Genomic DNA, 69,301 nt, shown 5'->3' on the forward strand with positions numbered 1-69,301 from the left:
AGGGAATCTACTCGGGCCTATTCTTGCCTTCGGGGCTTCTCTATTCGCGCCTATTCTGGCCTGCGGGACTTGCCATTCATGCCTATTCTTGCCTGTGGAACTCTCCGTTCGGGCCTCTTCTTGCCTGCACGGCTCCTCTACTCCGGCGTATTCTTGCCTGCGGGACTCTGTTCGGGCCATCTCTTGCTCCGGAAATCTCTGTTCGGGCCTATTCTGACCTGCGGGACTCTGTATTCGAGTCTTTTCTTAACTGCAGGACTCTGTTCGGGCCTATTCTTGCCTCCGGGAATCTCTGTTCGGGCCTATTCTGGTCTGCGGGACTCTTTTCTGGCCTATATTTGCTGCAGGAATATCCGTTCGGGATTATTCTTGCCTGTGAGACTCTCCGTTTGGGCCTTTCTGGCCTTTGGGACTCTCCGTTCGGGCCTTTTCTGGCCTCCGGGACTCTCTGAGCCTATTCTTGCCTGCGGGACTCTCTTTTCAGGCTCATTCTTGCCTGCGGGACTCTGTTCGGGCCTCTTCTTGCCTCACGGCTCCTGTACTCTGGCTTATTGTTGCCTGTGGGACTCTCCGTTCTTTTCTATTCTTGCCTGCGGGACTCTCCGTTCGGGCCCATTCTTGCCTGCGGTACTCTGTTCAGGCCTCTTCTTGCCTGCACGGCTCCTCTCCTCGGGCCTATTCTTGCCTGCGGGACTCTGTTCGGACCAATTCTTGCTCCGGAAATCTCTGTTTGGGTCTATTCTGGCCTTCGGAACTCTCCTTTCGGACCTTTCTGTCCTGCGGGACTCTCCATGCGAGTCTTTTCTTGCCTGCAGGACTCTGTTCAGGCCTATTCTTGCCTCCGGGAATCTCCGTTCACGCCTATTCTGGCCCGTGGGACTCTTTTGGGGCATATGCTTGCTGCGGGAATATCCGTTCAGGACTGTTCTCGCCTGTGGGACTCTCCACTCGGTCCTATTCTTGCCTGTGGGACTCTCCGTTCGAGAGTATTGTTGCCTGCGGGACTCTGTTCGGGCCTGTTCTTGCCTGCACTGCTCCTGTACTCGGGCCTGTTCTTGCCTGCGGTACTCTGTTCGGGTCTCTTCTTGCCTGCGGGGCTCCTCTATTCGGAGCTATTCTGGCCTGCGGGACTCACCGTTTCAGCCTATTCTGGCCTGCAGGACACTCCGCTCAGGCCTATTCTTGCCTGTGGGACTCTCCTTTCAGGCCTCTCTGGCCTGCGGGACTCTCCCTTTGGGCCTAGCTTGCCAACGGGACTCCTCTATTCAACCTATTCTTGCCTGCGGGATTCTGTTTGGGCCTATTCTGGCCTGCGGGACTCTCTGTTCGAGCCTATTCTTGCCTGCGGGGCTCTCCGTTTGGGCCTATTCTTTCCTGCGGTACTCTGTTCGGGCCTCTTCTTTCCTGCATGGCTTCTCTAATCGCACCTATTCTTGCCTGCGGGACTGTGCTCGGGACTATTCTTGCCTGCGGGAATCTCCATTAGGGCCTATTCTTGCCTGTGGGAGTCTCCCTTCGAGCCTATTTTTTCCTCCAGGAATGTCCGTTAGGGCCTTTTCTGGCCTGAGGGACTCTGTTCGGGCCTATGCTTGCCTGAGGGACTCTCCGGTCGGGCCTATACTCGCCTGCGGAACCCTCCGTTCGGGACTTTCTGGCCTGCGGGACTCTCCATTCACGTCTATTCTTGCCTGCGGGAGTCTCCGTTCGGGCCTATGCTGGCCTGCAAGATTCCCACTTTGGGTCTATTCTCGCCTGCGGGACGCTCCTTTTGGGCCTATTCTTGCCTGCGGGACTCTCCATTCGGGCCTATTCTTGCCTGCGGGACTCTCCGTTCGTGCCTTTTCTTGCCCGTGGGACTCTTGGTTTGGGCGTATTCTTGCCTGCGGGACTCTGTTCGGGCCTCTTCTTCCCTGCACAGCTTCTTTACTTGGGCCTATTCTTGCCTTTGGACTCATTGGGGCATATTCTGGCATCCAAGACTCTCCGTTAGGGCCTATTCTGGCCTGCGGGACTCTGTTTGGGTCTATGCTTGCCTGCGGGAATCTTCGCTCAGGCCTAGGCTGGCCTGCGGGATTCTCAGTTAGGGTGTATTCTCGCCTGCGGGACTTCCCTTCGGGCCTGTTCTTGCCTGCGGGACTCTGTTCGGGCCTATCCTGCCTCCGGGAATCTCAGTATGGGCCTATTTTGGCCTGCGGGACTCTGTTTGGGCCTACGCTTGCCTGCAGCAATCTCCGTTCGGGCCTATTCTTGCCTGTGGGACTCTGTTTGGGCCTATGCTTGCCTGCGGGAATCTTTGTTCAGGCGTATGCTGGCCTGCGGGATTCTCAGGTTGGGCCTATTCTTGCCTGCGGGTCTTTCCGTTCGGGACTATTTTTACCTGCTGAACCCTCCGTTCAGTCCTAATCTTGCCTACAGGAGTCTAATTTCGGGTCTCCTCTTGCATGTGGGGCTCCTCTATTTGGGCCTTTTGTGCTTACGGAGCTCCGTTATTCTGTCCTCTCTTAGCCTGCGGAGCTCTGGTATTCGGGCCTGACCATGCATGCGGGGCTCCGCCACTCGGGCCTGATCGTTTGTGCGGAGCTCCGCTCTTCGGGCCTGTTCTTGTCTGTGAAAGTCTATGCGTCCTTATTCTTGCCTGGAGGACTCTGGGTGTCTTCTTGCCTGCGGGTCTCTGTTTGGGGCTATTCTTTCCTGTGCTGCTCCTCTATTCGGGCCTTTTCCGGCCTGCGGGACTCTCCGTTTGGGCTTTGCTGGCCTGCGGGACTCTCCGTTCGGGGCTATTCTCTCGAGCGGTACTCTACTCGGGCCTATTCTTGCCTGCGGGAGTGTGATCGGACGTATTTGGCCTGCGGGACTCTCCGTTCAGGCCTATTCGTGCCTTCGGGACTCTGGGCCTCTTCTTGCTTGCAAAGCTCCTCTACTCGGACCTTTCCTTGTCACCGGACTCTGTTCGGGCCTATGATTGCCTGCAGAAATCTCCGTTCGGGCCTATTGTGGCCTGCGGGACTCTGTTCGGGCCTATATTTGCTCCGGGAATCTCCATTCGGGCCTATTCTGGCCTGCGGGACTCTGTTCCGGCCCATTCTTGCTCCGGGAATCTCCGTTCGGGCCTATTCTGGCCTGCGGAACTCTCCGTTCGGGCCTATTCTCGCCTGTGAGACTTCCCTTCAGGGGTATTCTGCCCTGTGGGACTCTCCGTTTGGGCCTATTCTTGCCTGCGGGACTCTGTTCGAGCCTATTCTTGCCTCCAGAAATCTCCATTCGGGACTATTCTGGCCTGTGGGACTCTCCGTTAGGACCTATTCTCTGTGAGAGGGAATCTACTCGGGCCTATTCTTGCCTTCGGGGCTTCTCTATTCGCGCCTATTCTGGCCTGCGGGACTTGCCATTCATGCCTATTCTTGCCTGTGGAACTCTCCGTTCGGGCCTCTTCTTGCCTGCACGGCTCCTCTACTCCGGCGTATTCTTGCCTGCGGGACTCTGTTCGGGCCATCTCTTGCTCCGGAAATCTCTGTTCGGGCCTATTCTGACCTGCGGGACTCTGTATTCGAGTCTTTTCTTAACTGCAGGACTCTGTTCGGGCCTATTCTTGCCTCCGGGAATCTCTGTTCGGGCCTATTCTGGTCTGCGGGACTCTTTTCTGGCCTATATTTGCTGCAGGAATATCCGTTCGGGATTATTCTTGCCTGTGAGACTCTCCGTTTGGGCCTTTCTGGCCTTTGGGACTCTCCGTTCGGGCCTTTTCTGGCCTCCGGGACTCTCTGAGCCTATTCTTGCCTGCGGGACTCTCTTTTCAGGCTCATTCTTGCCTGCGGGACTCTGTTCGGGCCTCTTCTTGCCTCACGGCTCCTGTACTCTGGCTTATTGTTGCCTGTGGGACTCTCCGTTCTTTTCTATTCTTGCCTGCGGGACTCTCCGTTCGGGCCCATTCTTGCCTGCGGTACTCTGTTCAGGCCTCTTCTTGCCTGCACGGCTCCTCTCCTCGGGCCTATTCTTGCCTGCGGGACTCTGTTCGGACCAATTCTTGCTCCGGAAATCTCTGTTTGGGTCTATTCTGGCCTTCGGAACTCTCCTTTCGGACCTTTCTGTCCTGCGGGACTCTCCATGCGAGTCTTTTCTTGCCTGCAGGACTCTGTTCAGGCCTATTCTTGCCTCCGGGAATCTCCGTTCACGCCTATTCTGGCCCGTGGGACTCTTTTGGGGCATATGCTTGCTGCGGGAATATCCGTTCAGGACTGTTCTCGCCTGTGGGACTCTCCACTCGGTCCTATTCTTGCCTGTGGGACTCTCCGTTCGAGAGTATTGTTGCCTGCGGGACTCTGTTCGGGCCTGTTCTTGCCTGCACTGCTCCTGTACTCGGGCCTGTTCTTGCCTGCGGTACTCTGTTCGGGTCTCTTCTTGCCTGCGGGGCTCCTCTATTCGGAGCTATTCTGGCCTGCGGGACTCACCGTTTCAGCCTATTCTGGCCTGCAGGACACTCCGCTCAGGCCTATTCTTGCCTGTGGGACTCTCCTTTCAGGCCTCTCTGGCCTGCGGGACTCTCCCTTTGGGCCTAGCTTGCCAACGGGACTCCTCTATTCAACCTATTCTTGCCTGCGGGATTCTGTTTGGGCCTATTCTGGCCTGCGGGACTCTCTGTTCGAGCCTATTCTTGCCTGCGGGGCTCTCCGTTTGGGCCTATTCTTTCCTGCGGTACTCTGTTCGGGCCTCTTCTTTCCTGCATGGCTTCTCTAATCGCACCTATTCTTGCCTGCGGGACTGTGCTCGGGACTATTCTTGCCTGCGGGAATCTCCATTAGGGCCTATTCTTGCCTGTGGGAGTCTCCCTTCGAGCCTATTTTTTCCTCCAGGAATGTCCGTTAGGGCCTTTTCTGGCCTGAGGGACTCTGTTCGGGCCTATGCTTGCCTGAGGGACTCTCCGGTCGGGCCTATACTCGCCTGCGGAACCCTCCGTTCGGGACTTTCTGGCCTGCGGGACTCTCCATTCACGTCTATTCTTGCCTGCGGGAGTCTCCGTTCGGGCCTATGCTGGCCTGCAAGATTCCCACTTTGGGTCTATTCTCGCCTGCGGGACGCTCCTTTTGGGCCTATTCTTGCCTGCGGGACTCTCCATTCGGGCCTATTCTTGCCTGCGGGACTCTCCGTTCGTGCCTTTTCTTGCCCGTGGGACTCTTGGTTTGGGCGTATTCTTGCCTGCGGGACTCTGTTCGGGCCTCTTCTTCCCTGCACAGCTTCTTTACTTGGGCCTATTCTTGCCTTTGGACTCATTGGGGCATATTCTGGCATCCAAGACTCTCCGTTAGGGCCTATTCTGGCCTGCGGGACTCTGTTTGGGTCTATGCTTGCCTGCGGGAATCTTCGCTCAGGCCTAGGCTGGCCTGCGGGATTCTCAGTTAGGGTGTATTCTCGCCTGCGGGACTTCCCTTCGGGCCTGTTCTTGCCTGCGGGACTCTGTTCGGGCCTATCCTGCCTCCGGGAATCTCAGTATGGGCCTATTTTGGCCTGCGGGACTCCGTTCGGGCCTACGCTTGCCTGCAGCAATCTCCGTTCGGGCCTATTCTTGCCTGTGGGACTCTGTTTGGGCCTATGCTTGCCTGCGGGAATCTTTGTTCAGGCGTATGCTGGCCTGCGGGATTCTCAGGTTGGGCCTATTCTTGCCTGCGGGTCTTTCCGTTCGGGACTATTTTTACCTGCTGAACCCTCCGTTCAGTCCTAATCTTGCCTACAGGAGTCTAATTTCGGGTCTCCTCTTGCATGTGGGGCTCCTCTATTTGGGCCTTTTGTGCTTACGGAGCTCCGTTATTCTGTCCTCTCTTAGCCTGCGGAGCTCTGGTATTCGGGCCTGACCATGCATGCGGGGCTCCGCCACTCGGGCCTGATCGTTTGTGCGGAGCTCCGCTCTTCGGGCCTGTTCTTGTCTGTGAAAGTCTATGCGTCCTTATTCTTGCCTGGAGGACTCTGGGTGTCTTCTTGCCTGCGGGTCTCTGTTTGGGGCTATTCTTTCCTGTGCTGCTCCTCTATTCGGGCCTTTTCCGGCCTGCGGGACTGTCCGTTTGGGCTTTGCTGGCCTGCGGGACTCTCCGTTCGGGGCTATTCTCTCGAGCGGTACTCTACTCGGGCCTATTCTTGCCTGCGGGAGTGTGATCGGACGTATTTGGCCTGCGGGACTCTCCGTTCAGGCCTATTCGTGCCTTCGGGACTCTGGGCCTCTTCTTGCTTGCAAAGCTCCTCTACTCGGACCTTTCCTTGTCACCGGACTCTGTTCGGGCCTATGATTGCCTGCAGAAATCTCCGTTCGGGCCTATTGTGGCCTGCGGGACTCTGTTCGGGCCTATATTTGCTCCGGGAATCTCCATTCGGGCCTATTCTGGCCTGCGGGACTCTGTTCCGGCCCATTCTTGCTCCGGGAATCTCCGTTCGGGCCTATTCTGGCCTGCGGAACTCTCCGTTCGGGCCTATTCTCGCCTGTGAGACTTCCCTTCAGGGGTATTCTGCCCTGTGGGACTCTCCGTTTGGGCCTATTCTTGCCTGCGGGACTCTGTTCGAGCCTATTCTTGCCTCCAGAAATCTCCATTCGGGACTATTCTGGCCTGTGGGACTCTCCGTTAGGACCTATTCTCTGTGAGAGGGAATCTACTCGGGCCTATTCTTGCCTTCGGGGCTTCTCTATTCGCGCCTATTCTGGCCTGCGGGACTTGCCATTCATGCCTATTCTTGCCTGTGGAACTCTCCGTTCGGGCCTCTTCTTGCCTGCACGGCTCCTCTACTCCGGCGTATTCTTGCCTGCGGGACTCTGTTCGGGCCATCTCTTGCTCCGGAAATCTCTGTTCGGGCCTATTCTGACCTGCGGGACTCTGTATTCGAGTCTTTTCTTAACTGCAGGACTCTGTTCGGGCCTATTCTTGCCTCCGGGAATCTCTGTTCGGGCCTATTCTGGTCTGCGGGACTCTTTTCTGGCCTATATTTGCTGCAGGAATATCCGTTCGGGATTATTCTTGCCTGTGAGACTCTCCGTTTGGGCCTTTCTGGCCTTTGGGACTCTCCGTTCGGGCCTTTTCTGGCCTCCGGGACTCTCTGAGCCTATTCTTGCCTGCGGGACTCTCTTTTCAGGCTCATTCTTGCCTGCGGGACTCTGTTCGGGCCTCTTCTTGCCTCACGGCTCCTGTACTCTGGCTTATTGTTGCCTGTGGGACTCTCCGTTCTTTTCTATTCTTGCCTGCGGGACTCTCCGTTCGGGCCCATTCTTGCCTGCGGTACTCTGTTCAGGCCTCTTCTTGCCTGCACGGCTCCTCTCCTCGGGCCTATTCTTGCCTGCGGGACTCTGTTCGGACCAATTCTTGCTCCGGAAATCTCTGTTTGGGTCTATTCTGGCCTTCGGAACTCTCCTTTCGGACCTTTCTGTCCTGCGGGACTCTCCATGCGAGTCTTTTCTTGCCTGCAGGACTCTGTTCAGGCCTATTCTTGCCTCCGGGAATCTCCGTTCACGCCTATTCTGGCCCGTGGGACTCTTTTGGGGCATATGCTTGCTGCGGGAATATCCGTTCAGGACTGTTCTCGCCTGTGGGACTCTCCACTCGGTCCTATTCTTGCCTGTGGGACTCTCCGTTCGAGAGTATTGTTGCCTGCGGGACTCTGTTCGGGCCTGTTCTTGCCTGCACTGCTCCTGTACTCGGGCCTGTTCTTGCCTGCGGTACTCTGTTCGGGTCTCTTCTTGCCTGCGGGGCTCCTCTATTCGGAGCTATTCTGGCCTGCGGGACTCACCGTTTCAGCCTATTCTGGCCTGCAGGACACTCCGCTCAGGCCTATTCTTGCCTGTGGGACTCTCCTTTCAGGCCTCTCTGGCCTGCGGGACTCTCCCTTTGGGCCTAGCTTGCCAACGGGACTCCTCTATTCAACCTATTCTTGCCTGCGGGATTCTGTTTGGGCCTATTCTGGCCTGCGGGACTCTCTGTTCGAGCCTATTCTTGCCTGCGGGGCTCTCCGTTTGGGCCTATTCTTTCCTGCGGTACTCTGTTCGGGCCTCTTCTTTCCTGCATGGCTTCTCTAATCGCACCTATTCTTGCCTGCGGGACTGTGCTCGGGACTATTCTTGCCTGCGGGAATCTCCATTAGGGCCTATTCTTGCCTGTGGGAGTCTCCCTTCGAGCCTATTTTTTCCTCCAGGAATGTCCGTTAGGGCCTTTTCTGGCCTGAGGGACTCTGTTCGGGCCTATGCTTGCCTGAGGGACTCTCCGGTCGGGCCTATACTCGCCTGCGGAACCCTCCGTTCGGGACTTTCTGGCCTGCGGGACTCTCCATTCACGTCTATTCTTGCCTGCGGGAGTCTCCGTTCGGGCCTATGCTGGCCTGCAAGATTCCCACTTTGGGTCTATTCTCGCCTGCGGGACGCTCCTTTTGGGCCTATTCTTGCCTGCGGGACTCTCCATTCGGGCCTATTCTTGCCTGCGGGACTCTCCGTTCGTGCCTTTTCTTGCCCGTGGGACTCTTGGTTTGGGCGTATTCTTGCCTGCGGGACTCTGTTCGGGCCTCTTCTTCCCTGCACAGCTTCTTTACTTGGGCCTATTCTTGCCTTTGGACTCATTGGGGCATATTCTGGCATCCAAGACTCTCCGTTAGGGCCTATTCTGGCCTGCGGGACTCTGTTTGGGTCTATGCTTGCCTGCGGGAATCTTCGCTCAGGCCTAGGCTGGCCTGCGGGATTCTCAGTTAGGGTGTATTCTCGCCTGCGGGACTTCCCTTCGGGCCTGTTCTTGCCTGCGGGACTCTGTTCGGGCCTATCCTGCCTCCGGGAATCTCAGTATGGGCCTATTTTGGCCTGCGGGACTCCGTTCGGGCCTACGCTTGCCTGCAGCAATCTCCGTTCGGGCCTATTCTTGCCTGTGGGACTCTGTTTGGGCCTATGCTTGCCTGCGGGAATCTTTGTTCAGGCGTATGCTGGCCTGCGGGATTCTCAGGTTGGGCCTATTCTTGCCTGCGGGTCTTTCCGTTCGGGACTATTTTTACCTGCTGAACCCTCCGTTCAGTCCTAATCTTGCCTACAGGAGTCTAATTTCGGGTCTCCTCTTGCATGTGGGGCTCCTCTATTTGGGCCTTTTGTGCTTACGGAGCTCCGTTATTCTGTCCTCTCTTAGCCTGCGGAGCTCTGGTATTCGGGCCTGACCATGCATGCGGGGCTCCGCCACTCGGGCCTGATCGTTTGTGCGGAGCTCCGCTCTTCGGGCCTGTTCTTGTCTGTGAAAGTCTATGCGTCCTTATTCTTGCCTGGAGGACTCTGGGTGTCTTCTTGCCTGCGGGTCTCTGTTTGGGGCTATTCTTTCCTGTGCTGCTCCTCTATTCGGGCCTTTTCCGGCCTGCGGGACTGTCCGTTTGGGCTTTGCTGGCCTGCGGGACTCTCCGTTCGGGGCTATTCTCTCGAGCGGTACTCTACTCGGGCCTATTCTTGCCTGCGGGAGTGTGATCGGACGTATTTGGCCTGCGGGACTCTCCGTTCAGGCCTATTCGTGCCTTCGGGACTCTGGGCCTCTTCTTGCTTGCAAAGCTCCTCTACTCGGACCTTTCCTTGTCACCGGACTCTGTTCGGGCCTATGATTGCCTGCAGAAATCTCCGTTCGGGCCTATTGTGGCCTGCGGGACTCTGTTCGGGCCTATATTTGCTCCGGGAATCTCCATTCGGGCCTATTCTGGCCTGCGGGACTCTGTTCCGGCCCATTCTTGCTCCGGGAATCTCCGTTCGGGCCTATTCTGGCCTGCGGAACTCTCCGTTCGGGCCTATTCTCGCCTGTGAGACTTCCCTTCAGGGGTATTCTGCCCTGTGGGACTCTCCGTTTGGGCCTATTCTTGCCTGCGGGACTCTGTTCGAGCCTATTCTTGCCTCCAGAAATCTCCATTCGGGACTATTCTGGCCTGTGGGACTCTCCGTTAGGACCTATTCTCTGTGAGAGGGAATCTACTCGGGCCTATTCTTGCCTTCGGGGCTTCTCTATTCGCGCCTATTCTGGCCTGCGGGACTTGCCATTCATGCCTATTCTTGCCTGTGGAACTCTCCGTTCGGGCCTCTTCTTGCCTGCACGGCTCCTCTACTCCGGCGTATTCTTGCCTGCGGGACTCTGTTCGGGCCATCTCTTGCTCCGGAAATCTCTGTTCGGGCCTATTCTGACCTGCGGGACTCTGTATTCGAGTCTTTTCTTAACTGCAGGACTCTGTTCGGGCCTATTCTTGCCTCCGGGAATCTCTGTTCGGGCCTATTCTGGTCTGCGGGACTCTTTTCTGGCCTATATTTGCTGCAGGAATATCCGTTCGGGATTATTCTTGCCTGTGAGACTCTCCGTTTGGGCCTTTCTGGCCTTTGGGACTCTCCGTTCGGGCCTTTTCTGGCCTCCGGGACTCTCTGAGCCTATTCTTGCCTGCGGGACTCTCTTTTCAGGCTCATTCTTGCCTGCGGGACTCTGTTCGGGCCTCTTCTTGCCTCACGGCTCCTGTACTCTGGCTTATTGTTGCCTGTGGGACTCTCCGTTCTTTTCTATTCTTGCCTGCGGGACTCTCCGTTCGGGCCCATTCTTGCCTGCGGTACTCTGTTCAGGCCTCTTCTTGCCTGCACGGCTCCTCTCCTCGGGCCTATTCTTGCCTGCGGGACTCTGTTCGGACCAATTCTTGCTCCGGAAATCTCTGTTTGGGTCTATTCTGGCCTTCGGAACTCTCCTTTCGGACCTTTCTGTCCTGCGGGACTCTCCATGCGAGTCTTTTCTTGCCTGCAGGACTCTGTTCAGGCCTATTCTTGCCTCCGGGAATCTCCGTTCACGCCTATTCTGGCCCGTGGGACTCTTTTGGGGCATATGCTTGCTGCGGGAATATCCGTTCAGGACTGTTCTCGCCTGTGGGACTCTCCACTCGGTCCTATTCTTGCCTGTGGGACTCTCCGTTCGAGAGTATTGTTGCCTGCGGGACTCTGTTCGGGCCTGTTCTTGCCTGCACTGCTCCTGTACTCGGGCCTGTTCTTGCCTGCGGTACTCTGTTCGGGTCTCTTCTTGCCTGCGGGGCTCCTCTATTCGGAGCTATTCTGGCCTGCGGGACTCACCGTTTCAGCCTATTCTGGCCTGCAGGACACTCCGCTCAGGCCTATTCTTGCCTGTGGGACTCTCCTTTCAGGCCTCTCTGGCCTGCGGGACTCTCCCTTTGGGCCTAGCTTGCCAACGGGACTCCTCTATTCAACCTATTCTTGCCTGCGGGATTCTGTTTGGGCCTATTCTGGCCTGCGGGACTCTCTGTTCGAGCCTATTCTTGCCTGCGGGGCTCTCCGTTTGGGCCTATTCTTTCCTGCGGTACTCTGTTCGGGCCTCTTCTTTCCTGCATGGCTTCTCTAATCGCACCTATTCTTGCCTGCGGGACTGTGCTCGGGACTATTCTTGCCTGCGGGAATCTCCATTAGGGCCTATTCTTGCCTGTGGGAGTCTCCCTTCGAGCCTATTTTTTCCTCCAGGAATGTCCGTTAGGGCCTTTTCTGGCCTGAGGGACTCTGTTCGGGCCTATGCTTGCCTGAGGGACTCTCCGGTCGGGCCTATACTCGCCTGCGGAACCCTCCGTTCGGGACTTTCTGGCCTGCGGGACTCTCCATTCACGTCTATTCTTGCCTGCGGGAGTCTCCGTTCGGGCCTATGCTGGCCTGCAAGATTCCCACTTTGGGTCTATTCTCGCCTGCGGGACGCTCCTTTTGGGCCTATTCTTGCCTGCGGGACTCTCCATTCGGGCCTATTCTTGCCTGCGGGACTCTCCGTTCGTGCCTTTTCTTGCCCGTGGGACTCTTGGTTTGGGCGTATTCTTGCCTGCGGGACTCTGTTCGGGCCTCTTCTTCCCTGCACAGCTTCTTTACTTGGGCCTATTCTTGCCTTTGGACTCATTGGGGCATATTCTGGCATCCAAGACTCTCCGTTAGGGCCTATTCTGGCCTGCGGGACTCTGTTTGGGTCTATGCTTGCCTGCGGGAATCTTCGCTCAGGCCTAGGCTGGCCTGCGGGATTCTCAGTTAGGGTGTATTCTCGCCTGCGGGACTTCCCTTCGGGCCTGTTCTTGCCTGCGGGACTCTGTTCGGGCCTATCCTGCCTCCGGGAATCTCAGTATGGGCCTATTTTGGCCTGCGGGACTCTGTTCGGGCCTACGCTTGCCTGCAGCAATCTCCGTTCGGGCCTATTCTTGCCTGTGGGACTCTGTTTGGGCCTATGCTTGCCTGCGGGAATCTTTGTTCAGGCGTATGCTGGCCTGCGGGATTCTCAGGTTGGGCCTATTCTTGCCTGCGGGTCTTTCCGTTCGGGACTATTTTTACCTGCTGAACCCTCCGTTCAGTCCTAATCTTGCCTACAGGAGTCTAATTTCGGGTCTCCTCTTGCATGTGGGGCTCCTCTATTTGGGCCTTTTGTGCTTACGGAGCTCCGTTATTCTGTCCTCTCTTAGCCTGCGGAGCTCTGGTATTCGGGCCTGACCATGCATGCGGGGCTCCGCCACTCGGGCCTGATCGTTTGTGCGGAGCTCCGCTCTTCGGGCCTGTTCTTGTCTGTGAAAGTCTATGCGTCCTTATTCTTGCCTGGAGGACTCTGGGTGTCTTCTTGCCTGCGGGTCTCTGTTTGGGGCTATTCTTTCCTGTGCTGCTCCTCTATTCGGGCCTTTTCCGGCCTGCGGGACTCTCCGTTTGGGCTTTGCTGGCCTGCGGGACTCTCCGTTCGGGGCTATTCTCTCGAGCGGTACTCTACTCGGGCCTATTCTTGCCTGCGGGAGTGTGATCGGACGTATTTGGCCTGCGGGACTCTCCGTTCAGGCCTATTCGTGCCTTCGGGACTCTGGGCCTCTTCTTGCTTGCAAAGCTCCTCTACTCGGACCTTTCCTTGTCACCGGACTCTGTTCGGGCCTATGATTGCCTGCAGAAATCTCCGTTCGGGCCTATTGTGGCCTGCGGGACTCTGTTCGGGCCTATATTTGCTCCGGGAATCTCCATTCGGGCCTATTCTGGCCTGCGGGACTCTGTTCCGGCCCATTCTTGCTCCGGGAATCTCCGTTCGGGCCTATTCTGGCCTGCGGAACTCTCCGTTCGGGCCTATTCTCGCCTGTGAGACTTCCCTTCAGGGGTATTCTGCCCTGTGGGACTCTCCGTTTGGGCCTATTCTTGCCTGCGGGACTCTGTTCGAGCCTATTCTTGCCTCCAGAAATCTCCATTCGGGACTATTCTGGCCTGTGGGACTCTCCGTTAGGACCTATTCTCTGTGAGAGGGAATCTACTCGGGCCTATTCTTGCCTTCGGGGCTTCTCTATTCGCGCCTATTCTGGCCTGCGGGACTTGCCATTCATGCCTATTCTTGCCTGTGGAACTCTCCGTTCGGGCCTCTTCTTGCCTGCACGGCTCCTCTACTCCGGCGTATTCTTGCCTGCGGGACTCTGTTCGGGCCATCTCTTGCTCCGGAAATCTCTGTTCGGGCCTATTCTGACCTGCGGGACTCTGTATTCGAGTCTTTTCTTAACTGCAGGACTCTGTTCGGGCCTATTCTTGCCTCCGGGAATCTCTGTTCGGGCCTATTCTGGTCTGCGGGACTCTTTTCTGGCCTATATTTGCTGCAGGAATATCCGTTCGGGATTATTCTTGCCTGTGAGACTCTCCGTTTGGGCCTTTCTGGCCTTTGGGACTCTCCGTTCGGGCCTTTTCTGGCCTCCGGGACTCTCTGAGCCTATTCTTGCCTGCGGGACTCTCTTTTCAGGCTCATTCTTGCCTGCGGGACTCTGTTCGGGCCTCTTCTTGCCTCACGGCTCCTGTACTCTGGCTTATTGTTGCCTGTGGGACTCTCCGTTCTTTTCTATTCTTGCCTGCGGGACTCTCCGTTCGGGCCCATTCTTGCCTGCGGTACTCTGTTCAGGCCTCTTCTTGCCTGCACGGCTCCTCTACTCGGGCCTATTCTTGCCTGCGGGACTCTGTTCGGACCAATTCTTGCTCCGGAAATCTCTGTTTGGGTCTATTCTGGCCTTCGGAACTCTCCTTTCGGACCTTTCTGTCCTGCGGGACTCTCCATGCGAGTCTTTTCTTGCCTGCAGGACTCTGTTCAGGCCTATTCTTGCCTCCGGGAATCTCCGTTCACGCCTATTCTGGCCCGTGGGACTCTTTTGGGGCATATGCTTGCTGCGGGAATATCCGTTCAGGACTGTTCTCGCCTGTGGGACTCTCCACTCGGTCCTATTCTTGCCTGTGGGACTCTCCGTTCGAGAGTATTGTTGCCTGCGGGACTCTGTTCGGGCCTGTTCTTGCCTGCACTGCTCCTGTACTCGGGCCTGTTCTTGCCTGCGGTACTCTGTTCGGGTCTCTTCTTGCCTGCGGGGCTCCTCTATTCGGAGCTATTCTGGCCTGCGGGACTCACCGTTTCAGCCTATTCTGGCCTGCAGGACACTCCGCTCAGGCCTATTCTTGCCTGTGGGACTCTCCTTTCAGGCCTCTCTGGCCTGCGGGACTCTCCCTTTGGGCCTAGCTTGCCAACAGGACTCCTCTATTCAACCTATTCTTGCCTGCGGGATTCTGTTTGGGCCTATTCTGGCCTGCGGGACTCTCTGTTCGAGCCTATTCTTGCCTGCGGGGCTCTCCGTTTGGGCCTATTCTTTCCTGCGGTACTCTGTTCGGGCCTCTTCTTTCCTGCATGGCTTCTCTAATCGCACCTATTCTTGCCTGCGGGACTGTGCTCGGGACTATTCTTGCCTGCGGGAATCTCCATTAGGGCCTATTCTTGCCTGTGGGAGTCTCCCTTCGAGCCTATTTTTTCCTCCAGGAATGTCCGTTAGGGCCTTTTCTGGCCTGAGGGACTCTGTTCGGGCCTATGCTTGCCTGAGGGACTCTCCGGTCGGGCCTATACTCGCCTGCGGAACCCTCCGTTCGGGACTTTCTGGCCTGCGGGACTCTCCATTCACGTCTATTCTTGCCTGCGGGAGTCTCCGTTCGGGCCTATGCTGGCCTGCAAGATTCCCACTTTGGGTCTATTCTCGCCTGCGGGACGCTCCTTTTGGGCCTATTCTTGCCTGCGGGACTCTCCATTCGGGCCTATTCTTGCCTGCGGGACTCTCCGTTCGTGCCTTTTCTTGCCCGTGGGACTCTTGGTTTGGGCGTATTCTTGCCTGCGGGACTCTGTTCGGGCCTCTTCTTCCCTGCACAGCTTCTTTACTTGGGCCTATTCTTGCCTTTGGACTCATTGGGGCATATTCTGGCATCCAAGACTCTCCGTTAGGGCCTATTCTGGCCTGCGGGACTCTGTTTGGGTCTATGCTTGCCTGCGGGAATCTTCGCTCAGGCCTAGGCTGGCCTGCGGGATTCTCAGTTAGGGTGTATTCTCGCCTGCGGGACTTCCCTTCGGGCCTGTTCTTGCCTGCGGGACTCTGTTCGGGCCTATCCTGCCTCCGGGAATCTCAGTATGGGCCTATTTTGGCCTGCGGGACTCTGTTCGGGCCTACGCTTGCCTGCAGCAATCTCCGTTCGGGCCTATTCTTGCCTGTGGGACTCTGTTTGGGCCTATGCTTGCCTGCGGGAATCTTTGTTCAGGCGTATGCTGGCCTGCGGGATTCTCAGGTTGGGCCTATTCTTGCCTGCGGGTCTTTCCGTTCGGGACTATTTTTACCTGCTGAACCCTCCGTTCAGTCCTAATCTTGCCTACAGGAGTCTAATTTCGGGTCTCCTCTTGCATGTGGGGCTCCTCTATTTGGGCCTTTTGTGCTTACGGAGCTCCGTTATTCTGTCCTCTCTTAGCCTGCGGAGCTCTGGTATTCGGGCCTGACCATGCATGCGGGGCTCCGCCACTCGGGCCTGATCGTTTGTGCGGAGCTCCGCTCTTCGGGCCTGTTCTTGTCTGTGAAAGTCTATGCGTCCTTATTCTTGCCTGGAGGACTCTGGGTGTCTTCTTGCCTGCGGGTCTCTGTTTGGGGCTATTCTTTCCTGTGCTGCTCCTCTATTCGGGCCTTTTCCGGCCTGCGGGACTGTCCGTTTGGGCTTTGCTGGCCTGCGGGACTCTCCGTTCGGGGCTATTCTCTCGAGCGGTACTCTACTCGGGCCTATTCTTGCCTGCGGGAGTGTGATCGGACGTATTTGGCCTGCGGGACTCTCCGTTCAGGCCTATTCGTGCCTTCGGGACTCTGGGCCTCTTCTTGCTTGCAAAGCTCCTCTACTCGGACCTTTCCTTGTCACCGGACTCTGTTCGGGCCTATGATTGCCTGCAGAAATCTCCGTTCGGGCCTATTGTGGCCTGCGGGACTCTGTTCGGGCCTATATTTGCTCCGGGAATCTCCATTCGGGCCTATTCTGGCCTGCGGGACTCTGTTCCGGCCCATTCTTGCTCCGGGAATCTCCGTTCGGGCCTATTCTGGCCTGCGGAACTCTCCGTTCGGGCCTATTCTCGCCTGTGAGACTTCCCTTCAGGGGTATTCTGCCCTGTGGGACTCTCCGTTTGGGCCTATTCTTGCCTGCGGGACTCTGTTCGAGCCTATTCTTGCCTCCAGAAATCTCCATTCGGGACTATTCTGGCCTGTGGGACTCTCCGTTAGGACCTATTCTCTGTGAGAGGGAATCTACTCGGGCCTATTCTTGCCTTCGGGGCTTCTCTATTCGCGCCTATTCTGGCCTGCGGGACTTGCCATTCATGCCTATTCTTGCCTGTGGAACTCTCCGTTCGGGCCTCTTCTTGCCTGCACGGCTCCTCTACTCCGGCGTATTCTTGCCTGCGGGACTCTGTTCGGGCCATCTCTTGCTCCGGAAATCTCTGTTCGGGCCTATTCTGACCTGCGGGACTCTGTATTCGAGTCTTTTCTTAACTGCAGGACTCTGTTCGGGCCTATTCTTGCCTCCGGGAATCTCTGTTCGGGCCTATTCTGGTCTGCGGGACTCTTTTCTGGCCTATATTTGCTGCAGGAATATCCGTTCGGGATTATTCTTGCCTGTGAGACTCTCCGTTTGGGCCTTTCTGGCCTTTGGGACTCTCCGTTCGGGCCTTTTCTGGCCTCCGGGACTCTCTGAGCCTATTCTTGCCTGCGGGACTCTCTTTTCAGGCTCATTCTTGCCTGCGGGACTCTGTTCGGGCCTCTTCTTGCCTCACGGCTCCTGTACTCTGGCTTATTGTTGCCTGTGGGACTCTCCGTTCTTTTCTATTCTTGCCTGCGGGACTCTCCGTTCGGGCCCATTCTTGCCTGCGGTACTCTGTTCAGGCCTCTTCTTGCCTGCACGGCTCCTCTCCTCGGGCCTATTCTTGCCTGCGGGACTCTGTTCGGACCAATTCTTGCTCCGGAAATCTCTGTTTGGGTCTATTCTGGCCTTCGGAACTCTCCTTTCGGACCTTTCTGTCCTGCGGGACTCTCCATGCGAGTCTTTTCTTGCCTGCAGGACTCTGTTCAGGCCTATTCTTGCCTCCGGGAATCTCCGTTCACGCCTATTCTGGCCCGTGGGACTCTTTTGGGGCATATGCTTGCTGCGGGAATATCCGTTCAGGACTGTTCTCGCCTGTGGGACTCTCCACTCGGTCCTATTCTTGCCTGTGGGACTCTCCGTTCGAGAGTATTGTTGCCTGCGGGACTCTGTTCGGGCCTGTTCTTGCCTGCACTGCTCCTGTACTCGGGCCTGTTCTTGCCTGCGGTACTCTGTTCGGGTCTCTTCTTGCCTGCGGGGCTCCTCTATTCGGAGCTATTCTGGCCTGCGGGACTCACCGTTTCAGCCTATTCTGGCCTGCAGGACACTCCGCTCAGGCCTATTCTTGCCTGTGGGACTCTCCTTTCAGGCCTCTCTGGCCTGCGGGACTCTCCCTTTGGGCCTAGCTTGCCAACGGGACTCCTCTATTCAACCTATTCTTGCCTGCGGGATTCTGTTTGGGCCTATTCTGGCCTGCGGGACTCTCTGTTCGAGCCTATTCTTGCCTGCGGGGCTCTCCGTTTGGGCCTATTCTTTCCTGCGGCACTCTGTTCGGGCCTCTTCTTTCCTGCATGGCTTCTCTAATCGCACCTATTCTTGCCTGCGGGACTGTGCTCGGGACTATTCTTGCCTGCGGGAATCTCCATTAGGGCCTATTCTTGCCTGTGGGAGTCTCCCTTCGAGCCTATTTTTTCCTCCAGGAATGTCCGTTAGGGCCTTTTCTGGCCTGAGGGACTCTGTTCGGGCCTATGCTTGCCTGAGGGACTCTCCGGTCGGGCCTATACTCGCCTGCGGAACCCTCCGTTCGGGACTTTCTGGCCTGCGGGACTCTCCATTCACGTCTATTCTTGCCTGCGGGAGTCTCCGTTCGGGCCTATGCTGGCCTGCAAGATTCCCACTTTGGGTCTATTCTCGCCTGCGGGACGCTCCTTTTGGGCCTATTCTTGCCTGCGGGACTCTCCATTCGGGCCTATTCTTGCCTGCGGGACTCTCCGTTCGTGCCTTTTCTTGCCCGTGGGACTCTTGGTTTGGGCGTATTCTTGCCTGCGGGACTCTGTTCGGGCCTCTTCTTCCCTGCACAGCTTCTTTACTTGGGCCTATTCTTGCCTTTGGACTCATTGGGGCATATTCTGGCATCCAAGACTCTCCGTTAGGGCCTATTCTGGCCTGCGGGACTCTGTTTGGGTCTATGCTTGCCTGCGGGAATCTTCGCTCAGGCCTAGGCTGGCCTGCGGGATTCTCAGTTAGGGTGTATTCTCGCCTGCGGGACTTCCCTTCGGGCCTGTTCTTGCCTGCGGGACTCTGTTCGGGCCTATCCTGCCTCCGGGAATCTCAGTATGGGCCTATTTTGGCCTGCGGGACTCTGTTCGGGCCTACGCTTGCCTGCAGCAATCTCCGTTCGGGCCTATTCTTGCCTGTGGGACTCTGTTTGGGCCTATGCTTGCCTGCGGGAATCTTTGTTCAGGCGTATGCTGGCCTGCGGGATTCTCAGGTTGGGCCTATTCTTGCCTGCGGGTCTTTCCGTTCGGGACTATTTTTACCTGCTGAACCCTCCGTTCAGTCCTAATCTTGCCTACAGGAGTCTAATTTCGGGTCTCCTCTTGCATGTGGGGCTCCTCTATTTGGGCCTTTTGTGCTTACGGAGCTCCGTTATTCTGTCCTCTCTTAGCCTGCGGAGCTCTGGTATTCGGGCCTGACCATGCATGCGGGGCTCCGCCACTCGGGCCTGATCGTTTGTGCGGAGCTCCGCTCTTCGGGCCTGTTCTTGTCTGTGAAAGTCTATGCGTCCTTATTCTTGCCTGGAGGACTCTGGGTGTCTTCTTGCCTGCGGGTCTCTGTTTGGGGCTATTCTTTCCTGTGCTGCTCCTCTATTCGGGCCTTTTCCGGCCTGCGGGACTGTCCGTTTGGGCTTTGCTGGCCTGCGGGACTCTCCGTTCGGGGCTATTCTCTCGAGCGGTACTCTACTCGGGCCTATTCTTGCCTGCGGGAGTGTGATCGGACGTATTTGGCCTGCGGGACTCTCCGTTCAGGCCTATTCGTGCCTTCGGGACTCTGGGCCTCTTCTTGCTTGCAAAGCTCCTCTACTCGGACCTTTCCTTGTCACCGGACTCTGTTCGGGCCTATGATTGCCTGCAGAAATCTCCGTTCGGGCCTATTGTGGCCTGCGGGACTCTGTTCGGGCCTATATTTGCTCCGGGAATCTCCATTCGGGCCTATTCTGGCCTGCGGGACTCTGTTCCGGCCCATTCTTGCTCCGGGAATCTCCGTTCGGGCCTATTCTGGCCTGCGGAACTCTCCGTTCGGGCCTATTCTCGCCTGTGAGACTTCCCTTCAGGGGTATTCTGCCCTGTGGGACTCTCCGTTTGGGCCTATTCTTGCCTGCGGGACTCTGTTCGAGCCTATTCTTGCCTCCAGAAATCTCCATTCGGGACTATTCTGGCCTGTGGGACTCTCCGTTAGGACCTATTCTCTGTGAGAGGGAATCTACTCGGGCCTATTCTTGCCTTCGGGGCTTCTCTATTCGCGCCTATTCTGGCCTGCGGGACTTGCCATTCATGCCTATTCTTGCCTGTGGAACTCTCCGTTCGGGCCTCTTCTTGCCTGCACGGCTCCTCTACTCCGGCGTATTCTTGCCTGCGGGACTCTGTTCGGGCCATCTCTTGCTCCGGAAATCTCTGTTCGGGCCTATTCTGACCTGCGGGACTCTGTATTCGAGTCTTTTCTTAACTGCAGGACTCTGTTCGGGCCTATTCTTGCCTCCGGGAATCTCTGTTCGGGCCTATTCTGGTCTGCGGGACTCTTTTCTGGCCTATATTTGCTGCAGGAATATCCGTTCGGGATTATTCTTGCCTGTGAGACTCTCCGTTTGGGCCTTTCTGGCCTTTGGGACTCTCCGTTCGGGCCTTTTCTGGCCTCCGGGACTCTCTGAGCCTATTCTTGCCTGCGGGACTCTCTTTTCAGGCTCATTCTTGCCTGCGGGACTCTGTTCGGGCCTCTTCTTGCCTCACGGCTCCTGTACTCTGGCTTATTGTTGCCTGTGGGACTCTCCGTTCTTTTCTATTCTTGCCTGCGGGACTCTCCGTTCGGGCCCATTCTTGCCTGCGGTACTCTGTTCAGGCCTCTTCTTGCCTGCACGGCTCCTCTACTCGGGCCTATTCTTGCCTGCGGGACTCTGTTCGGACCAATTCTTGCTCCGGAAATCTCTGTTTGGGTCTATTCTGGCCTTCGGAACTCTCCTTTCGGACCTTTCTGTCCTGCGGGACTCTCCATGCGAGTCTTTTCTTGCCTGCAGGACTCTGTTCAGGCCTATTCTTGCCTCCGGGAATCTCCGTTCACGCCTATTCTGGCCCGTGGGACTCTTTTGGGGCATATGCTTGCTGCGGGAATATCCGTTCAGGACTGTTCTCGCCTGTGGGACTCTCCACTCGGTCCTATTCTTGCCTGTGGGACTCTCCGTTCGAGAGTATTGTTGCCTGCGGGACTCTGTTCGGGCCTGTTCTTGCCTGCACTGCTCCTGTACTCGGGCCTGTTCTTGCCTGCGGTACTCTGTTCGGGTCTCTTCTTGCCTGCGGGGCTCCTCTATTCGGAGCTATTCTGGCCTGCGGGACTCACCGTTTCAGCCTATTCTGGCCTGCAGGACACTCCGCTCAGGCCTATTCTTGCCTGTGGGACTCTCCTTTCAGGCCTCTCTGGCCTGCGGGACTCTCCCTTTGGGCCTAGCTTGCCAACGGGACTCCTCTATTCAACCTATTCTTGCCTGCGGGATTCTGTTTGGGCCTATTCTGGCCTGCGGGACTCTCTGTTCGAGCCTATTCTTGCCTGCGGGGCTCTCCGTTTGGGCCTATTCTTTCCTGCGGTACTCTGTTCGGGCCTCTTCTTTCCTGCATGGCTTCTCTAATCGCACCTATTCTTGCCTGCGGGACTGTGCTCGGGACTATTCTTGCCTGCGGGAATCTCCATTAGGGCCTATTCTTGCCTGTGGGAGTCTCCCTTCGAGCCTATTTTTTCCTCCAGGAATGTCCGTTAGGGCCTTTTCTGGCCTGAGGGACTCTGTTCGGGCCTATGCTTGCCTGAGGGACTCTCCGGTCGGGCCTATACTCGCCTGCGGAACCCTCCGTTCGGGACTTTCTGGCCTGCGGGACTCTCCATTCACGTCTATTCTTGCCTGCGGGAGTCTCCGTTCGGGCCTATGCTGGCCTGCAAGATTCCCACTTTGGGTCTATTCTCGCCTGCGGGACGCTCCTTTTGGGCCTATTCTTGCCTGCGGGACTCTCCATTCGGGCCTATTCTTGCCTGCGGGACTCTCCGTTCGTGCCTTTTCTTGCCCGTGGGACTCTTGGTTTGGGCGTATTCTTGCCTGCGGGACTCTGTTCGGGCCTCTTCTTCCCTGCACAGCTTCTTTACTTGGGCCTATTCTTGCCTTTGGACTCATTGGGGCATATTCTGGCATCCAAGACTCTCCGTTAGGGCCTATTCTGGCCTGCGGGACTCTGTTTGGGTCTATGCTTGCCTGCGGGAATCTTCGCTCAGGCCTAGGCTGGCCTGCGGGATTCTCAGTTAGGGTGTATTCTCGCCTGCGGGACTTCCCTTCGGGCCTGTTCTTGCCTGCGGGACTCTGTTCGGGCCTATCCTGCCTCCGGGAATCTCAGTATGGGCCTATTTTGGCCTGCGGGACTCTGTTCGGGCCTACGCTTGCCTGCAGCAATCTCCGTTCGGGCCTATTCTTGCCTGTGGGACTCTGTTTGGGCCTATGCTTGCCTGCGGGAATCTTTGTTCAGGCGTATGCTGGCCTGCGGGATTCTCAGGTTGGGCCTATTCTTGCCTGCGGGTCTTTCCGTTCGGGACTATTTTTACCTGCTGAACCCTCCGTTCAGTCCTAATCTTGCCTACAGGAGTCTAATTTCGGGTCTCCTCTTGCATGTGGGGCTCCTCTATTTGGGCCTTTTGTGCTTACGGAGCTCCGTTATTCTGTCCTCTCTTAGCCTGCGGAGCTCTGGTATTCGGGCCTGACCATGCATGCGGGGCTCCGCCACTCGGGCCTGATCGTTTGTGCGGAGCTCCGCTCTTCGGGCCTGTTCTTGTCTGTGAAAGTCTATGCGTCCTTATTCTTGCCTGGAGGACTCTGGGTGTCTTCTTGCCTGCGGGTCTCTGTTTGGGGCTATTCTTTCCTGTGCTGCTCCTCTATTCGGGCCTTTTCCGGCCTGCGGGACTGTCCGTTTGGGCTTTGCTGGCCTGCGGGACTCTCCGTTCGGGGCTATTCTCTCGAGCGGTACTCTACTCGGGCCTATTCTTGCCTGCGGGAGTGTGATCGGACGTATTTGGCCTGCGGGACTCTCCGTTCAGGCCTATTCGTGCCTTCGGGACTCTGGGCCTCTTCTTGCTTGCAAAGCTCCTCTACTCGGACCTTTCCTTGTCACCGGACTCTGTTCGGGCCTATGATTGCCTGCAGAAATCTCCGTTCGGGCCTATTGTGGCCTGCGGGACTCTGTTCGGGCCTATATTTGCTCCGGGAATCTCCATTCGGGCCTATTCTGGCCTGCGGGACTCTGTTCCGGCCCATTCTTGCTCCGGGAATCTCCGTTCGGGCCTATTCTGGCCTGCGGAACTCTCCGTTCGGGCCTATTCTCGCCTGTGAGACTTCCCTTCAGGGGTATTCTGCCCTGTGGGACTCTCCGTTTGGGCCTATTCTTGCCTGCGGGACTCTGTTCGAGCCTATTCTTGCCTCCAGAAATCTCCATTCGGGACTATTCTGGCCTGTGGGACTCTCCGTTAGGACCTATTCTCTGTGAGAGGGAATCTACTCGGGCCTATTCTTGCCTTCGGGGCTTCTCTATTCGCGCCTATTCTGGCCTGCGGGACTTGCCATTCATGCCTATTCTTGCCTGTGGAACTCTCCGTTCGGGCCTCTTCTTGCCTGCACGGCTCCTCTACTCCGGCGTATTCTTGCCTGCGGGACTCTGTTCGGGCCATCTCTTGCTCCGGAAATCTCTGTTCGGGCCTATTCTGACCTGCGGGACTCTGTATTCGAGTCTTTTCTTAACTGCAGGACTCTGTTCGGGCCTATTCTTGCCTCCGGGAATCTCTGTTCGGGCCTATTCTGGTCTGCGGGACTCTTTTCTGGCCTATATTTGCTGCAGGAATATCCGTTCGGGATTATTCTTGCCTGTGAGACTCTCCGTTTGGGCCTTTCTGGCCTTTGGGACTCTCCGTTCGGGCCTTTTCTGGCCTCCGGGACTCTCTGAGCCTATTCTTGCCTGCGGGACTCTCTTTTCAGGCTCATTCTTGCCTGCGGGACTCTGTTCGGGCCTCTTCTTGCCTCACGGCTCCTGTACTCTGGCTTATTGTTGCCTGTGGGACTCTCCGTTCTTTTCTATTCTTGCCTGCGGGACTCTCCGTTCGGGCCCATTCTTGCCTGCGGTACTCTGTTCAGGCCTCTTCTTGCCTGCACGGCTCCTCTACTCGGGCCTATTCTTGCCTGCGGGACTCTGTTCGGACCAATTCTTGCTCCGGAAATCTCTGTTTGGGTCTATTCTGGCCTTCGGAACTCTCCTTTCGGACCTTTCTGTCCTGCGGGACTCTCCATGCGAGTCTTTTCTTGCCTGCAGGACTCTGTTCAGGCCTATTCTTGCCTCCGGGAATCTCCGTTCACGCCTATTCTGGCCCGTGGGACTCTTTTGGGGCATATGCTTGCTGCGGGAATATCCGTTCAGGACTGTTCTCGCCTGTGGGACTCTCCACTCGGTCCTATTCTTGCCTGTGGGACTCTCCGTTCGAGAGTATTGTTGCCTGCGGGACTCTGTTCGGGCCTGTTCTTGCCTGCACTGCTCCTGTACTCGGGCCTGTTCTTGCCTGCGGTACTCTGTTCGGGTCTCTTCTTGCCTGCGGGGCTCCTCTATTCGGAGCTATTCTGGCCTGCGGGACTCACCGTTTCAGCCTATTCTGGCCTGCAGGACACTCCGCTCAGGCCTATTCTTGCCTGTGGGACTCTCCTTTCAGGCCTCTCTGGCCTGCGGGACTCTCCCTTTGGGCCTAGCTTGCCAACGGGACTCCTCTATTCAACCTATTCTTGCCTGCGGGATTCTGTTTGGGCCTATTCTGGCCTGCGGGACTCTCTGTTCGAGCCTATTCTTGCCTGCGGGGCTCTCCGTTTGGGCCTATTCTTTCCTGCGGTACTCTGTTCGGGCCTCTTCTTTCCTGCATGGCTTCTCTAATCGCACCTATTCTTGCCTGCGGGACTGTGCTCGGGACTATTCTTGCCTGCGGGAATCTCCATTAGGGCCTATTCTTGCCTGTGGGAGTCTCCCTTCGAGCCTATTTTTTCCTCCAGGAATGTCCGTTAGGGCCTTTTCTGGCCTGAGGGACTCTGTTCGGGCCTATGCTTGCCTGAGGGACTCTCCGGTCGGGCCTATACTCGCCTGCGGAACCCTCCGTTCGGGACTTTCTGGCCTGCGGGACTCTCCATTCACGTCTATTCTTGCCTGCGGGAGTCTCCGTTCGGGCCTATGCTGGCCTGCAAGATTCCCACTTTGGGTCTATTCTCGCCTGCGGGACGCTCCTTTTGGGCCTATTCTTGCCTGCGGGACTCTCCATTCGGGCCTATTCTTGCCTGCGGGACTCTCCGTTCGTGCCTTTTCTTGCCCGTGGGACTCTTGGTTTGGGCGTATTCTTGCCTGCGGGACTCTGTTCGGGCCTCTTCTTCCCTGCACAGCTTCTTTACTTGGGCCTATTCTTGCCTTTGGACTCATTGGGGCATATTCTGGCATCCAAGACTCTCCGTTAGGGCCTATTCTGGCCTGCGGGACTCTGTTTGGGTCTATGCTTGCCTGCGGGAATCTTCGCTCAGGCCTAGGCTGGCCTGCGGGATTCTCAGTTAGGGTGTATTCTCGCCTGCGGGACTTCCCTTCGGGCCTGTTCTTGCCTGCGGGACTCTGTTCGGGCCTATCCTGCCTCCGGGAATCTCAGTATGGGCCTATTTTGGCCTGCGGGACTCTGTTCGGGCCTACGCTTGCCTGCAGCAATCTCCGTTCGGGCCTATTCTTGCCTGTGGGACTCTGTTTGGGCCTATGCTTGCCTGCGGGAATCTTTGTTCAGGCGTATGCTGGCCTGCGGGATTCTCAGGTTGGGCCTATTCTTGCCTGCGGGTCTTTCCGTTCGGGACTATTTTTACCTGCTGAACCCTCCGTTCAGTCCTAATCTTGCCTACAGGAGTCTAATTTCGGGTCTCCTCTTGCATGTGGGGCTCCTCTATTTGGGCCTTTTGTGCTTACGGAGCTCCGTTATTCTGTCCTCTCTTAGCCTGCGGAGCTCTGGTATTCGGGCCTGACCATGCATGCGGGGCTCCGCCACTCGGGCCTGATCGTTTGTGCGGAGCTCCGCTCTTCGGGCCTGTTCTTGTCTGTGAAAGTCTATGCGTCCTTATTCTTGCCTGGAGGACTCTGGGTGTCTTCTTGCCTGCGGGTCTCTGTTTGGGGCTATTCTTTCCTGTGCTGCTCCTCTATTCGGGCCTTTTCCGGCCTGCGGGACTGTCCGTTTGGGCTTTGCTGGCCTGCGGGACTCTCCGTTCGGGGCTATTCTCTCGAGCGGTACTCTACTCGGGCCTATTCTTGCCTGCGGGAGTGTGATCGGACGTATTTGGCCTGCGGGACTCTCCGTTCAGGCCTATTCGTGCCTTCGGGACTCTGGGCCTCTTCTTGCTTGCAAAGCTCCTCTACTCGGACCTTTCCTTGTCACCGGACTCTGTTCGGGCCTATGATTGCCTGCAGAAATCTCCGTTCGGGCCTATTGTGGCCTGCGGGACTCTGTTCGGGCCTATATTTGCTCCGGGAATCTCCATTCGGGCCTATTCTGGCCTGCGGGACTCTGTTCCGGCCCATTCTTGCTCCGGGAATCTCCGTTCGGGCCTATTCTGGCCTGCGGAACTCTCCGTTCGGGCCTATTCTCGCCTGTGAGACTTCCCTTCAGGGGTATTCTGCCCTGTGGGACTCTCCGTTTGGGCCTATTCTTGCCTGCGGGACTCTGTTCGAGCCTATTCTTGCCTCCAGAAATCTCCATTCGGGACTATTCTGGCCTGTGGGACTCTCCGTTAGGACCTATTCTCTGTGAGAGGGAATCTACTCGGGCCTATTCTTGCCTTCGGGGCTTCTCTATTCGCGCCTATTCTGGCCTGCGGGACTTGCCATTCATGCCTATTCTTGCCTGTGGAACTCTCCGTTCGGGCCTCTTCTTGCCTGCACGGCTCCTCTACTCCGGCGTATTCTTGCCTGCGGGACTCTGTTCGGGCCATCTCTTGCTCCGGAAATCTCTGTTCGGGCCTATTCTGACCTGCGGGACTCTGTATTCGAGTCTTTTCTTAACTGCAGGACTCTGTTCGGGCCTATTCTTGCCTCCGGGAATCTCTGTTCGGGCCTATTCTGGTCTGCGGGACTCTTTTCTGGCCTATATTTGCTGCAGGAATATCCGTTCGGGATTATTCTTGCCTGTGAGACTCTCCGTTTGGGCCTTTCTGGCCTTTGGGACTCTCCGTTCGGGCCTTTTCTGGCCTCCGGGACTCTCTGAGCCTATTCTTGCCTGCGGGACTCTCTTTTCAGGCTCATTCTTGCCTGCGGGACTCTGTTCGGGCCTCTTCTTGCCTCACGGCTCCTGTACTCTGGCTTATTGTTGCCTGTGGGACTCTCCGTTCTTTTCTATTCTTGCCTGCGGGACTCTCCGTTCGGGCCCATTCTTGCCTGCGGTACTCTGTTCAGGCCTCTTCTTGCCTGCACGGCTCCTCTACTCGGGCCTATTCTTGCCTGCGGGACTCTGTTCGGACCAATTCTTGCTCCGGAAATCTCTGTTTGGGTCTATTCTGGCCTTCGGAACTCTCCTTTCGGACCTTTCTGTCCTGCGGGACTCTCCATGCGAGTCTTTTCTTGCCTGCAGGACTCTGTTCAGGCCTATTCTTGCCTCCGGGAATCTCCGTTCACGCCTATTCTGGCCCGTGGGACTCTTTTGGGGCATATGCTTGCTGCGGGAATATCCGTTCAGGACTGTTCTCGCCTGTGGGACTCTCCACTCGGTCCTATTCTTGCCTGTGGGACTCTCCGTTCGAGAGTATTGTTGCCTGCGGGACTCTGTTCGGGCCTGTTCTTGCCTGCACTGCTCCTGTACTCGGGCCTGTTCTTGCCTGCGGTACTCTGTTCGGGTCTCTTCTTGCCTGCGGGGCTCCTCTATTCGGAGCTATTCTGGCCTGCGGGACTCACCGTTTCAGCCTATTCTGGCCTGCAGGACACTCCGCTCAGGCCTATTCTTGCCTGTGGGACTCTCCTTTCAGGCCTCTCTGGCCTGCGGGACTCTCCCTTTGGGCCTAGCTTGCCAACGGGACTCCTCTATTCAACCTATTCTTGCCTGCGGGATTCTGTTTGGGCCTATTCTGGCCTGCGGGACTCTCTGTTCGAGCCTATTCTTGCCTGCGGGGCTCTCCGTTTGGGCCTATTCTTTCCTGCGGCACTCTGTTCGGGCCTCTTCTTTCCTGCATGGCTTCTCTAATCGCACCTATTCTTGCCTGCGGGACTGTGCTCGGGACTATTCTTGCCTGCGGGAATCTCCATTAGGGCCTATTCTTGCCTGTGGGAGTCTCCCTTCGAGCCTATTTTTTCCTCCAGGAATGTCCGTTAGGGCCTTTTCTGGCCTGAGGGACTCTGTTCGGGCCTATGCTTGCCTGAGGGACTCTCCGGTCGGGCCTATACTCGCCTGCGGAACCCTCCGTTCGGGACTTTCTGGCCTGCGGGACTCTCCATTCACGTCTATTCTTGCCTGCGGGAGTCTCCGTTCGGGCCTATGCTGGCCTGCAAGATTCCCACTTTGGGTCTATTCTCGCCTGCGGGACGCTCCTTTTGGGCCTATTCTTGCCTGCGGGACTCTCCATTCGGGCCTATTCTTGCCTGCGGGACTCTCCGTTCGTGCCTTTTCTTGCCCGTGGGACTCTTGGTTTGGGCGTATTCTTGCCTGCGGGACTCTGTTCGGGCCTCTTCTTCCCTGCACAGCTTCTTTACTTGGGCCTATTCTTGCCTTTGGACTCATTGGGGCATATTCTGGCATCCAAGACTCTCCGTTAGGGCCTATTCTGGCCTGCGGGACTCTGTTTGGGTCTATGCTTGCCTGCGGGAATCTTCGCTCAGGCCTAGGCTGGCCTGCGGGATTCTCAGTTAGGGTGTATTCTCGCCTGCGGGACTTCCCTTCGGGCCTGTTCTTGCCTGCGGGACTCTGTTCGGGCCTATCCTGCCTCCGGGAATCTCAGTATGGGCCTATTTTGGCCTGCGGGACTCTGTTCGGGCCTACGCTTGCCTGCAGCAATCTCCGTTCGGGCCTATTCTTGCCTGTGGGACTCTGTTTGGGCCTATGCTTGCCTGCGGGAATCTTTGTTCAGGCGTATGCTGGCCTGCGGGATTCTCAGGTTGGGCCTATTCTTGCCTGCGGGTCTTTCCGTTCGGGACTATTTTTACCTGCTGAACCCTCCGTTCAGTCCTAATCTTGCCTACAGGAGTCTAATTTCGGGTCTCCTCTTGCATGTGGGGCTCCTCTATTTGGGCCTTTTGTGCTTACGGAGCTCCGTTATTCTGTCCTCTCTTAGCCTGCGGAGCTCTGGTATTCGGGCCTGACCATGCATGCGGGGCTCCGCCACTCGGGCCTGATCGTTTGTGCGGAGCTCCGCTCTTCGGGCCTGTTCTTGTCTGTGAAAGTCTATGCGTCCTTATTCTTGCCTGGAGGACTCTGGGTGTCTTCTTGCCTGCGGGTCTCTGTTTGGGGCTATTCTTTCCTGTGCTGCTCCTCTATTCGGGCCTTTTCCGGCCTGCGGGACTGTCCGTTTGGGCTTTGCTGGCCTGCGGGACTCTCCGTTCGGGGCTATTCTCTCGAGCGGTACTCTACTCGGGCCTATTCTTGCCTGCGGGAGTGTGATCGGACGTATTTGGCCTGCGGGACTCTCCGTTCAGGCCTATTCGTGCCTTCGGGACTCTGGGCCTCTTCTTGCTTGCAAAGCTCCTCTACTCGGACCTTTCCTTGTCACCGGACTCTGTTCGGGCCTATGATTGCCTGCAGAAATCTCCGTTCGGGCCTATTGTGGCCTGCGGGACTCTGTTCGGGCCTATATTTGCTCCGGGAATCTCCATTCGGGCCTATTCTGGCCTGCGGGACTCTGTTCCGGCCCATTCTTGCTCCGGGAATCTCCGTTCGGGCCTATTCTGGCCTGCGGAACTCTCCGTTCGGGCCTATTCTCGCCTGTGAGACTTCCCTTCAGGGGTATTCTGCCCTGTGGGACTCTCCGTTTGGGCCTATTCTTGCCTGCGGGACTCTGTTCGAGCCTATTCTTGCCTCCAGAAATCTCCATTCGGGACTATTCTGGCCTGTGGGACTCTCCGTTAGGACCTATTCTCTGTGAGAGGGAATCTACTCGGGCCTATTCTTGCCTTCGGGGCTTCTCTATTCGCGCCTATTCTGGCCTGCGGGACTTGCCATTCATGCCTATTCTTGCCTGTGGAACTCTCCGTTCGGGCCTCTTCTTGCCTGCACGGCTCCTCTACTCCGGCGTATTCTTGCCTGCGGGACTCTGTTCGGGCCATCTCTTGCTCCGGAAATCTCTGTTCGGGCCTATTCTGACCTGCGGGACTCTGTATTCGAGTCTTTTCTTAACTGCAGGACTCTGTTCGGGCCTATTCTTGCCTCCGGGAATCTCTGTTCGGGCCTATTCTGGTCTGCGGGACTCTTTTCTGGCCTATATTTGCTGCAGGAATATCCGTTCGGGATTATTCTTGCCTGTGAGACTCTCCGTTTGGGCCTTTCTGGCCTTTGGGACTCTCCGTTCGGGCCTTTTCTGGCCTCCGGGACTCTCTGAGCCTATTCTTGCCTGCGGGACTCTCTTTTCAGGCTCATTCTTGCCTGCGGGACTCTGTTCGGGCCTCTTCTTGCCTCACGGCTCCTGTACTCTGGCTTATTGTTGCCTGTGGGACTCTCCGTTCTTTTCTATTCTTGCCTGCGGGACTCTCCGTTCGGGCCCATTCTTGCCTGCGGTACTCTGTTCAGGCCTCTTCTTGCCTGCACGGCTCCTCTACTCGGGCCTATTCTTGCCTGCGGGACTCTGTTCGGACCAATTCTTGCTCCGGAAATCTCTGTTTGGGTCTATTCTGGCCTTCGGAACTCTCCTTTCGGACCTTTCTGTCCTGCGGGACTCTCCATGCGAGTCTTTTCTTGCCTGCAGGACTCTGTTCAGGCCTATTCTTGCCTCCGGGAATCTCCGTTCACGCCTATTCTGGCCCGTGGGACTCTTTTGGGGCATATGCTTGCTGCGGGAATATCCGTTCAGGACTGTTCTCGCCTGTGGGACTCTCCACTCGGTCCTATTCTTGCCTGTGGGACTCTCCGTTCGAGAGTATTGTTGCCTGCGGGACTCTGTTCGGGCCTGTTCTTGCCTGCACTGCTCCTGTACTCGGGCCTGTTCTTGCCTGCGGTACTCTGTTCGGGTCTCTTCTTGCCTGCGGGGCTCCTCTATTCGGAGCTATTCTGGCCTGCGGGACTCACCGTTTCAGCCTATTCTGGCCTGCAGGACACTCCGCTCAGGCCTATTCTTGCCTGTGGGACTCTCCTTTCAGGCCTCTCTGGCCTGCGGGACTCTCCCTTTGGGCCTAGCTTGCCAACGGGACTCCTCTATTCAACCTATTCTTGCCTGCGGGATTCTGTTTGGGCCTATTCTGGCCTGCGGGACTCTCTGTTCGAGCCTATTCTTGCCTGCGGGGCTCTCCGTTTGGGCCTATTCTTTCCTGCGGTACTCTGTTCGGGCCTCTTCTTTCCTGCATGGCTTCTCTAATCGCACCTATTCTTGCCTGCGGGACTGTGCTCGGGACTATTCTTGCCTGCGGGAATCTCCATTAGGGCCTATTCTTGCCTGTGGGAGTCTCCCTTCGAGCCTATTTTTTCCTCCAGGAATGTCCGTTAGGGCCTTTTCTGGCCTGAGGGACTCTGTTCGGGCCTATGCTTGCCTGAGGGACTCTCCGGTCGGGCCTATACTCGCCTGCGGAACCCTCCGTTCGGGACTTTCTGGCCTGCGGGACTCTCCATTCACGTCTATTCTTGCCTGCGGGAGTCTCCGTTCGGGCCTATGCTGGCCTGCAAGATTCCCACTTTGGGTCTATTCTCGCCTGCGGGACGCTCCTTTTGGGCCTATTCTTGCCTGCGGGACTCTCCATTCGGGCCTATTCTTGCCTGCGGGACTCTCCGTTCGTGCCTTTTCTTGCCCGTGGGACTCTTGGTTTGGGCGTATTCTTGCCTGCGGGACTCTGTTCGGGCCTCTTCTTCCCTGCACAGCTTCTTTACTTGGGCCTATTCTTGCCTTTGGACTCATTGGGGCATATTCTGGCATCCAAGACTCTCCGTTAGGGCCTATTCTGGCCTGCGGGACTCTGTTTGGGTCTATGCTTGCCTGCGGGAATCTTCGCTCAGGCCTAGGCTGGCCTGCGGGATTCTCAGTTAGGGTGTATTCTCGCCTGCGGGACTTCCCTTCGGGCCTGTTCTTGCCTGCGGGACTCTGTTCGGGCCTATCCTGCCTCCGGGAATCTCAGTATGGGCCTATTTTGGCCTGCGGGACTCTGTTCGGGCCTACGCTTGCCTGCAGCAATCTCCGTTCGGGCCTATTCTTGCCTGTGGGACTCTGTTTGGGCCTATGCTTGCCTGCGGGAATCTTTGTTCAGGCGTATGCTGGCCTGCGGGATTCTCAGGTTGGGCCTATTCTTGCCTGCGGGTCTTTCCGTTCGGGACTATTTTTACCTGCTGAACCCTCCGTTCAGTCCTAATCTTGCCTACAGGAGTCTAATTTCGGGTCTCCTCTTGCATGTGGGGCTCCTCTATTTGGGCCTTTTGTGCTTACGGAGCTCCGTTATTCTGTCCTCTCTTAGCCTGCGGAGCTCTGGTATTCGGGCCTGACCATGCATGCGGGGCTCCGCCACTCGGGCCTGATCGTTTGTGCGGAGCTCCGCTCTTCGGGCCTGTTCTTGTCTGTGAAAGTCTATGCGTCCTTATTCTTGCCTGGAGGACTCTGGGTGTCTTCTTGCCTGCGGGTCTCTGTTTGGGGCTATTCTTTCCTGTGCTGCTCCTCTATTCGGGCCTTTTCCGGCCTGCGGGACTGTCCGTTTGGGCTTTGCTGGCCTGCGGGACTCTCCGTTCGGGGCTATTCTCTCGAGCGGTACTCTACTCGGGCCTATTCTTGCCTGCGGGAGTGTGATCGGACGTATTTGGCCTGCGGGACTCTCCGTTCAGGCCTATTCGTGCCTTCGGGACTCTGGGCCTCTTCTTGCTTGCAAAGCTCCTCTACTCGGACCTTTCCTTGTCACCGGACTCTGTTCGGGCCTATGATTGCCTGCAGAAATCTCCGTTCGGGCCTATTGTGGCCTGCGGGACTCTGTTCGGGCCTATATTTGCTCCGGGAATCTCCATTCGGGCCTATTCTGGCCTGCGGGACTCTGTTCCGGCCCATTCTTGCTCCGGGAATCTCCGTTCGGGCCTATTCTGGCCTGCGGAACTCTCCGTTCGGGCCTATTCTCGCCTGTGAGACTTCCCTTCAGGGGTATTCTGCCCTGTGGGACTCTCCGTTTGGGCCTATTCTTGCCTGCGGGACTCTGTTCGAGCCTATTCTTGCCTCCAGAAATCTCCATTCGGGACTATTCTGGCCTGTGGGACTCTCCGTTAGGACCTATTCTCTGTGAGAGGGAATCTACTCGGGCCTATTCTTGCCTTCGGGGCTTCTCTATTCGCGCCTATTCTGGCCTGCGGGACTTGCCATTCATGCCTATTCTTGCCTGTGGAACTCTCCGTTCGGGCCTCTTCTTGCCTGCACGGCTCCTCTACTCCGGCGTATTCTTGCCTGCGGGACTCTGTTCGGGCCATCTCTTGCTCCGGAAATCTCTGTTCGGGCCTATTCTGACCTGCGGGACTCTGTATTCGAGTCTTTTCTTAACTGCAGGACTCTGTTCGGGCCTATTCTTGCCTCCGGGAATCTCTGTTCGGGCCTATTCTGGTCTGCGGGACTCTTTTCTGGCCTATATTTGCTGCAGGAATATCCGTTCGGGATTATTCTTGCCTGTGAGACTCTCCGTTTGGGCCTTTCTGGCCTTTGGGACTCTCCGTTCGGGCCTTTTCTGGCCTCCGGGACTCTCTGAGCCTATTCTTGCCTGCGGGACTCTCTTTTCAGGCTCATTCTTGCCTGCGGGACTCTGTTCGGGCCTCTTCTTGCCTCACGGCTCCTGTACTCTGGCTTATTGTTGCCTGTGGGACTCTCCGTTCTTTTCTATTCTTGCCTGCGGGACTCTCCGTTCGGGCCCATTCTTGCCTGCGGTACTCTGTTCAGGCCTCTTCTTGCCTGCACGGCTCCTCTACTCGGGCCTATTCTTGCCTGCGGGACTCTGTTCGGACCAATTCTTGCTCCGGAAATCTCTGTTTGGGTCTATTCTGGCCTTCGGAACTCTCCTTTCGGACCTTTCTGTCCTGCGGGACTCTCCATGCGAGTCTTTTCTTGCCTGCAGGACTCTGTTCAGGCCTATTCTTGCCTCCGGGAATCTCCGTTCACGCCTATTCTGGCCCGTGGGACTCTTTTGGGGCATATGCTTGCTGCGGGAATATCCGTTCAGGACTGTTCTCGCCTGTGGGACTCTCCACTCGGTCCTATTCTTGCCTGTGGGACTCTCCGTTCGAGAGTATTGTTGCCTGCGGGACTCTGTTCGGGCCTGTTCTTGCCTGCACTGCTCCTGTACTCGGGCCTGTTCTTGCCTGCGGTACTCTGTTCGGGTCTCTTCTTGCCTGCGGGGCTCCTCTATTCGGAGCTATTCTGGCCTGCGGGACTCACCGTTTCAGCCTATTCTGGCCTGCAGGACACTCCGCTCAGGCCTATTCTTGCCTGTGGGACTCTCCTTTCAGGCCTCTCTGGCCTGCGGGACTCTCCCTTTGGGCCTAGCTTGCCAACGGGACTCCTCTATTCAACCTATTCTTGCCTGCGGGATTCTGTTTGGGCCTATTCTGGCCTGCGGGACTCTCTGTTCGAGCCTATTCTTGCCTGCGGGGCTCTCCGTTTGGGCCTATTCTTTCCTGCGGCACTCTGTTCGGGCCTCTTCTTTCCTGCATGGCTTCTCTAATCGCACCTATTCTTGCCTGCGGGACTGTGCTCGGGACTATTCTTGCCTGCGGGAATCTCCATTAGGGCCTATTCTTGCCTGTGGGAGTCTCCCTTCGAGCCTATTTTTTCCTCCAGGAATGTCCGTTAGGGCCTTTTCTGGCCTGAGGGACTCTGTTCGGGCCTATGCTTGCCTGAGGGACTCTCCGGTCGGGCCTATACTCGCCTGCGGAACCCTCCGTTCGGGACTTTCTGGCCTGCGGGACTCTCCATTCACGTCTATTCTTGCCTGCGGGAGTCTCCGTTCGGGCCTATGCTGGCCTGCAAGATTCCCACTTTGGGTCTATTCTCGCCTGCGGGACGCTCCTTTTGGGCCTATTCTTGCCTGCGGGACTCTCCATTCGGGCCTATTCTTGCCTGCGGGACTCTCCGTTCGTGCCTTTTCTTGCCCGTGGGACTCTTGGTTTGGGCGTATTCTTGCCTGCGGGACTCTGTTCGGGCCTCTTCTTCCCTGCACAGCTTCTTTACTTGGGCCTATTCTTGCCTTTGGACTCATTGGGGCATATTCTGGCATCCAAGACTCTCCGTTAGGGCCTATTCTGGCCTGCGGGACTCTGTTTGGGTCTATGCTTGCCTGCGGGAATCTTCGCTCAGGCCTAGGCTGGCCTGCGGGATTCTCAGTTAGGGTGTATTCTCGCCTGCGGGACTTCCCTTCGGGCCTGTTCTTGCCTGCGGGACTCTGTTCGGGCCTATCCTGCCTCCGGGAATCTCAGTATGGGCCTATTTTGGCCTGCGGGACTCTGTTCGGGCCTACGCTTGCCTGCAGCAATCTCCGTTCGGGCCTATTCTTGCCTGTGGGACTCTGTTTGGGCCTATGCTTGCCTGCGGGAATCTTTGTTCAGGCGTATGCTGGCCTGCGGGATTCTCAGGTTGGGCCTATTCTTGCCTGCGGGTCTTTCCGTTCGGGACTATTTTTACCTGCTGAACCCTCCGTTCAGTCCTAATCTTGCCTACAGGAGTCTAATTTCGGGTCTCCTCTTGCATGTGGGGCTCCTCTATTTGGGCCTTTTGTGCTTACGGAGCTCCGTTATTCTGTCCTCTCTTAGCCTGCGGAGCTCTGGTATTCGGGCCTGACCATGCATGCGGGGCTCCGCCACTCGGGCCTGATCGTTTGTGCGGAGCTCCGCTCTTCGGGCCTGTTCTTGTCTGTGAAAGTCTATGCGTCCTTATTCTTGCCTGGAGGACTCTGGGTGTCTTCTTGCCTGCGGGTCTCTGTTTGGGGCTATTCTTTCCTGTGCTGCTCCTCTATTCGGGCCTTTTCCGGCCTGCGGGACTGTCCGTTTGGGCTTTGCTGGCCTGCGGGACTCTCCGTTCGGGGCTATTCTCTCGAGCGGTACTCTACTCGGGCCTATTCTTGCCTGCGGGAGTGTGATCGGACGTATTTGGCCTGCGGGACTCTCCGTTCAGGCCTATTCGTGCCTTCGGGACTCTGGGCCTCTTCTTGCTTGCAAAGCTCCTCTACTCGGACCTTTCCTTGTCACCGGACTCTGTTCGGGCCTATGATTGCCTGCAGAAATCTCCGTTCGGGCCTATTGTGGCCTGCGGGACTCTGTTCGGGCCTATATTTGCTCCGGGAATCTCCATTCGGGCCTATTCTGGCCTGCGGGACTCTGTTCCGGCCCATTCTTGCTCCGGGAATCTCCGTTCGGGCCTATTCTGGCCTGCGGAACTCTCCGTTCGGGCCTATTCTCGCCTGTGAGACTTCCCTTCAGGGGTATTCTGCCCTGTGGGACTCTCCGTTTGGGCCTATTCTTGCCTGCGGGACTCTGTTCGAGCCTATTCTTGCCTCCAGAAATCTCCATTCGGGACTATTCTGGCCTGTGGGACTCTCCGTTAGGACCTATTCTCTGTGAGAGGGAATCTACTCGGGCCTATTCTTGCCTTCGGGGCTTCTCTATTCGCGCCTATTCTGGCCTGCGGGACTTGCCATTCATGCCTATTCTTGCCTGTGGAACTCTCCGTTCGGGCCTCTTCTTGCCTGCACGGCTCCTCTACTCCGGCGTATTCTTGCCTGCGGGACTCTGTTCGGGCCATCTCTTGCTCCGGAAATCTCTGTTCGGGCCTATTCTGACCTGCGGGACTCTGTATTCGAGTCTTTTCTTAACTGCAGGACTCTGTTCGGGCCTATTCTTGCCTCCGGGAATCTCTGTTCGGGCCTATTCTGGTCTGCGGGACTCTTTTCTGGCCTATATTTGCTGCAGGAATATCCGTTCGGGATTATTCTTGCCTGTGAGACTCTCCGTTTGGGCCTTTCTGGCCTTTGGGACTCTCCGTTCGGGCCTTTTCTGGCCTCCGGGACTCTCTGAGCCTATTCTTGCCTGCGGGACTCTCTTTTCAGGCTCATTCTTGCCTGCGGGACTCTGTTCGGGCCTCTTCTTGCCTCACGGCTCCTGTACTCTGGCTTATTGTTGCCTGTGGGACTCTCCGTTCTTTTCTATTCTTGCCTGCGGGACTCTCCGTTCGGGCCCATTCTTGCCTGCGGTACTCTGTTCAGGCCTCTTCTTGCCTGCACGGCTCCTCTACTCGGGCCTATTCTTGCCTGCGGGACTCTGTTCGGACCAATTCTTGCTCCGGAAATCTCTGTTTGGGTCTATTCTGGCCTTCGGAACTCTCCTTTCGGACCTTTCTGTCCTGCGGGACTCTCCATGCGAGTCTTTTCTTGCCTGCAGGACTCTGTTCAGGCCTATTCTTGCCTCCGGGAATCTCCGTTCACGCCTATTCTGGCCCGTGGGACTCTTTTGGGGCATATGCTTGCTGCGGGAATATCCGTTCAGGACTGTTCTCGCCTGTGGGACTCTCCACTCGGTCCTATTCTTGCCTGTGGGACTCTCCGTTCGAGAGTATTGTTGCCTGCGGGACTCTGTTCGGGCCTGTTCTTGCCTGCACTGCTCCTGTACTCGGGCCTGTTCTTGCCTGCGGTACTCTGTTCGGGTCTCTTCTTGCCTGCGGGGCTCCTCTATTCGGAGCTATTCTGGCCTGCGGGACTCACCGTTTCAGCCTATTCTGGCCTGCAGGACACTCCGCTCAGGCCTATTCTTGCCTGTGGGACTCTCCTTTCAGGCCTCTCTGGCCTGCGGGACTCTCCCTTTGGGCCTAGCTTGCCAACGGGACTCCTCTATTCAACCTATTCTTGCCTGCGGGATTCTGTTTGGGCCTATTCTGGCCTGCGGGACTCTCTGTTCGAGCCTATTCTTGCCTGCGGGGCTCTCCGTTTGGGCCTATTCTTTCCTGCGGTACTCTGTTCGGGCCTCTTCTTTCCTGCATGGCTTCTCTAATCGCACCTATTCTTGCCTGCGGGACTGTGCTCGGGACTATTCTTGCCTGCGGGAATCTCCATTAGGGCCTATTCTTGCCTGTGGGAGTCTCCCTTCGAGCCTATTTTTTCCTCCAGGAATGTCCGTTAGGGCCTTTTCTGGCCTGAGGGACTCTGTTCGGGCCTATGCTTGCCTGAGGGACTCTCCGGTCGGGCCTATACTCGCCTGCGGAACCCTCCGTTCGGGACTTTCTGGCCTGCGGGACTCTCCATTCACGTCTATTCTTGCCTGCGGGAGTCTCCGTTCGGGCCTATGCTGGCCTGCAAGATTCCCACTTTGGGTCTATTCTCGCCTGCGGGACGCTCCTTTTGGGCCTATTCTTGCCTGCGGGACTCTCCATTCGGGCCTATTCTTGCCTGCGGGACTCTCCGTTCGTGCCTTTTCTTGCCCGTGGGACTCTTGGTTTGGGCGTATTCTTGCCTGCGGGACTCTGTTCGGGCCTCTTCTTCCCTGCACAGCTTCTTTACTTGGGCCTATTCTTGCCTTTGGACTCATTGGGGCATATTCTGGCATCCAAGACTCTCCGTTAGGGCCTATTCTGGCCTGCGGGACTCTGTTTGGGTCTATGCTTGCCTGCGGGAATCTTCGCTCAGGCCTAGGCTGGCCTGCGGGATTCTCAGTTAGGGTGTATTCTCGCCTGCGGGACTTCCCTTCGGGCCTGTTCTTGCCTGCGGGACTCTGTTCGGGCCTATCCTGCCTCCGGGAATCTCAGTATGGGCCTATTTTGGCCTGCGGGACTCTGTTCGGGCCTACGCTTGCCTGCAGCAATCTCCGTTCGGGCCTATTCTTGCCTGTGGGACTCTGTTTGGGCCTATGCTTGCCTGCGGGAATCTTTGTTCAGGCGTATGCTGGCCTGCGGGATTCTCAGGTTGGGCCTATTCTTGCCTGCGGGTCTTTCCGTTCGGGACTATTTTTACCTGCTGAACCCTCCGTTCAGTCCTAATCTTGCCTACAGGAGTCTAATTTCGGGTCTCCTCTTGCATGTGGGGCTCCTCTATTTGGGCCTTTTGTGCTTACGGAGCTCCGTTATTCTGTCCTCTCTTAGCCTGCGGAGCTCTGGTATTCGGGCCTGACCATGCATGCGGGGCTCCGCCACTCGGGCCTGATCGTTTGTGCGGAGCTCCGCTCTTCGGGCCTGTTCTTGTCTGTGAAAGTCTATGCGTCCTTATTCTTGCCTGGAGGACTCTGGGTGTCTTCTTGCCTGCGGGTCTCTGTTTGGGGCTATTCTTTCCTGTGCTGCTCCTCTATTCGGGCCTTTTCCGGCCTGCGGGACTCTCCGTTTGGGCTTTGCTGGCCTGCGGGACTCTCCGTTCGGGGCTATTCTCTCGAGCGGTACTCTACTCGGGCCTATTCTTGCCTGCGGGAGTGTGATCGGACGTATTTGGCCTGCGGGACTCTCCGTTCAGGCCTATTCGTGCCTTCGGGACTCTGGGCCTCTTCTTGCTTGCAAAGCTCCTCTACTCGGACCTTTCCTTGTCACCGGACTCTGTTCGGGCCTATGATTGCCTGCAGAAATCTCCGTTCGGGCCTATTGTGGCCTGCGGGACTCTGTTCGGGCCTATATTTGCTCCGGGAATCTCCATTCGGGCCTATTCTGGCCTGCGGGACTCTGTTCCGGCCCATTCTTGCTCCGGGAATCTCCGTTCGGGCCTATTCTGGCCTGCGGAACTCTCCGTTCGGGCCTATTCTCGCCTGTGAGACTTCCCTTCAGGGGTATTCTGCCCTGTGGGACTCTCCGTTTGGGCCTATTCTTGCCTGCGGGACTCTGTTCGAGCCTATTCTTGCCTCCAGAAATCTCCATTCGGGACTATTCTGGCCTGTGGGACTCTCCGTTAGGACCTATTCTCTGTGAGAGGGAATCTACTCGGGCCTATTCTTGCCTTCGGGGCTTCTCTATTCGCGCCTATTCTGGCCTGCGGGACTTGCCATTCATGCCTATTCTTGCCTGTGGAACTCTCCGTTCGGGCCTCTTCTTGCCTGCACGGCTCCTCTACTCCGGCGTATTCTTGCCTGCGGGACTCTGTTCGGGCCATCTCTTGCTCCGGAAATCTCTGTTCGGGCCTATTCTGACCTGCGGGACTCTGTATTCGAGTCTTTTCTTAACTGCAGGACTCTGTTCGGGCCTATTCTTGCCTCCGGGAATCTCTGTTCGGGCCTATTCTGGTCTGCGGGACTCTTTTCTGGCCTATATTTGCTGCAGGAATATCCGTTCGGGATTATTCTTGCCTGTGAGACTCTCCGTTTGGGCCTTTCTGGCCTTTGGGACTCTCCGTTCGGGCCTTTTCTGGCCTCCGGGACTCTCTGAGCCTATTCTTGCCTGCGGGACTCTCTTTTCAGGCTCATTCTTGCCTGCGGGACTCTGTTCGGGCCTCTTCTTGCCTCACGGCTCCTGTACTCTGGCTTATTGTTGCCTGTGGGACTCTCCGTTCTTTTCTATTCTTGCCTGCGGGACTCTCCGTTCGGGCCCATTCTTGCCTGCGGTACTCTGTTCAGGCCTCTTCTTGCCTGCACGGCTCCTCTACTCGGGCCTATTCTTGCCTGCGGGACTCTGTTCGGACCAATTCTTGCTCCGGAAATCTCTGTTTGGGTCTATTCTGGCCTTCGGAACTCTCCTTTCGGACCTTTCTGTCCTGCGGGACTCTCCATGCGAGTCTTTTCTTGCCTGCAGGACTCTGTTCAGGCCTATTCTTGCCTCCGGGAATCTCCGTTCACGCCTATTCTGGCCCGTGGGACTCTTTTGGGGCATATGCTTGCTGCGGGAATATCCGTTCAGGACTGTTCTCGCCTGTGGGACTCTCCACTCGGTCCTATTCTTGCCTGTGGGACTCTCCGTTCGAGAGTATTGTTGCCTGCGGGACTCTGTTCGGGCCTGTTCTTGCCTGCACTGCTCCTGTACTCGGGCCTGTTCTTGCCTGCGGTACTCTGTTCGGGTCTCTTCTTGCCTGCGGGGCTCCTCTATTCGGAGCTATTCTGGCCTGCGGGACTCACCGTTTCAGCCTATTCTGGCCTGCAGGACACTCCGCTCAGGCCTATTCTTGCCTGTGGGACTCTCCTTTCAGGCCTCTCTGGCCTGCGGGACTCTCCCTTTGGGCCTAGCTTGCCAACGGGACTCCTCTATTCAACCTATTCTTGCCTGCGGGATTCTGTTTGGGCCTATTCTGGCCTGCGGGACTCTCTGTTCGAGCCTATTCTTGCCTGCGGGGCTCTCCGTTTGGGCCTATTCTTTCCTGCGGTACTCTGTTCGGGCCTCTTCTTTCCTGCATGGCTTCTCTAATCGCACCTATTCTTGCCTGCGGGACTGTGCTCGGGACTATTCTTGCCTGCGGGAATCTCCATTAGGGCCTATTCTTGCCTGTGGGAGTCTCCCTTCGAGCCTATTTTTTCCTCCAGGAATGTCCGTTAGGGCCTTTTCTGGCCTGAGGGACTCTGTTCGGGCCTATGCTTGCCTGAGGGACTCTCCGGTCGGGCCTATACTCGCCTGCGGAACCCTCCGTTCGGGACTTTCTGGCCTGCGGGACTCTCCATTCACGTCTATTCTTGCCTGCGGGAGTCTCCGTTCGGGCCTATGCTGGCCTGCAAGATTCCCACTTTGGGTCTATTCTCGCCTGCGGGACGCTCCTTTTGGGCCTATTCTTGCCTGCGGGACTCTCCATTCGGGCCTATTCTTGCCTGCGGGACTCTCCGTTCGTGCCTTTTCTTGCCCGTGGGACTCTTGGTTTGGGCGTATTCTTGCCTGCGGGACTCTGTTCGGGCCTCTTCTTCCCTGCACAGCTTCTTTACTTGGGCCTATTCTTGCCTTTGGACTCATTGGGGCATATTCTGGCATCCAAGACTCTCCGTTAGGGCCTATTCTGGCCTGCGGGACTCTGTTTGGGTCTATGCTTGCCTGCGGGAATCTTCGCTCAGGCCTAGGCTGGCCTGCGGGATTCTCAGTTAGGGTGTATTCTCGCCTGCGGGACTTCCCTTCGGGCCTGTTCTTGCCTGCGGGACTCTGTTCGGGCCTATCCTGCCTCCGGGAATCTCAGTATGGGCCTATTTTGGCCTGCGGGACTCTGTTCGGGCCTACGCTTGCCTGCAGCAATCTCCGTTCGGGCCTATTCTTGCCTGTGGGACTCTGTTTGGGCCTATGCTTGCCTGCGGGAATCTTTGTTCAGGCGTATGCTGGCCTGCGGGATTCTCAGGTTGGGCCTATTCTTGCCTGCGGGTCTTTCCGTTCGGGACTATTTTTACCTGCTGAACCCTCCGTTCAGTCCTAATCTTGCCTACAGGAGTCTAATTTCGGGTCTCCTCTTGCATGTGGGGCTCCTCTATTTGGGCCTTTTGTGCTTACGGAGCTCCGTTATTCTGTCCTCTCTTAGCCTGCGGAGCTCTGGTATTCGGGCCTGACCATGCATGCGGGGCTCCGCCACTCGGGCCTGATCGTTTGTGCGGAGCTCCGCTCTTCGGGCCTGTTCTTGTCTGTGAAAGTCTATGCGTCCTTATTCTTGCCTGGAGGACTCTGGGTGTCTTCTTGCCTGCGGGTCTCTGTTTGGGGCTATTCTTTCCTGTGCTGCTCCTCTATTCGGGCCTTTTCCGGCCTGCGGGACTGTCCGTTTGGGCTTTGCTGGCCTGCGGGACTCTCCGTTCGGGGCTATTCTCTCGAGCGGTACTCTACTCGGGCCTATTCTTGCCTGCGGGAGTGTGATCGGACGTATTTGGCCTGCGGGACTCTCCGTTCAGGCCTATTCGTGCCTTCGGGACTCTGGGCCTCTTCTTGCTTGCAAAGCTCCTCTACTCGGACCTTTCCTTGTCACCGGACTCTGTTCGGGCCTATGATTGCCTGCAGAAATCTCCGTTCGGGCCTATTGTGGCCTGCGGGACTCTGTTCGGGCCTATATTTGCTCCGGGAATCTCCATTCGGGCCTATTCTGGCCTGCGGGACTCTGTTCCGGCCCATTCTTGCTCCGGGAATCTCCGTTCGGGCCTATTCTGGCCTGCGGAACTCTCCGTTCGGGCCTATTCTCGCCTGTGAGACTTCCCTTCAGGGGTATTCTGCCCTGTGGGACTCTCCGTTTGGGCCTATTCTTGCCTGCGGGACTCTGTTCGAGCCTATTCTTGCCTCCAGAAATCTCCATTCGGGACTATTCTGGCCTGTGGGACTCTCCGTTAGGACCTATTCTCTGTGAGAGGGAATCTACTCGGGCCTATTCTTGCCTTCGGGGCTTCTCTATTCGCGCCTATTCTGGCCTGCGGGACTTGCCATTCATGCCTATTCTTGCCTGTGGAACTCTCCGTTCGGGCCTCTTCTTGCCTGCACGGCTCCTCTACTCCGGCGTATTCTTGCCTGCGGGACTCTGTTCGGGCCATCTCTTGCTCCGGAAATCTCTGTTCGGGCCTATTCTGACCTGCGGGACTCTGTATTCGAGTCTTTTCTTAACTGCAGGACTCTGTTCGGGCCTATTCTTGCCTCCGGGAATCTCTGTTCGGGCCTATTCTGGTCTGCGGGACTCTTTTCTGGCCTATATTTGCTGCAGGAATATCCGTTCGGGATTATTCTTGCCTGTGAGACTCTCCGTTTGGGCCTTTCTGGCCTTTGGGACTCTCCGTTCGGGCCTTTTCTGGCCTCCGGGACTCTCTGAGCCTATTCTTGCCTGCGGGACTCTCTTTTCAGGCTCATTCTTGCCTGCGGGACTCTGTTCGGGCCTCTTCTTGCCTCACGGCTCCTGTACTCTGGCTTATTGTTGCCTGTGGGACTCTCCGTTCTTTTCTATTCTTGCCTGCGGGACTCTCCGTTCGGGCCCATTCTTGCCTGCGGTACTCTGTTCAGGCCTCTTCTTGCCTGCACGGCTCCTCTACTCGGGCCTATTCTTGCCTGCGGGACTCTGTTCGGACCAATTCTTGCTCCGGAAATCTCTGTTTGGGTCTATTCTGGCCTTCGGAACTCTCCTTTCGGACCTTTCTGTCCTGCGGGACTCTCCATGCGAGTCTTTTCTTGCCTGCAGGACTCTGTTCAGGCCTATTCTTGCCTCCGGGAATCTCCGTTCACGCCTATTCTGGCCCGTGGGACTCTTTTGGGGCATATGCTTGCTGCGGGAATATCCGTTCAGGACTGTTCTCGCCTGTGGGACTCTCCACTCGGTCCTATTCTTGCCTGTGGGACTCTCCGTTCGAGAGTATTGTTGCCTGCGGGACTCTGTTCGGGCCTGTTCTTGCCTGCACTGCTCCTGTACTCGGGCCTGTTCTTGCCTGCGGTACTCTGTTCGGGTCTCTTCTTGCCTGCGGGGCTCCTCTATTCGGAGCTATTCTGGCCTGCGGGACTCACCGTTTCAGCCTATTCTGGCCTGCAGGACACTCCGCTCAGGCCTATTCTTGCCTGTGGGACTCTCCTTTCAGGCCTCTCTGGCCTGCGGGACTCTCCCTTTGGGCCTAGCTTGCCAACGGGACTCCTCTATTCAACCTATTCTTGCCTGCGGGATTCTGTTTGGGCCTATTCTGGCCTGCGGGACTCTCTGTTCGAGCCTATTCTTGCCTGCGGGGCTCTCCGTTTGGGCCTATTCTTTCCTGCGGTACTCTGTTCGGGCCTCTTCTTTCCTGCATGGCTTCTCTAATCGCACCTATTCTTGCCTGCGGGACTGTGCTCGGGACTATTCTTGCCTGCGGGAATCTCCATTAGGGCCTATTCTTGCCTGTGGGAGTCTCCCTTCGAGCCTATTTTTTCCTCCAGGAATGTCCGTTAGGGCCTTTTCTGGCCTGAGGGACTCTGTTCGGGCCTATGCTTGCCTGAGGGACTCTCCGGTCGGGCCTATACTCGCCTGCGGAACCCTCCGTTCGGGACTTTCTGGCCTGCGGGACTCTCCATTCACGTCTATTCTTGCCTGCGGGAGTCTCCGTTCGGGCCTATGCTGGCCTGCAAGATTCCCACTTTGGGTCTATTCTCGCCTGCGGGACGCTCCTTTTGGGCCTATTCTTGCCTGCGGGACTCTCCATTCGGGCCTATTCTTGCCTGCGGGACTCTCCGTTCGTGCCTTTTCTTGCCCGTGGGACTCTTGGTTTGGGCGTATTCTTGCCTGCGGGACTCTGTTCGGGCCTCTTCTTCCCTGCACAGCTTCTTTACTTGGGCCTATTCTTGCCTTTGGACTCATTGGGGCATATTCTGGCATCCAAGACTCTCCGTTAGGGCCTATTCTGGCCTGCGGGACTCTGTTTGGGTCTATGCTTGCCTGCGGGAATCTTCGCTCAGGCCTAGGCTGGCCTGCGGGATTCTCAGTTAGGGTGTATTCTCGCCTGCGGGACTTCCCTTCGGGCCTGTTCTTGCCTGCGGGACTCTGTTCGGGCCTATCCTGCCTCCGGGAATCTCAGTATGGGCCTATTTTGGCCTGCGGGACTCTGTTCGGGCCTACGCTTGCCTGCAGCAATCTCCGTTCGGGCCTATTCTTGCCTGTGGGACTCTGTTTGGGCCTATGCTTGCCTGCGGGAATCTTTGTTCAGGCGTATGCTGGCCTGCGGGATTCTCAGGTTGGGCCTATTCTTGCCTGCGGGTCTTTCCGTTCGGGACTATTTTTACCTGCTGAACCCTCCGTTCAGTCCTAATCTTGCCTACAGGAGTCTAATTTCGGGTCTCCTCTTGCATGTGGGGCTCCTCTATTTGGGCCTTTTGTGCTTACGGAGCTCCGTTATTCTGTCCTCTCTTAGCCTGCGGAGCTCTGGTATTCGGGCCTGACCATGCATGCGGGGCTCCGCCACTCGGGCCTGATCGTTTGTGCGGAGCTCCGCTCTTCGGGCCTGTTCTTGTCTGTGAAAGTCTATGCGTCCTTATTCTTGCCTGGAGGACTCTGGGTGTCTTCTTGCCTGCGGGTCTCTGTTTGGGGCTATTCTTTCCTGTGCTGCTCCTCTATTCGGGCCTTTTCCGGCCTGCGGGACTGTCCGTTTGGGCTTTGCTGGCCTGCGGGACTCTCCGTTCGGGGCTATTCTCTCGAGCGGTACTCTACTCGGGCCTATTCTTGCCTGCGGGAGTGTGATCGGACGTATTTGGCCTGCGGGACTCTCCGTTCAGGCCTATTCGTGCCTTCGGGACTCTGGGCCTCTTCTTGCTTGCAAAGCTCCTCTACTCGGACCTTTCCTTGTCACCGGACTCTGTTCGGGCCTATGATTGCCTGCAGAAATCTCCGTTCGGGCCTATTGTGGCCTGCGGGACTCTGTTCGGGCCTATATTTGCTCCGGGAATCTCCATTCGGGCCTATTCTGGCCTGCGGGACTCTGTTCCGGCCCATTCTTGCTCCGGGAATCTCCGTTCGGGCCTATTCTGGCCTGCGGAACTCTCCGTTCGGGCCTATTCTCGCCTGTGAGACTTCCCTTCAGGGGTATTCTGCCCTGTGGGACTCTCCGTTTGGGCCTATTCTTGCCTGCGGGACTCTGTTCGAGCCTATTCTTGCCTCCAGAAATCTCCATTCGGGACTATTCTGGCCTGTGGGACTCTCCGTTAGGACCTATTCTCTGTGAGAGGGAATCTACTCGGGCCTATTCTTGCCTTCGGGGCTTCTCTATTCGCGCCTATTCTGGCCTGCGGGACTTGCCATTCATGCCTATTCTTGCCTGTGGAACTCTCCGTTCGGGCCTCTTCTTGCCTGCACGGCTCCTCTACTCCGGCGTATTCTTGCCTGCGGGACTCTGTTCGGGCCATCTCTTGCTCCGGAAATCTCTGTTCGGGCCTATTCTGACCTGCGGGACTCTGTATTCGAGTCTTTTCTTAACTGCAGGACTCTGTTCGGGCCTATTCTTGCCTCCGGGAATCTCTGTTCGGGCCTATTCTGGTCTGCGGGACTCTTTTCTGGCCTATATTTGCTGCAGGAATATCCGTTCGGGATTATTCTTGCCTGTGAGACTCTCCGTTTGGGCCTTTCTGGCCTTTGGGACTCTCCGTTCGGGCCTTTTCTGGCCTCCGGGACTCTCTGAGCCTATTCTTGCCTGCGGGACTCTCTTTTCAGGCTCATTCTTGCCTGCGGGACTCTGTTCGGGCCTCTTCTTGCCTCACGGCTCCTGTACTCTGGCTTATTGTTGCCTGTGGGACTCTCCGTTCTTTTCTATTCTTGCCTGCGGGACTCTCCGTTCGGGCCCATTCTTGCCTGCGGTACTCTGTTCAGGCCTCTTCTTGCCTGCACGGCTCCTCTACTCGGGCCTATTCTTGCCTGCGGGACTCTGTTCGGACCAATTCTTGCTCCGGAAATCTCTGTTTGGGTCTATTCTGGCCTTCGGAACTCTCCTTTCGGACCTTTCTGTCCTGCGGGACTCTCCATGCGAGTCTTTTCTTGCCTGCAGGACTCTGTTCAGGCCTATTCTTGCCTCCGGGAATCTCCGTTCACGCCTATTCTGGCCCGTGGGACTCTTTTGGGGCATATGCTTGCTGCGGGAATATCCGTTCAGGACTGTTCTCGCCTGTGGGACTCTCCACTCGGTCCTATTCTTGCCTGTGGGACTCTCCGTTCGAGAGTATTGTTGCCTGCGGGACTCTGTTCGGGCCTGTTCTTGCCTGCACTGCTCCTGTACTCGGGCCTGTTCTTGCCTGCGGTACTCTGTTCGGGTCTCTTCTTGCCTGCGGGGCTCCTCTATTCGGAGCTATTCTGGCCTGCGGGACTCACCGTTTCAGCCTATTCTGGCCTGCAGGACACTCCGCTCAGGCCTATTCTTGCCTGTGGGACTCTCCTTTCAGGCCTCTCTGGCCTGCGGGACTCTCCCTTTGGGCCTAGCTTGCCAACGGGACTCCTCTATTCAACCTATTCTTGCCTGCGGGATTCTGTTTGGGCCTATTCTGGCCTGCGGGACTCTCTGTTCGAGCCTATTCTTGCCTGCGGGGCTCTCCGTTTGGGCCTATTCTTTCCTGCGGTACTCTGTTCGGGCCTCTTCTTTCCTGCATGGCTTCTCTAATCGCACCTATTCTTGCCTGCGGGACTGTGCTCGGGACTATTCTTGCCTGCGGGAATCTCCATTAGGGCCTATTCTTGCCTGTGGGAGTCTCCCTTCGAGCCTATTTTTTCCTCCAGGAATGTCCGTTAGGGCCTTTTCTGGCCTGAGGGACTCTGTTCGGGCCTATGCTTGCCTGAGGGACTCTCCGGTCGGGCCTATACTCGCCTGCGGAACCCTCCGTTCGGGACTTTCTGGCCTGCGGGACTCTCCATTCACGTCTATTCTTGCCTGCGGGAGTCTCCGTTCGGGCCTATGCTGGCCTGCAAGATTCCCACTTTGGGTCTATTCTCGCCTGCGGGACGCTCCTTTTGGGCCTATTCTTGCCTGCGGGACTCTCCATTCGGGCCTATTCTTGCCTGCGGGACTCTCCGTTCGTGCCTTTTCTTGCCCGTGGGACTCTTGGTTTGGGCGTATTCTTGCCTGCGGGACTCTGTTCGGGCCTCTTCTTCCCTGCACAGCTTCTTTACTTGGGCCTATTCTTGCCTTTGGACTCATTGGGGCATATTCTGGCATCCAAGACTCTCCGTTAGGGCCTATTCTGGCCTGCGGGACTCTGTTTGGGTCTATGCTTGCCTGCGGGAATCTTCGCTCAGGCCTAGGCTGGCCTGCGGGATTCTCAGTTAGGGTGTATTCTCGCCTGCGGGACTTCCCTTCGGGCCTGTTCTTGCCTGCGGGACTCTGTTCGGGCCTATCCTGCCTCCGGGAATCTCAGTATGGGCCTATTTTGGCCTGCGGGACTCTGTTCGGGCCTACGCTTGCCTGCAGCAATCTCCGTTCGGGCCTATTCTTGCCTGTGGGACTCTGTTTGGGCCTATGCTTGCCTGCGGGAATCTTTGTTCAGGCGTATGCTGGCCTGCGGGATTCTCAGGTTGGGCCTATTCTTGCCTGCGGGTCTTTCCGTTCGGGACTATTTTTACCTGCTGAACCCTCCGTTCAGTCCTAATCTTGCCTACAGGAGTCTAATTTCGGGTCTCCTCTTGCATGTGGGGCTCCTCTATTTGGGCCTTTTGTGCTTACGGAGCTCCGTTATTCTGTCCTCTCTTAGCCTGCGGAGCTCTGGTATTCGGGCCTGACCATGCATGCGGGGCTCCGCCACTCGGGCCTGATCGTTTGTGCGGAGCTCCGCTCTTCGGGCCTGTTCTTGTCTGTGAAAGTCTATGCGTCCTTATTCTTGCCTGGAGGACTCTGGGTGTCTTCTTGCCTGCGGGTCTCTGTTTGGGGCTATTCTTTCCTGTGCTGCTCCTCTATTCGGGCCTTTTCCGGCCTGCGGGACTGTCCGTTTGGGCTTTGCTGGCCTGCGGGACTCTCCGTTCGGGGCTATTCTCTCGAGCGGTACTCTACTCGGGCCTATTCTTGCCTGCGGGAGTGTGATCGGACGTATTTGGCCTGCGGGACTCTCCGTTCAGGCCTATTCGTGCCTTCGGGACTCTGGGCCTCTTCTTGCTTGCAAAGCTCCTCTACTCGGACCTTTCCTTGTCACCGGACTCTGTTCGGGCCTATGATTGCCTGCAGAAATCTCCGTTCGGGCCTATTGTGGCCTGCGGGACTCTGTTCGGGCCTATATTTGCTCCGGGAATCTCCATTCGGGCCTATTCTGGCCTGCGGGACTCTGTTCCGGCCCATTCTTGCTCCGGGAATCTCCGTTCGGGCCTATTCTGGCCTGCGGAACTCTCCGTTCGGGCCTATTCTCGCCTGTGAGACTTCCCTTCAGGGGTATTCTGCCCTGTGGGACTCTCCGTTTGGGCCTATTCTTGCCTGCGGGACTCTGTTCGAGCCTATTCTTGCCTCCAGAAATCTCCATTCGGGACTATTCTGGCCTGTGGGACTCTCCGTTAGGACCTATTCTCTGTGAGAGGGAATCTACTCGGGCCTATTCTTGCCTTCGGGGCTTCTCTATTCGCGCCTATTCTGGCCTGCGGGACTTGCCATTCATGCCTATTCTTGCCTGTGGAACTCTCCGTTCGGGCCTCTTCTTGCCTGCACGGCTCCTCTACTCCGGCGTATTCTTGCCTGCGGGACTCTGTTCGGGCCATCTCTTGCTCCGGAAATCTCTGTTCGGGCCTATTCTGACCTGCGGGACTCTGTATTCGAGTCTTTTCTTAACTGCAGGACTCTGTTCGGGCCTATTCTTGCCTCCGGGAATCTCTGTTCGGGCCTATTCTGGTCTGCGGGACTCTTTTCTGGCCTATATTTGCTGCAGGAATATCCGTTCGGGATTATTCTTGCCTGTGAGACTCTCCGTTTGGGCCTTTCTGGCCTTTGGGACTCTCCGTTCTGGCCTTTTCTGGCCTCCGGGACTCTCTGAGCCTATTCTTGCCTGCGGGACTCTCTTTTCAGGCTCATTCTTGCCTGCGGGACTCTGTTCGGGCCTCTTCTTGCCTCACGGCTCCTGTACTCTGGCTTATTGTTGCCTGTGGGACTCTCCGTTCTTTTCTATTCTTGCCTGCGGGACTCTCCGTTCGGGCCCATTCTTGCCTGCGGTACTCTGTTCAGGCCTCTTCTTGCCTGCACGGCTCCTCTACTCGGGCCTATTCTTGCCTGCGGGACTCTGTTCGGACCAATTCTTGCTCCGGAAATCTCTGTTTGGGTCTATTCTGGCCTTCGGAACTCTCCTTTCGGACCTTTCTGTCCTGCGGGACTCTCCATGCGAGTCTTTTCTTGCCTGCAGGACTCTGTTCAGGCCTATTCTTGCCTCCGGGAATCTCCGTTCACGCCTATTCTGGCCCGTGGGACTCTTTTGGGGCATATGCTTGCTGCGGGAATATCCGTTCAGGACTGTTCTCGCCTGTGGGACTCTCCACTCGGTCCTATTCTTGCCTGTGGGACTCTCCGTTCGAGAGTATTGTTGCCTGCGGGACTCTGTTCGGGCCTGTTCTTGCCTGCACTGCTCCTGTACTCGGGCCTGTTCTTGCCTGCGGTACTCTGTTCGGGTCTCTTCTTGCCTGCGGGGCTCCTCTATTCGGAGCTATTCTGGCCTGCGGGACTCACCGTTTCAGCCTATTCTGGCCTGCAGGACACTCCGCTCAGGCCTATTCTTGCCTGTGGGACTCTCCTTTCAGGCCTCTCTGGCCTGCGGGACTCTCCCTTTGGGCCTAGCTTGCCAACGGGACTCCTCTATTCAACCTATTCTTGCCTGCGGGATTCTGTTTGGGCCTATTCTGGCCTGCGGGACTCTCTGTTCGAGCCTATTCTTGCCTGCGGGGCTCTCCGTTTGGGCCTATTCTTTCCTGCGGTACTCTGTTCGGGCCTCTTCTTTCCTGCATGGCTTCTCTAATCGCACCTATTCTTGCCTGCGGGACTGTGCTCGGGACTATTCTTGCCTGCGGGAATCTCCATTAGGGCCTATTCTTGCCTGTGGGAGTCTCCCTTCGAGCCTATTTTTTCCTCCAGGAATGTCCGTTAGGGCCTTTTCTGGCCTGAGGGACTCTGTTCGGGCCTATGCTTGCCTGAGGGACTCTCCGGTCGGGCCTATACTCGCCTGCGGAACCCTCCGTTCGGGACTTTCTGGCCTGCGGGACTCTCCATTCACGTCTATTCTTGCCTGCGGGAGTCTCCGTTCGGGCCTATGCTGGCCTGCAAGATTCCCACTTTGGGTCTATTCTCGCCTGCGGGACGCTCCTTTTGGGCCTATTCTTGCCTGCGGGACTCTCCATTCGGGCCTATTCTTGCCTGCGGGACTCTCCGTTCGTGCCTTTTCTTGCCCGTGGGACTCTTGGTTTGGGCGTATTCTTGCCTGCGGGACTCTGTTCGGGCCTCTTCTTCCCTGCACAGCTTCTTTACTTGGGCCTATTCTTGCCTTTGGACTCATTGGGGCATATTCTGGCATCCAAGACTCTCCGTTAGGGCCTATTCTGGCCTGCGGGACTCTGTTTGGGTCTATGCTTGCCTGCGGGAATCTTCGCTCAGGCCTAGGCTGGCCTGCGGGATTCTCAGTTAGGGTGTATTCTCGCCTGCGGGACTTCCCTTCGGGCCTGTTCTTGCCTGCGGGACTCTGTTCGGGCCTATCCTGCCTCCGGGAATCTCAGTATGGGCCTATTTTGGCCTGCGGGACTCTGTTCGGGCCTACGCTTGCCTGCAGCAATCTCCGTTCGGGCCTATTCTTGCCTGTGGGACTCTGTTTGGGCCTATGCTTGCCTGCGGGAATCTTTGTTCAGGCGTATGCTGGCCTGCGGGATTCTCAGGTTGGGCCTATTCTTGCCTGCGGGTCTTTCCGTTCGGGACTATTTTTACCTGCTGAACCCTCCGTTCAGTCCTAATCTTGCCTACAGGAGTCTAATTTCGGGTCTCCTCTTGCATGTGGGGCTCCTCTATTTGGGCCTTTTGTGCTTACGGAGCTCCGTTATTCTGTCCTCTCTTAGCCTGCGGAGCTCTGGTATTCGGGCCTGACCATGCATGCGGGGCTCCGCCACTCGGGCCTGATCGTTTGTGCGGAGCTCCGCTCTTCGGGCCTGTTCTTGTCTGTGAAAGTCTATGCGTCCTTATTCTTGCCTGGAGGACTCTGGGTGTCTTCTTGCCTGCGGGTCTCTGTTTGGGGCTATTCTTTCCTGTGCTGCTCCTCTATTCGGGCCTTTTCCGGCCTGCGGGACTGTCCGTTTGGGCTTTGCTGGCCTGCGGGACTCTCCGTTCGGGGCTATTCTCTCGAGCGGTACTCTACTCGGGCCTATTCTTGCCTGCGGGAGTGTGATCGGACGTATTTGGCCTGCGGGACTCTCCGTTCAGGCCTATTCGTGCCTTCGGGACTCTGGGCCTCTTCTTGCTTGCAAAGCTCCTCTACTCGGACCTTTCCTTGTCACCGGACTCTGTTCGGGCCTATGATTGCCTGCAGAAATCTCCGTTCGGGCCTATTGTGGCCTGCGGGACTCTGTTCGGGCCTATATTTGCTCCGGGAATCTCCATTCGGGCCTATTCTGGCCTGCGGGACTCTGTTCCGGCCCATTCTTGCTCCGGGAATCTCCGTTCGGGCCTATTCTGGCCTGCGGAACTCTCCGTTCGGGCCTATTCTCGCCTGTGAGACTTCCCTTCAGGGGTATTCTGCCCTGTGGGACTCTCCGTTTGGGCCTATTCTTGCCTGCGGGACTCTGTTCGAGCCTATTCTTGCCTCCAGAAATCTCCATTCGGGACTATTCTGGCCTGTGGGACTGTCCGTTAGGACCTATTCTCTGTGAGAGGGAATCTACTCGGGCCTATTCTTGCCTTCGGGGCTTCTCTATTCGCGCCTATTCTGGCCTGCGGGACTTGCCATTCATGCCTATTCTTGCCTGTGGAACTCTCCGTTCGGGCCTCTTCTTGCCTGCACGGCTCCTCTACTCCGGCGTATTCTTGCCTGCGGGACTCTGTTCGGGCCATCTCTTGCTCCGGAAATCTCTGTTCGGGCCTATTCTGACCTGCGGGACTCTGTATTCGAGTCTTTTCTTAACTGCAGGACTCTGTTCGGGCCTATTCTTGCCTCCGGGAATCTCTGTTCGGGCCTATTCTGGTCTGCGGGACTCTTTTCTGGCCTATATTTGCTGCAGGAATATCCGTTCGGGATTATTCTTGCCTGTGAGACTCTCCGTTTGGGCCTTTCTGGCCTTTGGGACTCTCCGTTCGGGCCTTTTCTGGCCTCCGGGACTCTCTGAGCCTATTCTTGCCTGCGGGACTCTCTTTTCAGGCTCATTCTTGCCTGCGGGACTCTGTTCGGGCCTCTTCTTGCCTCACGGCTCCTGTACTCTGGCTTATTGTTGCCTGTGGGACTCTCCGTTCTTTTCTATTCTTGCCTGCGGGACTCTCCGTTCGGGCCCATTCTTGCCTGCGGTACTCTGTTCAGGCCTCTTCTTGCCTGCACGGCTCCTCTCCTCGGGCCTATTCTTGCCTGCGGGACTCTGTTCGGACCAATTCTTGCTCCGGAAATCTCTGTTTGGGTCTATTCTGGCCTTCGGAACTCTCCTTTCGGACCTTTCTGTCCTGCGGGACTCTCCATGCGAGTCTTTTCTTGCCTGCAGGACTCTGTTCAGGCCTATTCTTGCCTCCGGGAATCTCCGTTCACGCCTATTCTGGCCCGTGGGACTCTTTTGGGGCATATACTTGCTGCGGGAATATCCGTTCAGGACTGTTCTCGCCTGTGGGACTCTCCACTCGGTCCTATTCTTGCCTGTGGGACTCTCCGTTCGAGAGTATTGTTGCCTGCGGGACTCTGTTCGGGCCTGTTCTTGCCTGCACTGCTCCTGTACTCGGGCCTGTTCTTGCCTGCGGTACTCTGTTCGGGTCTCTTCTTGCCTGCGGGGCTCCTCTATTCGGAGCTATTCTGGCCTGCGGGACTCACCGTTTCAGCCTATTCTGGCCTGCAGGACACTCCGCTCAGGCCTATTCTTGCCTGTGGGACTCTCCTTTCAGGCCTCTCTGGCCTGCGGGACTCTCCCTTTGGGCCTAGCTTGCCAACGGGACTCCTCTATTCAACCTATTCTTGCCTGCGGGATTCTGTTTGGGCCTATTCTGGCCTGCGGGACTCTCTGTTCGAGCCTATTCTTGCCTGCGGGGCTCTCCGTTTGGGCCTATTCTTTCCTGCGGCACTCTGTTCGGGCCTCTTCTTTCCTGCATGGCTTCTCTAATCGCACCTATTCTTGCCTGCGGGACTGTGCTCGGGACTATTCTTGCCTGCGGGAATCTCCATTAGGGCCTATTCTTGCCTGTGGGAGTCTCCCTTCGAGCCTATTTTTTCCTCCAGGAATGTCCGTTAGGGCCTTTTCTGGCCTGAGGGACTCTGTTCGGGCCTATGCTTGCCTGAGGGACTCTCCGGTCGGGCCTATACTCGCCTGCGGAACCCTCCGTTCGGGACTTTCTGGCCTGCGGGACTCTCCATTCACGTCTATTCTTGCCTGCGGGAGTCTCCGTTCGGGCCTATGCTGGCCTGCAAGATTCCCACTTTGGGTCTATTCTCGCCTGCGGGACGCTCCTTTTGGGCCTATTCTTGCCTGCGGGACTCTCCATTCGGGCCTATTCTTGCCTGCGGGACTCTCCGTTCGTGCCTTTTCTTGCCCGTGGGACTCTTGGTTTGGGCGTATTCTTGCCTGCGGGACTCTGTTCGGGCCTCTTCTTCCCTGCACAGCTTCTTTACTTGGGCCTATTCTTGCCTTTGGACTCATTGGGGCATATTCTGGCATCCAAGACTCTCCGTTAGGGCCTATTCTGGCCTGCGGGACTCTGTTTGGGTCTATGCTTGCCTGCGGGAATCTTCGCTCAGGCCTAGGCTGGCCTGCGGGATTCTCAGTTAGGGTGTATTCTCGCCTGCGGGACTTCCCTTCGGGCCTGTTCTTGCCTGCGGGACTCTGTTCGGGCCTATCCTGCCTCCGGGAATCTCAGTATGGGCCTATTTTGGCCTGCGGGACTCTGTTCGGGCCTACGCTTGCCTGCAGCAATCTCCGTTCGGGCCTATTCTTGCCTGTGGGACTCTGTTTGGGCCTATGCTTGCCTGCGGGAATCTTTGTTCAGGCGTATGCTGGCCTGCGGGATTCTCAGGTTGGGCCTATTCTTGCCTGCGGGTCTTTCCGTTCGGGACTATTTTTACCTGCTGAACCCTCCGTTCAGTCCTAATCTTGCCTACAGGAGTCTAATTTCGGGTCTCCTCTTGCATGTGGGGCTCCTCTATTTGGGCCTTTTGTGCTTACGGAGCTCCGTTATTCTGTCCTCTCTTAGCCTGCGGAGCTCTGGTATTCGGGCCTGACCATGCATGCGGGGCTCCGCCACTCGGGCCTGATCGTTTGTGCGGAGCTCCGCTCTTCGGGCCTGTTCTTGTCTGTGAAAGTCTATGCGTCCTTATTCTTGCCTGGAGGACTCTGGGTGTCTTCTTGCCTGCGGGTCTCTGTTTGGGGCTATTCTTTCCTGTGCTGCTCCTCTATTCGGGCCTTTTCCGGCCTGCGGGACTGTCCGTTTGGGCTTTGCTGGCCTGCGGGACTCTCCGTTCGGGGCTATTCTCTCGAGCGGTACTCTACTCGGGCCTATTCTTGCCTGCGGGAGTGTGATCGGACGTATTTGGCCTGCGGGACTCTCCGTTCAGGCCTATTCGTGCCTTCGGGACTCTGGGCCTCTTCCTGCTTGCAAAGCTCCTCTACTCGGACCTTTCCTTGTCACCGGACTCTGTTCGGGCCTATGATTGCCTGCAGAAATCTCCGTTCGGGCCTATTGTGGCCTGCGGGACTCTGTTCGGGCCTATATTTGCTCCGGGAATCTCCATTCGGGCCTATTCTGGCCTGCGGGACTCTGTTCCGGCCCATTCTTGCTCCGGGAATCTCCGTTCGGGCCTATTCTGGCCTGCGGAACTCTCCGTTCGGGCCTATTCTCGCCTGTGAGACTTCCCTTCAGGGGTATTCTGCCCTGTGGGACTCTCCGTTTGGGCCTATTCTTGCCTGCGGGACTCTGTTCGAGCCTATTCTTGCCTCCAGAAATCTCCATTCGGGACTATTCTGGCCTGTGGGACTCTCCGTTAGGACCTATTCTCTGTGAGAGGGAATCTACTCGGGCCTATTCTTGCCTTCGGGGCTTCTCTATTCGCGCCTATTCTGGCCTGCGGGACTTGCCATTCATGCCTATTCTTGCCTGTGGAACTCTCCGTTCGGGCCTCTTCTTGCCTGCACGGCTCCTCTACTCCGGCGTATTCTTGCCTGCGGGACTCTGTTCGGGCCATCTCTTGCTCCGGAAATCTCTGTTCGGGCCTATTCTGACCTGCGGGACTCTGTATTCGAGTCTTTTCTTAACTGCAGGACTCTGTTCGGGCCTATTCTTGCCTCCGGGAATCTCTGTTCGGGCCTATTCTGGTCTGCGGGACTCTTTTCTGGCCTATATTTGCTGCAGGAATATCCGTTCGGGATTATTCTTGCCTGTGAGACTCTCCGTTTGGGCCTTTCTGGCCTTTGGGACTCTCCGTTCGGGCCTTTTCTGGCCTCCGGGACTCTCTGAGCCTATTCTTGCCTGCGGGACTCTCTTTTCAGGCTCATTCTTGCCTGCGGGACTCTGTTCGGGCCTCTTCTTGCCTCACGGCTCCTGTACTCTGGCTTATTGTTGCCTGTGGGACTCTCCGTTCTTTTCTATTCTTGCCTGCGGGACTCTCCGTTCGGGCCCATTCTTGCCTGCGGTACTCTGTTCAGGCCTCTTCTTGCCTGCACGGCTCCTCTCCTCGGGCCTATTCTTGCCTGCGGGACTCTGTTCGGACCAATTCTTGCTCCGGAAATCTCTGTTTGGGTCTATTCTGGCCTTCGGAACTCTCCTTTCGGACCTTTCTGTCCTGCGGGACTCTCCATGCGAGTCTTTTCTTGCCTGCAGGACTCTGTTCAGGCCTATTCTTGCCTCCGGGAATCTCCGTTCACGCCTATTCTGGCCCGTGGGACTCTTTTGGGGCATATGCTTGCTGCGGGAATATCCGTTCAGGACTGTTCTCGCCTGTGGGACTCTCCACTCGGTCCTATTCTTGCCTGTGGGACTCTCCGTTCGAGAGTATTGTTGCCTGCGGGACTCTGTTCGGGCCTGTTCTTGCCTGCACTGCTCCTGTACTCGGGCCTGTTCTTGCCTGCGGTACTCTGTTCGGGTCTCTTCTTGCCTGCGGGGCTCCTCTATTCGGAGCTATTCTGGCCTGCGGGACTCACCGTTTCAGCCTATTCTGGCCTGCAGGACACTCCGCTCAGGCCTATTCTTGCCTGTGGGACTCTCCTTTCAGGCCTCTCTGGCCTGCGGGACTCTCCCTTTGGGCCTAGCTTGCCAACGGGACTCCTCTATTCAACCTATTCTTGCCTGCGGGATTCTGTTTGGGCCTATTCTGGCCTGCGGGACTCTCTGTTCGAGCCTATTCTTGCCTGCGGGGCTCTCCGTTTGGGCCTATTCTTTCCTGCGGCACTCTGTTCGGGCCTCTTCTTTCCTGCATGGCTTCTCTAATCGCACCTATTCTTGCCTGCGGGACTGTGCTCGGGACTATTCTTGCCTGCGGGAATCTCCATTAGGGCCTATTCTTGCCTGTGGGAGTCTCCCTTCGAGCCTATTTTTTCCTCCAGGAATGTCCGTTAGGGCCTTTTCTGGCCTGAGGGACTCTGTTCGGGCCTATGCTTGCCTGAGGGACTCTCCGGTCGGGCCTATACTCGCCTGCGGAACCCTCCGTTCGGGACTTTCTGGCCTGCGGGACTCTCCATTCACGTCTATTCTTGCCTGCGGGAGTCTCCGTTCGGGCCTATGCTGGCCTGCAAGATTCCCACTTTGGGTCTATTCTCGCCTGCGGGACGCTCCTTTTGGGCCTATTCTTGCCTGCGGGACTCTCCATTCGGGCCTATTCTTGCCTGCGGGACTCTCCGTTCGTGCCTTTTCTTGCCCGTGGGACTCTTGGTTTGGGCGTATTCTTGCCTGCGGGACTCTGTTCGGGCCTCTTCTTCCCTGCACAGCTTCTTTACTTGGGCCTATTCTTGCCTTTGGACTCATTGGGGCATATTCTGGCATCCAAGACTCTCCGTTAGGGCCTATTCTGGCCTGCGGGACTCTGTTTGGGTCTATGCTTGCCTGCGGGAATCTTCGCTCAGGCCTAGGCTGGCCTGCGGGATTCTCAGTTAGGGTGTATTCTCGCCTGCGGGACTTCCCTTCGGGCCTGTTCTTGCCTGCGGGACTCTGTTCGGGCCTATCCTGCCTCCGGGAATCTCAGTATGGGCCTATTTTGGCCTGCGGGACTCTGTTCGGGCCTACGCTTGCCTGCAGCAATCTCCGTTCGGGCCTATTCTTGCCTGTGGGACTCTGTTTGGGCCTATGCTTGCCTGCGGGAATCTTTGTTCAGGCGTATGCTGGCCTGCGGGATTCTCAGGTTGGGCCTATTCTTGCCTGCGGGTCTTTCCGTTCGGGACTATTTTTACCTGCTGAACCCTCCGTTCAGTCCTAATCTTGCCTACAGGAGTCTAATTTCGGGTCTCCTCTTGCATGTGGGGCTCCTCTATTTGGGCCTTTTGTGCTTACGGAGCTCCGTTATTCTGTCCTCTCTTAGCCTGCGGAGCTCTGGTATTCGGGCCTGACCATGCATGCGGGGCTCCGCCACTCGGGCCTGATCGTTTGTGCGGAGCTCCGCTCTTCGGGCCTGTTCTTGTCTGTGAAAGTCTATGCGTCCTTATTCTTGCCTGGAGGACTCTGGGTGTCTTCTTGCCTGCGGGTCTCTGTTTGGGGCTATTCTTTCCTGTGCTGCTCCTCTATTCGGGCCTTTTCCGGCCTGCGGGACTGTCCGTTTGGGCTTTGCTGGCCTGCGGGACTCTCCGTTCGGGGCTATTCTCTCGAGCGGTACTCTACTCGGGCCTATTCTTGCCTGCGGGAGTGTGATCGGACGTATTTGGCCTGCGGGACTCTCCGTTCAGGCCTATTCGTGCCTTCGGGACTCTGGGCCTCTTCCTGCTTGCAAAGCTCCTCTACTCGGACCTTTCCTTGTCACCGGACTCTGTTCGGGCCTATGATTGCCTGCAGAAATCTCCGTTCGGGCCTATTGTGGCCTGCGGGACTCTGTTCGGGCCTATATTTGCTCCGGGAATCTCCATTCGGGCCTATTCTGGCCTGCGGGACTCTGTTCCGGCCCATTCTTGCTCCGGGAATCTCCGTTCGGGCCTATTCTGGCCTGCGGAACTCTCCGTTCGGGCCTATTCTCGCCTGTGAGACTTCCCTTCAGGGGTATTCTGCCCTGTGGGACTCTCCGTTTGGGCCTATTCTTGCCTGCGGGACTCTGTTCGAGCCTATTCTTGCCTCCAGAAATCTCCATTCGGGACTATTCTGGCCTGTGGGACTCTCCGTTAGGACCTATTCTCTGTGAGAGGGAATCTACTCGGGCCTATTCTTGCCTTCGGGGCTTCTCTATTCGCGCCTATTCTGGCCTGCGGGACTTGCCATTCATGCCTATTCTTGCCTGTGGAACTCTCCGTTCGGGCCTCTTCTTGCCTGCACGGCTCCTCTACTCCGGCGTATTCTTGCCTGCGGGACTCTGTTCGGGCCATCTCTTGCTCCGGAAATCTCTGTTCGGGCCTATTCTGACCTGCGGGACTCTGTATTCGAGTCTTTTCTTAACTGCAGGACTCTGTTCGGGCCTATTCTTGCCTCCGGGAATCTCTGTTCGGGCCTATTCTGGTCTGCGGGACTCTTTTCTGGCCTATATTTGCTGCAGGAATATCCGTTCGGGATTATTCTTGCCTGTGAGACTCTCCGTTTGGGCCTTTCTGGCCTTTGGGACTCTCCGTTCGGGCCTTTTCTGGCCTCCGGGACTCTCTGAGCCTATTCTTGCCTGCGGGACTCTCTTTTCAGGCTCATTCTTGCCTGCGGGACTCTGTTCGGGCCTCTTCTTGCCTCACGGCTCCTGTACTCTGGCTTATTGTTGCCTGTGGGACTCTCCGTTCTTTTCTATTCTTGCCTGCGGGACTCTCCGTTCGGGCCCATTCTTGCCTGCGGTACTCTGTTCAGGCCTCTTCTTGCCTGCACGGCTCCTCTCCTCGGGCCTATTCTTGCCTGCGGGACTCTGTTCGGACCAATTCTTGCTCCGGAAATCTCTGTTTGGGTCTATTCTGGCCTTCGGAACTCTCCTTTCGGACCTTTCTGTCCTGCGGGACTCTCCATGCGAGTCTTTTCTTGCCTGCAGGACTCTGTTCAGGCCTATTCTTGCCTCCGGGAATCTCCGTTCACGCCTATTCTGGCCCGTGGGACTCTTTTGGGGCATATGCTTGCTGCGGGAATATCCGTTCAGGACTGTTCTCGCCTGTGGGACTCTCCACTCGGTCCTATTCTTGCCTGTGGGACTCTCCGTTCGAGAGTATTGTTGCCTGCGGGACTCTGTTCGGGCCTGTTCTTGCCTGCACTGCTCCTGTACTCGGGCCTGTTCTTGCCTGCGGTACTCTGTTCGGGTCTCTTCTTGCCTGCGGGGCTCCTCTATTCGGAGCTATTCTGGCCTGCGGGACTCACCGTTTCAGCCTATTCTGGCCTGCAGGACACTCCGCTCAGGCCTATTCTTGCCTGTGGGACTCTCCTTTCAGGCCTCTCTGGCCTGCGGGACTCTCCCTTTGGGCCTAGCTTGCCAACGGGACTCCTCTATTCAACCTATTCTTGCCTGCGGGATTCTGTTTGGGCCTATTCTGGCCTGCGGGACTCTCTGTTCGAGCCTATTCTTGCCTGCGGGGCTCTCCGTTTGGGCCTATTCTTTCCTGCGGCACTCTGTTCGGGCCTCTTCTTTCCTGCATGGCTTCTCTAATCGCACCTATTCTTGCCTGCGGGACTGTGCTCGGGACTATTCTTGCCTGCGGGAATCTCCATTAGGGCCTATTCTTGCCTGTGGGAGTCTCCCTTCGAGCCTATTTTTTCCTCCAGGAATGTCCGTTAGGGCCTTTTCTGGCCTGAGGGACTCTGTTCGGGCCTATGCTTGCCTGAGGGACTCTCCGGTCGGGCCTATACTCGCCTGCGGAACCCTCCGTTCGGGACTTTCTGGCCTGCGGGACTCTCCATTCACGTCTATTCTTGCCTGCGGGAGTCTCCGTTCGGGCCTATGCTGGCCTGCAAGATTCCCACTTTGGGTCTATTCTCGCCTGCGGGACGCTCCTTTTGGGCCTATTCTTGCCTGCGGGACTCTCCATTCGGGCCTATTCTTGCCTGCGGGACTCTCCGTTCGTGCCTTTTCTTGCCCGTGGGACTCTTGGTTTGGGCGTATTCTTGCCTGCGGGACTCTGTTCGGGCCTCTTCTTCCCTGCACAGCTTCTTTACTTGGGCCTATTCTTGCCTTTGGACTCATTGGGGCATATTCTGGCATCCAAGACTCTCCGTTAGGGCCTATTCTGGCCTGCGGGACTCTGTTTGGGTCTATGCTTGCCTGCGGGAATCTTCGCTCAGGCCTAGGCTGGCCTGCGGGATTCTCAGTTAGGGTGTATTCTCGCCTGCGGGACTTCCCTTCGGGCCTGTTCTTGCCTGCGGGACTCTGTTCGGGCCTATCCTGCCTCCGGGAATCTCAGTATGGGCCTATTTTGGCCTGCGGGACTCTGTTCGGGCCTACGCTTGCCTGCAGCAATCTCCGTTCGGGCCTATTCTTGCCTGTGGGACTCTGTTTGGGCCTATGCTTGCCTGCGGGAATCTTTGTTCAGGCGTATGCTGGCCTGCGGGATTCTCAGGTTGGGCCTATTCTTGCCTGCGGGTCTTTCCGTTCGGGACTATTTTTACCTGCTGAACCCTCCGTTCAGTCCTAATCTTGCCTACAGGAGTCTAATTTCGGGTCTCCTCTTGCATGTGGGGCTCCTCTATTTGGGCCTTTTGTGCTTACGGAGCTCCGTTATTCTGTCCTCTCTTAGCCTGCGGAGCTCTGGTATTCGGGCCTGACCATGCATGCGGGGCTCCGCCACTCGGGCCTGATCGTTTGTGCGGAGCTCCGCTCTTCGGGCCTGTTCTTGTCTGTGAAAGTCTATGCGTCCTTATTCTTGCCTGGAGGACTCTGGGTGTCTTCTTGCCTGCGGGTCTCTGTTTGGGGCTATTCTTTCCTGTGCTGCTCCTCTATTCGGGCCTTTTCCGGCCTGCGGGACTGTCCGTTTGGGCTTTGCTGGCCTGCGGGACTCTCCGTTCGGGGCTATTCTCTCGAGCGGTACTCTACTCGGGCCTATTCTTGCCTGCGGGAGTGTGATCGGACGTATTTGGCCTGCGGGACTCTCCGTTCAGGCCTATTCGTGCCTTCGGGACTCTGGGCCTCTTCCTGCTTGCAAAGCTCCTCTACTCGGACCTTTCCTTGTCACCGGACTCTGTTCGGGCCTATGATTGCCTGCAGAAATCTCCGTTCGGGCCTATTGTGGCCTGCGGGACTCTGTTCGGGCCTATATTTGCTCCGGGAATCTCCATTCGGGCCTATTCTGGCCTGCGGGACTCTGTTCCGGCCCATTCTTGCTCCGGGAATCTCCGTTCGGGCCTATTCTGGCCTGCGGAACTCTCCGTTCGGGCCTATTCTCGCCTGTGAGACTTCCCTTCAGGGGTATTCTGCCCTGTGGGACTCTCCGTTTGGGCCTATTCTTGCCTGCGGGACTCTGTTCGAGCCTATTCTTGCCTCCAGAAATCTCCATTCGGGACTATTCTGGCCTGTGGGACTCTCCGTTAGGACCTATTCTCTGTGAGAGGGAATCTACTCGGGCCTATTCTTGCCTTCGGGGCTTCTCTATTCGCGCCTATTCTGGCCTGCGGGACTTGCCATTCATGCCTATTCTTGCCTGTGGAACTCTCCGTTCGGGCCTCTTCTTGCCTGCACGGCTCCTCTACTCCGGCGTATTCTTGCCTGCGGGACTCTGTTCGGGCCATCTCTTGCTCCGGAAATCTCTGTTCGGGCCTATTCTGACCTGCGGGACTCTGTATTCGAGTCTTTTCTTAACTGCAGGACTCTGTTCGGGCCTATTCTTGCCTCCGGGAATCTCTGTTCGGGCCTATTCTGGTCTGCGGGACTCTTTTCTGGCCTATATTTGCTGCAGGAATATCCGTTCGGGATTATTCTTGCCTGTGAGACTCTCCGTTTGGGCCTTTCTGGCCTTTGGGACTCTCCGTTCGGGCCTTTTCTGGCCTCCGGGACTCTCTGAGCCTATTCTTGCCTGCGGGACTCTCTTTTCAGGCTCATTCTTGCCTGCGGGACTCTGTTCGGGCCTCTTCTTGCCTCACGGCTCCTGTACTCTGGCTTATTGTTGCCTGTGGGACTCTCCGTTCTTTTCTATTCTTGCCTGCGGGACTCTCCGTTCGGGCCCATTCTTGCCTGCGGTACTCTGTTCAGGCCTCTTCTTGCCTGCACGGCTCCTCTCCTCGGGCCTATTCTTGCCTGCGGGACTCTGTTCGGACCAATTCTTGCTCCGGAAATCTCTGTTTGGGTCTATTCTGGCCTTCGGAACTCTCCTTTCGGACCTTTCTGTCCTGCGGGACTCTCCATGCGAGTCTTTTCTTGCCTGCAGGACTCTGTTCAGGCCTATTCTTGCCTCCGGGAATCTCCGTTCACGCCTATTCTGGCCCGTGGGACTCTTTTGGGGCATATGCTTGCTGCGGGAATATCCGTTCAGGACTGTTCTCGCCTGTGGGACTCTCCACTCGGTCCTATTCTTGCCTGTGGGACTCTCCGTTCGAGAGTATTGTTGCCTGCGGGACTCTGTTCGGGCCTGTTCTTGCCTGCACTGCTCCTGTACTCGGGCCTGTTCTTGCCTGCGGTACTCTGTTCGGGTCTCTTCTTGCCTGCGGGGCTCCTCTATTCGGAGCTATTCTGGCCTGCGGGACTCACCGTTTCAGCCTATTCTGGCCTGCAGGACACTCCGCTCAGGCCTATTCTTGCCTGTGGGACTCTCCTTTCAGGCCTCTCTGGCCTGCGGGACTCTCCCTTTGGGCCTAGCTTGCCAACGGGACTCCTCTATTCAACCTATTCTTGCCTGCGGGATTCTGTTTGGGCCTATTCTGGCCTGCGGGACTCTCTGTTCGAGCCTATTCTTGCCTGCGGGGCTCTCCGTTTGGGCCTATTCTTTCCTGCGGCACTCTGTTCGGGCCTCTTCTTTCCTGCATGGCTTCTCTAATCGCACCTATTCTTGCCTGCGGGACTGTGCTCGGGACTATTCTTGCCTGCGGGAATCTCCATTAGGGCCTATTCTTGCCTGTGGGAGTCTCCCTTCGAGCCTATTTTTTCCTCCAGGAATGTCCGTTAGGGCCTTTTCTGGCCTGAGGGACTCTGTTCGGGCCTATGCTTGCCTGAGGGACTCTCCGGTCGGGCCTATACTCGCCTGCGGAACCCTCCGTTCGGGACTTTCTGGCCTGCGGGACTCTCCATTCACGTCTATTCTTGCCTGCGGGAGTCTCCGTTCGGGCCTATGCTGGCCTGCAAGATTCCCACTTTGGGTCTATTCTCGCCTGCGGGACGCTCCTTTTGGGCCTATTCTTGCCTGCGGGACTCTCCATTCGGGCCTATTCTTGCCTGCGGGACTCTCCGTTCGTGCCTTTTCTTGCCCGTGGGACTCTTGGTTTGGGCGTATTCTTGCCTGCGGGACTCTGTTCGGGCCTCTTCTTCCCTGCACAGCTTCTTTACTTGGGCCTATTCTTGCCTTTGGACTCATTGGGGCATATTCTGGCATCCAAGACTCTCCGTTAGGGCCTATTCTGGCCTGCGGGACTCTGTTTGGGTCTATGCTTGCCTGCGGGAATCTTCGCTCAGGCCTAGGCTGGCCTGCGGGATTCTCAGTTAGGGTGTATTCTCGCCTGCGGGACTTCCCTTCGGGCCTGTTCTTGCCTGCGGGACTCTGTTCGGGCCTATCCTGCCTCCGGGAATCTCAGTATGGGCCTATTTTGGCCTGCGGGACTCTGTTCGGGCCTACGCTTGCCTGCAGCAATCTCCGTTCGGGCCTATTCTTGCCTGTGGGACTCTGTTTGGGCCTATGCTTGCCTGCGGGAATCTTTGTTCAGGCGTATGCTGGCCTGCGGGATTCTCAGGTTGGGCCTATTCTTGCCTGCGGGTCTTTCCGTTCGGGACTATTTTTACCTGCTGAACCCTCCGTTCAGTCCTAATCTTGCCTACAGGAGTCTAATTTCGGGTCTCCTCTTGCATGTGGGGCTCCTCTATTTGGGCCTTTTGTGCTTACGGAGCTCCGTTATTCTGTCCTCTCTTAGCCTGCGGAGCTCTGGTATTCGGGCCTGACCATGCATGCGGGGCTCCGCCACTCGGGCCTGATCGTTTGTGCGGAGCTCCGCTCTTCGGGCCTGTTCTTGTCTGTGAAAGTCTATGCGTCCTTATTCTTGCCTGGAGGACTCTGGGTGTCTTCTTGCCTGCGGGTCTCTGTTTGGGGCTATTCTTTCCTGTGCTGCTCCTCTATTCGGGCCTTTTCCGGCCTGCGGGACTGTCCGTTTGGGCTTTGCTGGCCTGCGGGACTCTCCGTTCGGGGCTATTCTCTCGAGCGGTACTCTACTCGGGCCTATTCTTGCCTGCGGGAGTGTGATCGGACGTATTTGGCCTGCGGGACTCTCCGTTCAGGCCTATTCGTGCCTTCGGGACTCTGGGCCTCTTCCTGCTTGCAAAGCTCCTCTACTCGGACCTTTCCTTGTCACCGGACTCTGTTCGGGCCTATGATTGCCTGCAGAAATCTCCGTTCGGGCCTATTGTGGCCTGCGGGACTCTGTTCGGGCCTATATTTGCTCCGGGAATCTCCATTCGGGCCTATTCTGGCCTGCGGGACTCTGTTCCGGCCCATTCTTGCTCCGGGAATCTCCGTTCGGGCCTATTCTGGCCTGCGGAACTCTCCGTTCGGGCCTATTCTCGCCTGTGAGACTTCCCTTCAGGGGTATTCTGCCCTGTGGGACTCTCCGTTTGGGCCTATTCTTGCCTGCGGGACTCTGTTCGAGCCTATTCTTGCCTCCAGAAATCTCCATTCGGGACTATTCTGGCCTGTGGGACTCTCCGTTAGGACCTATTCTCTGTGAGAGGGAATCTACTCGGGCCTATTCTTGCCTTCGGGGCTTCTCTATTCGCGCCTATTCTGGCCTGCGGGACTTGCCATTCATGCCTATTCTTGCCTGTGGAACTCTCCGTTCGGGCCTCTTCTTGCCTGCACGGCTCCTCTACTCCGGCGTATTCTTGCCTGCGGGACTCTGTTCGGGCCATCTCTTGCTCCGGAAATCTCTGTTCGGGCCTATTCTGGCCTGCGGGACTCTGTATTCGAGTCTTTTCTTAACTGCAGGACTCTGTTCGGGCCTATTCTTGCCTCCGGGAATCTCTGTTCGGGCCTATTCTGGTCTGCGGGACTCTTTTCTGGCCTATATTTGCTGCAGGAATATCCGTTCGGGATTATTCTTGCCTGTGAGACTCTCCGTTTGGGCCTTTCTGGCCTTTGGGACTCTCCATTCTGGCCTTTTCTGGCCTCCGGGACTCTCTGAGCCTATTCTTGCCTGCGGGACTCTCTTTTCAGGCTCATTCTTGCCTGCGGGACTCTGTTCGGGCCTCTTCTTGCCTCACGGCTCCTGTACTCTGGCTTATTGTTGCCTGTGGGACTCTCCGTTCTTTTCTATTCTTGCCTGCGGGACTCTCCGTTCGGGCCCATTCTTGCCTGCGGTACTCTGTTCAGGCCTCTTCTTGCCTGCACGGCTCCTCTCCTCGGGCCTATTCTTGCCTGCGGGACTCTGTTCGGACCAATTCTTGCTCCGGAAATCTCTGTTTGGGTCTATTCTGGCCTTCGGAACTCTCCTTTCGGACCTTTCTGTCCTGCGGGACTCTCCATGCGAGTCTTTTCTTGCCTGCAGGACTCTGTTCAGGCCTATTCTTGCCTCCGGGAATCTCCGTTCACGCCTATTCTGGCCCGTGGGACTCTTTTGGGGCATATGCTTGCTGCGGGAATATCCGTTCAGGACTGTTCTCGCCTGTGGGACTCTCCACTCGGTCCTATTCTTGCCTGTGGGACTCTCCGTTCGAGAGTATTGTTGCCTGCGGGACTCTGTTCGGGCCTGTTCTTGCCTGCACTGCTCCTGTACTCGGGCCTGTTCTTGCCTGCGGTACTCTGTTCGGGTCTCTTCTTGCCTGCGGGGCTCCTCTATTCGGAGCTATTCTGGCCTGCGGGACTCACCGTTTCAGCCTATTCTGGCCTGCAGGACACTCCGCTCAGGCCTATTCTTGCCTGTGGGACTCTCCTTTCAGGCCTCTCTGGCCTGCGGGACTCTCCCTTTGGGCCTAGCTTGCCAACGGGACTCCTCTATTCAACCTATTCTTGCCTGCGGGATTCTGTTTGGGCCTATTCTGGCCTGCGGGACTCTCTGTTCGAGCCTATTCTTGCCTGCGGGGCTCTCCGTTTGGGCCTATTCTTTCCTGCGGCACTCTGTTCGGGCCTCTTCTTTCCTGCATGGCTTCTCTAATCGCACCTATTCTTGCCTGCGGGACTGTGCTCGGGACTATTCTTGCCTGCGGGAATCTCCATTAGGGCCTATTCTTGCCTGTGGGAGTCTCCCTTCGAGCCTATTTTTTCCTCCAGGAATGTCCGTTAGGGCCTTTTCTGGCCTGAGGGACTCTGTTCGGGCCTATGCTTGCCTGAGGGACTCTCCGGTCGGGCCTATACTCGCCTGCGGAACCCTCCGTTCGGGACTTTCTGGCCTGCGGGACTCTCCATTCACGTCTATTCTTGCCTGCGGGAGTCTCCGTTCGGGCCTATGCTGGCCTGCAAGATTCCCACTTTGGGTCTATTCTCGCCTGCGGGACGCTCCTTTTGGGCCTATTCTTGCCTGCGGGACTCTCCATTCGGGCCTATTCTTGCCTGCGGGACTCTCCGTTCGTGCCTTTTCTTGCCCGTGGGACTCTTGGTTTGGGCGTATTCTTGCCTGCGGGACTCTGTTCGGGCCTCTTCTTCCCTGCACAGCTTCTTTACTTGGGCCTATTCTTGCCTTTGGACTCATTGGGGCATATTCTGGCATCCAAGACTCTCCGTTAGGGCCTATTCTGGCCTGCGGGACTCTGTTTGGGTCTATGCTTGCCTGCGGGAATCTTCGCTCAGGCCTAGGCTGGCCTGCGGGATTCTCAGTTAGGGTGTATTCTCGCCTGCGGGACTTCCCTTCGGGCCTGTTCTTGCCTGCGGGACTCTGTTCGGGCCTATCCTGCCTCCGGGAATCTCAGTATGGGCCTATTTTGGCCTGCGGGACTCTGTTCGGGCCTACGCTTGCCTGCAGCAATCTCCGTTCGGGCCTATTCTTGCCTGTGGGACTCTGTTTGGGCCTATGCTTGCCTGCGGGAATCTTTGTTCAGGCGTATGCTGGCCTGCGGGATTCTCAGGTTGGGCCTATTCTTGCCTGCGGGTCTTTCCGTTCGGGACTATTTTTACCTGCTGAACCCTCCGTTCAGTCCTAATCTTGCCTACAGGAGTCTAATTTCGGGTCTCCTCTTGCATGTGGGGCTCCTCTATTTGGGCCTTTTGTGCTTACGGAGCTCCGTTATTCTGTCCTCTCTTAGCCTGCGGAGCTCTGGTATTCGGGCCTGACCATGCATGCGGGGCTCCGCCACTCGGGCCTGATCGTTTGTGCGGAGCTCCGCTCTTCGGGCCTGTTCTTGTCTGTGAAAGTCTATGCGTCCTTATTCTTGCCTGGAGGACTCTGGGTGTCTTCTTGCCTGCGGGTCTCTGTTTGGGGCTATTCTTTCCTGTGCTGCTCCTCTATTCGGGCCTTTTCCGGCCTGCGGGACTGTCCGTTTGGGCTTTGCTGGCCTGCGGGACTCTCCGTTCGGGGCTATTCTCTCGAGCGGTACTCTACTCGGGCCTATTCTTGCCTGCGGGAGTGTGATCGGACGTATTTGGCCTGCGGGACTCTCCGTTCAGGCCTATTCGTGCCTTCGGGACTCTGGGCCTCTTCCTGCTTGCAAAGCTCCTCTACTCGGACCTTTCCTTGTCACCGGACTCTGTTCGGGCCTATGATTGCCTGCAGAAATCTCCGTTCGGGCCTATTGTGGCCTGCGGGACTCTGTTCGGGCCTATATTTGCTCCGGGAATCTCC

Source organism: Elephas maximus, chromosome 6 (assembly GCF_024166365.1).
Source record: "Elephas maximus indicus isolate mEleMax1 chromosome 6, mEleMax1 primary haplotype, whole genome shotgun sequence".
NCBI lineage: Eukaryota > Metazoa > Chordata > Mammalia > Proboscidea > Elephantidae > Elephas > Elephas maximus.